Genomic DNA, 72,089 nt, shown 5'->3' on the forward strand with positions numbered 1-72,089 from the left:
CTTTTCTGGTTTATTCATTTTTCCAGACTCCTCTTCCCTCCAGGTCTGTCTCTCTTCTTCTCCCCTTCCCTTCCTACTCCTTGCTTCATTAGGCCAAAATGGAAAAAAAAAATAAATGAATAAATGAATAACTCGGCCCTGCTCCGACAGAGAGGTTCTGTTTGAGAGTCCAAAGTCCACACCCTCTCTCGCCTCCTCACGCCCAACCACTCCCTCAGACAATGCATTTCCATTCGTGTCTATGTATGGTGCCTTTGTCCATTTGGAAACAGAGAAGAGTCCTGGGTGACAGGTCTTGTTAGCCTGCTTGAACAGATAATAATAACAATAATAATAATAATAATAATAATAATAATAATAGTATTTGTTTAGAGCTTACTATGTGTTAGGCACTGTCCTAAGCGCTGGGGTGATACAGGCAAATTGGATTGGACACAGTCCGTGTCTCATATGGGGCTCACAGTCTTAATCCTCATTTTACAGATGAGGCAACTGAGGCACAGAAAAGTGAAGTGAGTTGTCCAAAGGTTACACAGCAGACAAGTGGCAGAGCCGGGATTAGAACACAGATCCTTCTGACTCCCAGGTACGTGCTTTGTCCACTCACTAGGCCACGTAATGAACCTCCCAAACTTGGGTCAAAAAAAAAGACCACATACCCGTTCTCTTGTAGTTCACTAGGAAGACACCTTCGCAGCTCAAGCACTTTCAAAGTACTTCCCAGACTAAGCCTCCTTTTTTTCTTCAACTCCCCCTCTTCTCCCCATCACCCCGACTCGCTCCCTTTGCTCTACCCCCATCCCCACCCTCACAGCACTTGTTTATATATGTACGTATCTATAATTCTATTTATTTATAATTAATGCCTGTTTACTTGCTTTGATGTGCATATATCTATAATTCTATTTATCTATATTGATGCTATTGATGCCTGTTTACTTGTTTATATGTCTGTCTCCTCCCTTCTAGACTGTAAACTCGTTGTGGGCAGGGATTGTCTCTGTTGCTGAATTGTACTTTCCAAGCGCTTAGTCTAGCGCTCTGCACACAGTAAGCGCTCAATAAATACGATCGAATGAATGAATGAAAAGCAAAGCCAATGAAATGGTCATTAACAACGGATTTCACCCCCTCCCTCCTCGGAGCGTGTCTAGCCCAGAGACGCTGTGGTTGGAACTGGTTGGGGCTCGTCCTCAGCTCGCTGCGGGGTAGGGGGTCGGAGTGATGCTTGGTGCAGAACCTTTGGGGTACGATGGAGTCAACTTAATGCCTGCTGAAAATCGACCTGCCCCTGTATAACATAGTTCCATGGGGGCGTTAGTTCCTCCGTGTCTGCCCTTGGGAAAATGAAACTTGGAAATTGCCTTGCTCGAGTTATTTTAGAAAGTCCCCTAAACCCCCAGTCCGACGGGATATCTGGTAGGGGAAAAGGGGGAACACCAGGGAAAACAATCGGGCTTGGGGGAGGGAGACAGCGTTTACCTAAACACAAGCTTTTGTCATCCACGACCAGTCTGCTTATATTAAGAAATACATATCTCGTTCTCGAGTTCTTTGTGGTGGCTTGCTGGAGTTACCTATCACTGGCTTTACTATTAATACTTTATTATTATTAGGATTATTTTTAAATTAGTCCGAAAATTGTGAACCACTGTCCTAGGCTGCCTTTCAGAAGAGGGGAAAGGGTCCAAATTCGATGTAAATAAGGAGCCAGCAGCAGCATTATCTCCACTAAGCAAAAGCAGCACCCCAAAGTGTGCTATCTGGATCTGGGGGCAGCTTGGAAAGAAGCATAACCAATCGGAACGAACACTTACCCAGGAAAAAGGACGCTTTAATCCCTAAATATCTATTTCTGGGTCTCTACTAGGGTCTGGGCTCCAGCTCCAGCTTCACAATAAAATATGTGCAAAGGTTCTCCGCCGAGATGAGTCCCCACCTCAGACTGTATAGAAAAGCATGATAAAGGTTGGGAAAAACGGATAAAAATGTTGAAAGAACCTACAGTTCCTTATTAGGCGAAGATACAATATTTATTCCTTGTCTCCTGGGATGAATCTCTCCTTCCTATTGTCCTGCCAGTACTCAGTGCTGATGCTTAATTTTCAAAACTTCTATATTACCAAGGGACCTACGACATCAGCCAAAGAAATACTCAGCAAGTACAAAATCTGTTCCAGGGAGCTGCTTTTGTGCAGAGGGAAAATTCGGTTCCTACAGGTTTTTAAGTGGGTTCGAGGCGAGGAGCTATCTAATCGGGGCAAAGCCATCGCAATTTAGAGCCCTGTCGCTAGATCTTTTTTTCCCTTAAAAAATTGGAAAATACAAGAAGTTTGGATTTTTTTTCCGATTCATTTTTGGAGGGGAAAATTACATCTTAAACGTTTCGGAGAAACCCAACATGTCAACCACCTTTCCGGGACTAGTCCACGATGCCGAGGTATTATATTATTATTTTTTTTCTTCCCCTGCGTGTGTGTGTGCGCGTGTGGCGGTAGCGGCGGCGGTGGCGGCGGCTGTGGCAGCGGCGGCTGCTTCCCTGGCTCTAATCTATATAGGACCGTTACATTTAATTATAATCTGTCTTTCGGATAATTTAAAGAAGAAAAGGGGAGAAAGTTCGTTATGACATCTGTCGCCAGGAAGGGCAAATCACTGCCACGTTAAAAAAAACAACAACCAGTTGCCATAACGAAAAAAAAATAATCCTAATAATAAAGGATGGTGGGGGGGATGAAATTAGTGAGAGAGAAGGAGTGAAGTAGTTATATCCAGAGAGGCAAAGTACCTTGTCTAGCGAGGAGGAAGGTGGGCATGGGGGTGGAGAGCTGTGGTCTCTTTTTAATGGACTTTTTCAAGGAGGGAGAGGCGAAAAGAGGGGAACAGAAGACCAATCCCTTCCCTATTAAAAAAAAAACATTTAAAAGACCCAGGGAGAGTTTAGTGCTTTTCCATTTTGGAGATAAAGGGTGCTTTGAAGCGCTAGCTACCAGCCCAGTGGTCCTGGCTATTGGGGGCGGGGGTGGGGGTTGGGGGAGGTGTGTGGAGTGGAGGTTTTGGTCTGGGTGAATGGTTCGGGGTGATGGGGCGACGGTGGAGAGGAAGGAAAGGGTCCGATTTGTTCGAATGTCCATGCTGAAACCGGTTCTCTCCATCTCAGAAGCCCAGAGAGAAAGATCTGAGGGGGGGAGCGCCCGTTCCCTCTGCTCACCCAGGACCAGAGCGCGTTTGGAAGGGGGCGTGTGAGGGTGAGGGTTGCGTGTCCGGTACCTATATAGGGTGGCGGATTGTTCCCCTAGATCGTAGACCTTGTAGGGACGCCCGTTCCCCCTCTTTTAGGACTCTCATCGGAGAAGAGGGGCCCGGCCGAGCTGGAGAAGTAGGGACGTCTTGCCTTTGACTTTCTCTCCTCCAAGTGTCGGTTGTGGGTTGATTGTACAGCTATAAATACGGGTGTGAGAGCGTGTACGTGAGTGTGTGTATGTATGCGTGTGGTGCACGCACCTCCAGACACTTTCTTTCTCTCACAAACACACACACACACACATACACACACACACACACACACGCACACAGAGCCATCCCGAGGGCCGGGAAGAAGAGTCGCTCCGTGGTGGAAAAAGACGAACCTCAAGTTTTTTCGCTCTCTTTTTCCCCCCTCTTCCATCCAGATACGTCACGACGGATCAAACAGCTACCGTTTGATGCAGCTTGGCTGTTTGGAGTCGGTAGCCAATTCCACCGTCGCCTATTCCTCCTCCTCTCCTCTAACTTATTCTACCACCGGCACCGAGTTCGCCTCCCCGTACTTCTCCACCAACCACCAGTATACCCCTCTCCACCACCAATCTTTCCACTACGAGTTCCAACACAGCCACCCTGCAGTCAACCCCGACGCCTACTCCCTCAACTCGCTCCACCACTCGCAGCAGTACTACCAGCAGATCCACCACGGGGAACCCACTGATTTTATTAACCTGCACAATGCCCGGGCGCTCAAGTCCTCTTGCTTGGACGAGCAGAGGCGAGAGCTGGGCTGCCTCGATGCTTACCGCCGCCACGACCTGTCTCTTATGAGCCACGGTTCCCAGTATGGGATGCACCCAGATCAAAGACTCCTATCCGGACCCAGCCTGGGGCTGGCCGCCTCGGGAGCAGATGATTTACAGGTAAATAAGCATGCAGCGGATTTTTCTCCCCCCTCTCCACCTCCTTCTCCTCCCCCCACATACTGCTTCTCCACCCACCCGCCCTTAATGGATGCTCCTTCAATCGTTTTGGGTTTTTTTCCACTTCAGGAACTTTGAGGAACTCCCTCCCTCCTTCTCTTTCCCTTCTGTCTCCCTCTCTAACACGCGCGCACACACACACACACACACACACACACACACACAAACACATACGCACGCATTTAGGGAAATTGGTCACCATTCTGACAGGAATCATTCTCTCTCATTGGACAAAGTCACTGTCACCTGAATTAGTGTCCTTCTGCCAGGGACTCAAACCATGAATTTGCATTGGTTCACCGTGATCTAGTCCTGAAAAGCAAGAGGTCTCTCTTTGCAGTCTTTATCTAACACGATCCAGTAAGAAGAGATTAGCTGGTGGCCATCCATATCATTCGTAGACCCATTCTTCCCTCAATTCTGTTGTGTGAGAGTGTGTGTATATGCCAACCGTCCATCAAACAAACAAACAACAATAAAGGGGGGGGGGGGGGAGAAAGAAAAATCTGTCCCTCATGCCCTGCGTTCAAACCGGTCCAAACTGCCCGGAAAACTTAAATAGCAACCACAGCGATCTCCTGAAGCAAAAAATAAAGGCCAAACCAAAACGCTCCATAAGCGGGTCTGGATGCGCATCTATTCTCCAGACGCAGGCGCACGACCAGAGGTGGATCCGCCTTCGTGCCTAGACAGCGAGCGATTTCAGAGCCAATGAACCAGGTCCTCTCATTTTCTAGATTAGGAAAAATAAATTTGAAAAATCCGCTCTGAATCTCATCTATCCCTCTCTCCCATCTCCGCCCCCAACCCCTCTCCAAACACCCGCACTCTACATTGGGGAGTAGCAACTTAACGTCCCGGGTGTAATTCTCTTTACCTCCTCCCTTAAAACAAACGAACAAAATATGACCTTGAAAACAGCCTCGTCTTCCTTTACCCGGCTGCAAGGTACCGTACTCACATCCAGTCTTTTCTTCCGTCTCCACAAATCTCGCCTCGGTCTCAGTTCCCACAACGAGGGTTGGAGACTCGAAAAGCTGAAGTTTGGAGACGTAGGAGAGCCCTTGTTACGCACTGAAAATCGTTTCCCCTCATTTACCTTCGAGCAAGGGATTATTTTAAAATTAAAGAAAAGGCCCTTCTAGGTCTAACAATAGAACGTTAGCCCTTCGGTCTGCTCGAAGGGGAGCCGAGGGGGCTCCCTAAACCTTGACTTTCTACATTGAAATTCACTCAATAATTTTATACGCTCAGGGGCATTTTTACATTTTCCACAACGATCCCCTTATGTCTCGGGGAAAAAAAAAGGTGCCATTCACTGCTTAGCTCAACTAAAACCTATTTACTCCTTTTTATAACCGCGTCTGCTGCTGATTTTTTTGTATCTGTACAAATTTTTTTTCTGTGCGAGGCACAAAGCCTGCCATTTTTCAAAAGAGGGGATTAGAACATTTGCTAGGACCAGACAAAGAGCAAATCCTGTGCAAAAGAACACCGTAGTTTATCCAATTTTCGACTTAGTGCCATTCAACTGGTCATTTATGCAATGTCATCCGACCAAACAACATGTTTTACTTATGGGGAAGAAGAAAAAAGTTTGTTAAGCAGAGGGAAGCAGATTCGCTTCTTCATGGAAAATAAACATCTTAACGATGCGCAAGAGTGGGGGAAAAGCAGTTTGTCGATTTGGAGTGATTCCATATCCCATTACCTCGAACATGTCGTATAGAATTTGGGGCCCTCATCCCCCTCCCCTCTTGTTAGAACTTCAAGTCTTCCCCATGCCTGCTGGAACGGAGAAGGGTAAATCGAGGCGACCCGGGAAAGCAGCAAAACCTGGGTTTATTTCTTTCTCTCTTTACCAGCAGCAAGTTCATTTAGGGCTTCTTTCCATTTTCCTGGGTTTGGTTGGCAGAATGGAAGAGAGAGAGAGAAAATCCTCGCTACTTTTTAAAGGATTGGGGGAGAAAAGAGGGGGGACCCGGTCTCTCTCCTTTTAATTCTTCCTTTTAAAAACATTCATCAGCAGATGCCTCATTTCAAATGCAACAAATGTAAATATACTTTTCCCTGCACAGAATTTTAAGTGAACGGGCAATAGTTTGCTGGGCGGTTTAAGTCTGCCTGACAGATGCAAACAGTCTTGGGGCTTCATCTCCACCTTTGAGGGGCCTAAAAAGATTTGCCATGGCCAACAAAGGAAACTGTCACACCTTTTCCCATCACCGCTCTAATTTATGCCCAGGCTCCAAGTTTTTTCTTTTTTCATATTGATTTGATAATCACTTTAAGGCAGAACATTTAAAATGAGAAAGAGCCCGTGAGTGGGTTGAAAAGGAGAGGGGAAAGGGGGAGGGGGGTGTCCGAGAGTGGGAAGGGGGGGTAAGGTCTGCTTCAATATGGTGAAAATGGAGAGGCGAAAAGGAGCCAGGACTGTAAAGGTTGTTTTGTAAAGTAGGTTTTTATTATGCGCTGACTCTCTCTGCATTTACTAAATTCTTCACGGGCTGTTGGGTAGGTTAACACCCTTAAGTTCTCTTTCATGTCCAATACCTCGTTTGTTTGTAAAGGAAAATGAGGTTTTAACACATTTCCATTGAGCATAAGTTTTTTATTTCTTTCCCCCAACCTAAAAATAGGTGAGCTGTTCCCCGAAGTACAGCTCATAATATTTCTAAATCGGTAGTGTATCTGAAACAGAAAATGGGCAGAGGAAATATGGGGGCGAGTCGTCTGGGTGGGGTATTTTCCTTCGAGCTACAGTCATGTAGGTATTGGTTAGCACCGCGACATTGGCCGCGCGTCGCACGGCCTTCTGTCTGCTCCATCTGGGTATGGGATGTGGACCGCGATGGATAGCTCAGAGGGTAGCAGCTCGGGAGCTGGAAGCTCCCGGATAGGAATGATCGCGCTTTGAAGCGAGTTTTTGTTGTAGTAGTTGTTGTTGTTGTTTTCATTCCCCATCCTTAAATGCACACCTCAGTGGCGACCGAATCCTGGAATGACCAGATCAGTTTGGATCCCCCTTTCCTATCAACGAGGTGTGATGGCGTTCATGTTCATACTGAGAATTGCTGTTCAATCTTCATCGCCCTTGAAAAGACAAAACAAAACAAAAAAATAGACCTGGGTATTTGGTGGGGACAGGCCCAACCAGTTTTGACATCTATCTGTGTCTGTGTTTGATTTTTATTAAAGGGATCTGTGGAAGCTCAGTGTGGGCTTGTTCTCAACGGACAAGGCGGGGTGATCAGAAGAGGTAAGATTCTGCATCCTTTTTTCTCCTCTCTCCTTTGCTAAGTAAATCCTAAGATTGCCCGTCTTTCGAATCGAAAAAGAAATGCACACCAACCGTTCACCTTCCATGTTTTGTCTAAGCCAGGGCTTTCAATGTGGCGAAGGGGGTAAGAACTACACCAAACCCCAAAACAAACCCTGAAAAACTCTTGCAAATTTTCCTGAGAGCAGAAACCAGTCTGAAGTCCGAACCTGGTTCAGGCGATCTGGGGGCCGGACGAATGATTTGCCCCAAGCGCGGATCCTAGAGAGAATCGCCTCCGGCTCCCTCCCCGCACCTCTCCGGAACACTATCTTGCCAAACAGAATTTCGAGTTTTATTAAGCTCCCAAATGTGCCAGTCACCGCCTGTATATTTGCAGGCGATGGTGTTAAGTTGAGGCTGAAAGGATGGTAAGCAAGGCGTCCTGGAAAGCTGCAGGGGAGGCTCGTCCAAACGCCACTCTCCATCTCCTAAGTGTCCTGAACATTTCTTTCTTCATGGGGGAGGGGAGGGGTGGTGTTAACCGGACGGGATAAAAGCTTTCCTCCCATCTGTTAACGAAAATATCTGAATCCGGAGTTACCAAGCTCCGAAGGGAAGCTTGGGCTGGAAAGTACTTGTTCTCTCCCCACCCCCATTCCCTCCAGCTTTTCTGTTCAGCCTGAATAGCTCACTCCTTCTCTGATCCGCGCCTTGAGTTCTCCATCCTGACAAAGGGGACGGTGGGGAGCCAGTGCGACCTAGGTGTTGCATTAGCCAAAGATCACAGCTCGCTGCACGCGTGAGTCGGGCCCAGTCTGGCAGCGGGCTCAATGGTCAAACCTTAGACAAGGGAGAGGGGCCAGCTGCTACTTCATCTTCCTAACGAACACAAATCCTATCGTCCGGACTCGAAGCTGCAAGGGCAAACCTACCCCCCTCAGCCGTTTTCCAGCGTTATGCTCTTGTGCGATGGCACAGAAATGCAGGGAAGAGGAGCGAGTGCGCTTTTTGTGCTTTGAAAACGGAGGCGTTGTCCTGGGTTGGGATATAATTTTCCTTCGAGTGGCAGGCGAGGAGAGGGCCGAACCCTGCCAAACCCAGAGAGATATTTGAGCTCCTCCTAGACTCTCTCCATTTCTTTTGAAGAGCAAAGGGATATTTTAAAATATGTCCCTTCGTGCCCCTCCCCCAGATTCAAAAGAGGAATGCGGAGTCTGGAGTTACGTGGCCAACAAGCTTTACTTTCAGGAGATAAATCCTGAAACAGACCAAAGAATGAGATCTCTTAAACCACCCAAGACAGTGAAAGACAGGGAACGTGGGAGGGACGGGGAGAAGAAAGGAATGAAATGGAGGCAGGTAAGGCGTTTAGCCTGAAATAGAGAGGGTAGAGGGGTGGCATCTGCAAGGTAAGCGCTGGGTTTCCAACGAGTCAGCTTGGAAAGGGAAAATGGTGCTGAAGGACAGCGCCGCTAATTAGATTCCTTCGCCGCTACCGAGAGAAGTAGCTGTTGCAGTGTTTGGCTTTTCCTTGTCCTTCCCTTAGCCGCCTCCCTTAAAAAAAATATACATTGGCAGTAACGCCAGGGTGATATCGATCGGATCGCATAATGCAGCCATATAGGAAAATTCTCAGCCTCAGGAAAGGAAGAAGGTTGGGAGGTTGGGCCATTCTGTTATACGGATATTGTGCGCTTGAGGGCCGCCAAGTAATCTCACTTTGTCCTCTTAGACCAGAAGGGCACGAAAGGGATTTCTTTGGAGGGGGGAACTGTTTCGTATATGCCCACCTCCAGGTAAGTGTCATTCCCATAAGATGCTAAGATGGAAGTGTTATTATTTGCATCTCCGAAAACTGGGCTCGAAACCCTTTAACAAAGAAAGAGAAAGAAGATGGGACTATTTGACTGGATTCTACTCCCTCCGCCCCCCACCTCTTCTCCCTTTCGTAAGCGTTCTCCAGTTCTTGTCCAGAGGCCCGGTTATCAACGGGACCGAATGGGGCCAAGATGCGACCACCGGGTTGATTTTATTTATTTATTTATTTTACAGGGGGCGGGGGGATTAGTTTGTTGTTTGCTTTTTTTTTTGTCTTGAAGGCGACCGAGGTATTTAAGCATCGATAGATATAAAAAGCAAAGGAAAATTCCCGTGCAAATCGAGAAAGTCTTCTAATAGGATCCTGCCGGGCATGCTGAGACCGATTTCCCTGAGGAATCCGGTTCCCCTGCAGCCAACTGGCCCAGTGATTTCAAGTTCGGGGCAGTGCGTGGTGCGCAGAGTGCTTGTCTCCCCTCCCCTTCCAAACAAACCCAGGGGCGGAAGCAACTCTTTTGGCGCACCTGGAGTGAACGGTATTAGATCACTTTTTCTTCCCTGATCTTAAATCATTATGACCAGGCCCAATGAAGAGGGGTTTTTTTAGGGGATGGGGGAGAAGAATACGAGGCTTTCCCACTCTTTTGAACGGCTTAATCCTGAATTCCAGTAGCATCCACTGCTTTTACTCCCCCCACCCCAACCCGCGGTCGTAAAGCAGAATGGACATCCACAGTCTTAGAACTGTACCACCTTCCTCCCCATCCTCATTACCGACCATTTGAAATCTCTAAGATCTGTAGACTTGATCTCAAGGGGTTTCCAAAGGTTCCCCCCAAGAAGAAGAAAATCTCCAAAGGCGCGGGGAAGGTGGGAGTGACTTTTCTTTCCTGTTCGGGGGAGGCATCTTGAACATCGAAAAGTTGATCCTTCCTCTCTTAAAGAAGAGCCAAGTGACATTTCCCTGACATAGTTAGTGCGCGGTGCAGATCTGCTTTTAATGAGGGTCGGAAAGAGAACGGGTGTACACGAAGGTAGAGGCGGCGGAGAGGTAATTACTAGCTAGATAAAATATTTGCTACCGAATGGGATTCAGTGTACCCTGTGCTATCACTGTCAGTTAATGGGGTGCGAGCCGTAGCCCCGAGCTCCGCCACTCTAACCATCAGAACCAATAATCTTTACTTTACCTAGTGCTCTCGTATCGATAGCTTCTCTAGCCTCGGGCGCCCGCTTTGATATGTTAATATTTCTGAGTACCAAATTCTGCAGAGATCATATTAATGTTGTACAGACAGAGGGGAGCTTTGCCTTCGTTGAATATTCAGATGCTCTGTTTCAAAAGACATCTCCAGAAGAAATGAAGCGCCTATTTACAGTAGTCGACTGTGTTTTTAATCATTTAAAAAGAAAATCCACTCTTTCTCTCTTTTTCATGAATCTTCTCAGGATTTTTTTATTGTTACTAGAAATTCTCCTTCTCCTTTCATGCCCCAGGGTGAATAAATTAGGAATCATTGTAACCAAAGATGCGACATCAGGAATAGATAATGATGATGATGATGATGATGATGATGATGATGATGATGATGATGATGATGATGATATAACATTGGAGTACCTTACTTCCCCAGCCCCGACTGCGGGATAGATTAAGAAGCCTGTTTTGGAATGATTTTCAAGAAGGAGATTTCACCTGTAAATATTTGGAATTTTAAAAGGCAACACGGTGACACTTGACCCTTTGTCGTTTTATGAAATCGTGATGGCAAACTCCAAAAAAAGAGAGAGAGCGAGAGGAAAAGAATGAAAAAGAGGGTAAAAAGCTCTTGTTTCACTTTGTGATCATTCTGCCTTCCAGCCCCAGGCTAATTTCAGAAGTTTAAATACCGCTATAGCCCCTGGGCCACGAAAATAGAGAGAGAGGGACCCAGGCTACCGGCAACGGCTCTATCTTGATTGCCCTTGGCAACATAAAATACAAACTACTTTGAATCAAAACATTTTTGGGGAATTAATATGATCTGAACTCTGCACGTTTTAAGAGATCTTGCGTTTGTCAAATCGCTTAGAGGTGACTGACACACGAAGGCTAAGGCATTAATGCCTCGCTACAAACATTGTCAGATCTTATTTGATTAAAACAAAAATATTTCCTTAAAAGAAGCACAGCATCAGGTTGCCCCAAATCTGTCAATAGCATCCGGGCCAGGGCGCTCCCTTCCTCACTTTCCTCCAGCCGAGGGTCGGTGAAGATGTAGCAGTGACTCGATTAGATTTCTCTGGTCCCCTTTCTGCTTCAATTGCCTTCCATCGCAAGGGCAGTTAGAGATTTTCAATTCCCAAACAATGGCAAGGGTTCTTAGGCGCAACCTAGCTCTGGTTAGGATGCAAGTGCAATCGCATCCTATTAGGATCAACACCTTACTTCTCCTAGAGGCACTGTTTGTTTCAGCCGTGAACCTGCAAGAGGAGGGGACGGGATACGCCTCACCCTACTCTCCCTACCCTAGGCCACAGGCCATGGAAGCATGTATAAAATGTGCGCGCTCCCTATGGTGGGACGAAAGGAATATACTCTTGATGGGAAAATGCCACGGTGAGTCAGACCACTGTTCCATCCATCCTAGTATTCTGCACGAGATTATAAACTCCTCGTGGCAGGGAAATGTGTCTGTAAACTTGAGGGCAGGAATTGTGTCCATTTATTCTGTTGTACTCTCCCAAACGCTTAACACAGTGCCCTGAAAAGAGTAAGCAGTCAATAAATATCACTGATGGGTTGATTTGGCTTCTCCCAAACGCTTAGTACAATCAGTAGGGGTTCAATACATTCCATTCGTATGACTACTAGCCCGTTGTTGGGTAGGGACCGTCTCTATTTGTTGCCGATTTGTACTTCCCAAGCGCTTAGTACAGTGCTCTGCACATGGTAAGCGCTCAAAAAATACGATTGAATAAATGAATATTACTACAAATGCTACTAGAAGCAGCTTGCCTTAGCGGAAAGAGCACGGGCTTGGGAGTCAGAGGACGTGGGTTCTAATCCCGCCTCCACCGTTTGTCTGCTGTGTGATCTTGGGCAAATCACTTCACTTCTCTGGACCTCAGTTACCACTTCTGTCAAATGGGGATTAAATGCGTTAATCCTGATTACCCTGTATCTACCCCAGCGCTTAGAACAGTCCTTGGCACATAGTAAGCACTTAACAAATACCGTAATTATTATTACCAGTGTTGCTGGTACTCGCAGACGATCACAATGACTCCCATTTAACTTGAGGGTCGCCCCAATGATTAGGGAGAGACCGTCTTAAATCCCTATCTTTTCCTTCAAATACCTAATAATTCATCAAAGGTATCTTAGCCATGGCTGTATTTGACCTTTCTCGAGGCTTCTCACCTGTTCAATTTTTCTCCCCATTTCTAGTCTGAAACTCGTGTCAGAATATTTTGCCGGCAGGGACAGAGGGGGATTAAAAAAGGAAACAAAACAAACCATCCTCTAATAGACCCCAATATTCCAGCGCTGTTTCCTTTCTTTTGTTCTGCCTCTCGATGCTCTTCTATTGAAGACGCGTATGAGGACCCAGTAATCCTGTAATACCTAGAATCGCGTGCCGTCCTAATGGAGCGCAATTAAAACCGTTGTCGCCATATCAGGGGCCTATTTGAAGTCAATTAAATCCCCCTTGATTGCTGTTTAATTACTACAATTAATAGCCCCTGCAGTTTCCAGTGTGTGTGTGTGTATGTGTGTGTGTGTGTATGTTGGGAAGTGGGAGACAGTATAATCTCAGCTAACACAAATACCTCCCGTAAATCTAGCTGCAGAACCTGCAGAGGCAGGAAACTCCAGTAATCACTTACACATTTTTAATGTCAAAGAAAACGAGCGATCACTAGAGATGAAGAAAAAAAAAATCCCTGCCGCTTGTATTTCTTTCATTTGAATTGTAAACATCTGTTTGGCTGTAAGGCGAACAGAACAGTGCGTTTGCTCCCAAGATTATCTCTAATTATGTCAGCCCCGCCGCCAGCCCGGCAGAGAGGGCTGAGAGGGAACGAGGCGCTTGGCGAGCAGAAACCAGTGAGGAGATATTAATGATCCTGTCTAGGAAAGAACAAGGGTGGGATGGAATGACTTTGGAACTGCTGGGGGTTTGGGAGGGAGGGGGCCATCTCCGGCTGAGAGGGAACGAGACGCTTGGTGAGCAGAAACCAGTGAGGAGATATTAATGATCCTGTCTAGGAAAGAGCGAGGGTGGGATGAGATGACTTTGGAACTGGTGGTGGTTTGGGAGGGAGGGGGCCATTTCCAAGGCAAATCTGGAGAGGGTGGAGTTGAGTATATTCCTCTTCCTTCTTCTAGAAACGAACTTCAAAGTTCCGGGAGGGAATGAGGGAGAATACATTTACTAAGCTCCGACTTGGCTGTATTAAGCGCATGAAGGAAGGAGGGAAGAGAAGGCGGAATTATACTGTTCCCCTCACCTTGAAGATGCTCCTTCTGGCTTCCCCATCCTATACCCCTAACCCTCCTCTCCTCCTTCTTCGGGGTCCGCTCTCAGCTCTTGCTCTTCTTTTCGGGGGTTGGGTCTCGTCCAGACACGAACAGAAAGAAAAACAGTGTAAGAAAAGCCCGGGGAAGGAGAATAAATCTACTGCTAGTTGGCTTTCCCCCTAAAATCTGAGCCGAAAATGCCTTCGTTTAGGTACACAGAAGCCAAACATTTTGATTGTTGGCACCATTATTAATTACCTTATTCACAGTATTTCACCGGGTAAGCAAGATCCCAAGCATTCGGAACAACACAATTACTGTAGGTTGCATTATTCCCTTCATTAGAATAGAAAGCCCTAGATTATCAAGCAACGCCCTCTGGTAGCATACATACGCCATTTTAACCCTTAACCCAAAAGGCGCGTTAAATTCAGTTGTATGTTTTAATGTTTTAGTGTTCCATCACTCCTGACGTGTTTGTCTCCACTGCCTAAAGGCTGTTAAGTAAGCTTGTTGCGGGCAGGAAACAACTCTGTTATATTGTACTCTTCCAAGCGCTTAGTACAGTGCTCTGCACACTTTAAGCGCTCAATAAATGTGATTGGCTAGAGATAGGGACCATTATTATTATTCCTTTCCAGTTAGTCTTCCACCACCCCTGCGTACACACCTCCAATATTTAATAATAATAATAATAAAATGCATTTATTAAGTGCTTACTATGTGCAAAGCACTGTTCTAAGCGCTTGGGAGGTTACAAGGTGATCAGGTTGTCCCACGGGGGGGCTCACAGTCAATCCCCATTTTACAGATGAGGCAACTGAGGCACAGAGATGTTAAGTGACTCGCCCAAAGTCACACAGCTGACAATTGGCTGAGCCGGGGTTTGAACCCATGACCACTGACTCCAAAGCCCGTGCTCTTACTTCTGAGCCACGCTCAGATTCTTTACTGAGAAGTTATATGACCTAGTGGAAAGAGCACGGACCTAGGAATCAGAAGATCTGGGTTCTAACCCCGCCACCACCTGCTATGTGACCTAGGGCAAGTTACTTAACTTTTCTGTGCCTCAGTTTTCTCAACTGCGAAATGGGGATAGTTCGTTGTGGGCAGGGAATGTGTCTGCTATGTTGTTATATTGTACTCTCCCAGGCGCTTAGTACAATGTTCAGCGCACAGTAAGCGCCCAATAAATAAGATTATCTGACTGACTCCCTCCTATTTAGAATATGAGCCTCCTGTGGGCGCTCATTAGCTTATGTCTATCCCTTCGCTTAGTACAGAGCTTGGCATATAGTAAGCGCTTAACAATTGTTATTATTTTTATTGTCATTATTAATTACTTTACTACCAACTTCACCAGTTGTTAAATCTTCGGGGGAGTAGGAGAGATTCCCCAAAGCTGCGAAAGTGCTCAGAAGCAAAGTAAGAGAAATTCCCATTAAAGATTCCGTGACATAAAAAATAAAATACAAACTGCTCAAGTGGCTGCCAATCGCTAATATAAAATAAATCCTTAGGCAACGTGCAGGCATATGTGTATAAAATGTACTTTAAATGCACGATACATAGAACATAGCCACTAAGCGCTGTGCAAACACAGGCCATAGCCATGTGGGAGAGCTGATTCATAATAAGACAAGTGCTATATGTATGAATCGATGAAATGCTGAATTATTAGTCTTTCAGTTTTTAAGTTCTCGTCACTCTCTGGATCCTTTCAAACAGCGCGGCAAGGATGTTTTCCAATAGAGACACAATCTACTATAGATCCGAAGGCAATCACTCCACCTCACTTCCCTCTTTTCACCCCTATTTCCCAGAGCAAACGAGTGGACAAGAGACTGCATTGAGATGTAATCCAAATGTCCTTAGAGGTAGATATAGGAATGTGACGGTTAAATGTACCCGACCAGGAGAATTACAGATGTGTCAACGTGTGTTCATGTGAGAGTTGCTTTAATCTTCTGATTTCCAGGCATTCCTCAAAACGTTGGTGGTGTGAACCGGCCGAATTCACCCAGCTGGACATGCGGTACCGGGAGCCGAAGGTCGTTATCATAGCAGCCTAAACGCGGCGAGGGCCATTACAAGGGAGGATTGGGGAGGGGCTGGTTCTCTTCTATCTCTCTCATTTACTCCCATCCTTCTGCCAAGGACCGGATCCATGGAACCGAATTTCAAACCGACCTCAGACCCCGGGGTTCGGGATGTTTCCACTGCTGAAGGTGCTGACAGCTCTGGGGACCGACATCTGAGAGTGTTTGATGCCCGGGACACTACTGAACCTGATCTAAAAATTCTACCCTAATCCTGGCCCTCCGCCCCTTCGGGAGCGTGGAGAGGAGAGAGGGAGGGAGGGAAGGAGAGAAGGAAAGAAGGGAGGAGAAGCCAGGTAGCCCCGGCTCCAAGAAGTAGAGAGAGGAGAGCTAAAGAAGCTTTATATGCTTCTACCAGTCCGGACGCAGCCCATTGCACAAGTAGGATCAGAAAGGAGATGCGAGGTGTGCCATTATAAACCCTGAAAGACGTTGGGGAGGGAGGGAGATGGGTGAGTACCAACCAGAACATCGCAGACTTGCCCTGCTTCTCATGCCTAGCTGATAGTGGGTTATAGAGTTGGAGATCATTACCCAGCCTTTGTCCATCATCCCGAGACTACACCCGGGTGTCTTCCCCGAGTCTGGCTGGCCTACATCCAACCCAGAAAAACAACAACAAATCAGGAATTCGGAGGGAAAGTCTCCAACCCGTTCGGCCCCGCTTGTTAGCCTTGTTTGGAGGGCGCTAGGACAGTTTCCACATTCCAACCCCGTTCGGTCTCTCCCAGTGTCCCTTGCATCCCAACCTAGTGGGTATCGATGGATAGCACAGGGCCATAGCTCTTCTTTGGCGAGAAACCCGGAGGGAAGGAATTTGATCCCAAATCTGGGCTCAGGACTCCCTCGCGTATCCTAGGTCGACAAGAGATGGGCCTTCCAGAGGGAAGGAAATAGCTAAGAAACATCCTCTGCTTGACCAGGGAGAATCAGAGTCAGCCTAAACTGGCCTAGTGGACAGTCTTAGCTCTCCAGGGAAATCCTGAGGTTAGTTGAGGAGCGTTTCAGGATTCAATTTTTTTGGAATGCTTGGTCCTCCAGAGGAGTGTGTCTATTGGACAGACAAACACGAAATTGTGTTGAACTATTTCACAACTTCCAGAGGATGACTTGGGGCGGGGTGGGGGGGGGGGGTTATGTCATAGGTGTGAAACAGTGATCATTCAGTGAAAGATCTTGGTTTATTGGAAGGCTTACCCTGGGTGCACTAGTCGCCGAAGTTATGAGAAAAGTCTCCAAAAGTCAGTCATACCCTTTACTAGCTGATACTTTACTTGCCATGGTTTTGTTTTTGTTTTCAAGGTGGGACCTGTGTGGTTAACCCCACAGATTTGTTTTGCTCTGTCCCTGGCCGCTTGTCTCTACTCAGCTCCACATCTAAATATAAAGTGACCATCGCTGAAGTCAAGAGGCGCCTCTCCCCACCCGAGTGCCTCAATGCCTCTCTCCTAGGAGGCATTTTGAGAAGGTAAGACCAATTATTGTGAGGTCACTAGCCGTTCATACACACACACACACACATTATTGCTCGCCTTCCTGCACATACACTCTCTCTCTCTCTCTCTCTCTCTCTCTCTCTCTCTCTCTCTCTCTCTCTCTCTCTGTCTCTGGAACCCTAACTAGGTTAAAAACTTTTTTTAAAACAAATGTTGATTTGGTTTCTTTTCTGACAGAGCAAAATCTAAGAATGGCGGACGCTGTTTGAGAGAAAAATTGGACAGGTTGGGTTTGAATTTGCCAGCAGGTCGAAGGAAAGCAGCCAATGTCACCCTCCTGACTTCCTTAGTAGAAGGTAAGGTTTTGTGGTCCAGCCAGGTAACATCGAAGTATTTCTTGGAACTGGTGTTCTTAGAGGATTTCCTTCTTCATCATAAATCAAGTTTTATTCACTATTTCACTGCCATTTTATTCCTTTATTGTGTTCTAACCAGGGGCAGCCAGAGACCTCTTTCACCAATCAGAAATCTTGTCTCCACTCAGGAGGTTTAAAATTTTGCAGGTAATTGTATCCAAAGGTTTTTTGACAAGCGATAGAAATAAGGCTCTCCCAGTCGATCAATCAATCAATCAATCGTATTTATTGAGCACTTACTGTGTGCAGAGCACTGTACTAAACGCTTGGGAAGTACAAAGTTGGCAACATATAGAGACAGTCCCTACCCAACAGTGGGCTCACAGTCTAAAAGTCATTTTGAAGAGTCTGAACAGAACATATACAAAGCAGCTTCAAGGCTTGGTAATGCCTCTTTGACATATGAAGAAATTAGTGGCTTTGTAAGAGTGTGAGAGCAGTTAAGCAGACTCTAAGAACAGAAAGAAGAAATGTTTGTGTGCATACTTCAATTTTTGTCTCTTATTACCCTTCACAGCCCCATTTTTGAACCCATTTTTGAGCACTCCACTTTATAATTCCTTGGCATCCTTCTCTTCAGAAGACACATCAGTAGGCCCCTTTAAAAGATTTTCACATTTTTAGAAATCTTCAGGAGTGTCAAAGGATTTGACAACCAAACGTTTCCATAGTTTAAAATGCTCCCAATAATAATAATAATAATGGTATTTTTAAGCACTTAGTATGTGCCAAGCGCTGGGGTAGATATAAGGTTTTCAGGCTGTCCCACGTGGAGTTTACAGCCTTAATCCCATTTTTACAGATGAGGTAACTGGGGCACAGGGAAGTTAAGTGACTTGCCCAAGGTCACACAGCAGACAAGTGGTGGAGTCGGGATTAGAACCCACGACCTCTGACTCCCAAGCCAAGGTACCAGAAGTTATGAACTATATTGGCCTGGGCCTTAAGCCTTCATTGTCACTGCAAAAACAGTGCTTCACTGGCTGCCTTTGTATCTTGACAAGGGAAGAAGTGAAAGATGATTGATACCACCCATTTTTTTTAATATGAAATTGTCAAAAAGAAGGCTAACCCAACACGAAATGGGATGGGGGACTGTTGAGCGAAACCTCAACTCTCACTCTTTTAAGGTGAATAAAAAGTATTAAATAATCCAGAACCAATCAGGTGATTGGATTTCCCCTTTCCCGAGAGGGTGTACCTCCTCAGGACCACTGTAGCTGAGACAGCTATAAAACTGCAGCTTCTTTCTCTTTTCCTCCTTTAATCTGTTTCCCCATGTCCCTTCTCCTGTTTCCTTCCATCCCATCCTGATATCCCATCCTGATATGTAGGGAAGTCAATTTGTCTCTAGCCCAGTTCATTCCATCCCCCAAACTTGAGAAAAAGTTACAAGATGTAAAGGTCTACACTCCCTTACTGGGAAAGGTCAGGAAAGCTTCATGTGGCTCCTTATACCTGTCAAGGTGCTTAAACTCCTGTGGGCAGGGAAAGTGCCTATGAACTCTGGTGTATTGTAGTGTCCAAAGCTTTTAGTACTGCATCCTGTACAAAGTAAATAATAAATATCATTGGTTGATTGATATGTCCTTTCAGGCAGCCTTATTTGGCTCTAACTCTACAACTGTTCTTTTCAATCAGGCAAAGTTTCCTAGTTCTTTGTCTGAAGCTACCCCATGGTTGTGGGGAGGCAAAAAGAGGGAGAAGATATGAGACAGCTGCCATTCGACTGGCAGTTAAAATTTCCAATTCATTCATTCATTTATTCAATCATATTTATTGAGCACTTACTATGTATAGAGCACTGTACTTAGTGCTTGAGAGAGTACAATATAACAATAGGCGCATTCCCTGCCTAGGTGACTAGAGGAAAAGCCTTCATTGTAATGAGGAATGAAGTGAATAATTTCTAAATGAAATCTCATCATGTTTCTCTTTAATTTGGTTTTGAAATGAGTTATCACACAAGCATGATCAATAAATCTCTACCACACTTTAGAATACCTAGCCCATGTATGAATGCTACATGAATCTCATGTACTGCCCCATGTGGCCCCTGATTTTCTTCCTAGGTAGTGAGAGCAGGCAGGGCTGAGTGAGACCTTTGTAGACTGTGAGCCCACTGTTGGGTAGGGACCATCTCTATATGTTGCCAACTTGTACTTCCCAAGAGCTTAGTACAGTGCTCTGCACACAGTAAGTGCTCAATAAATATGATTGATTGATTGATTGATTTCCCAATACAAACAAATCAATTGAGAGGGAGTGACTTTGGAAATAGTCTCCATTTGATTGTGAACGATGGTGGATTGTCATTAGCTGTGCCCTCACCCCACCCAAGCTGGTTTCCTGAACAACTGTGGCAGCCAATCAATGAATTAATCAATCAGCCAAGTTGGATCCTGTATTTCTCACACTCTTAAAGGCTGCCAGCATTAGAGCTTGAGAAGAGGACACAGGAGAATTTCCTCCAACTTCCTGTCCACTGAGTAAGTCTTCCCTAAGAGTGGATATTTGGGATCATTATGTGTAATTAATTCACTAAATAATATAGAGTCATTCTTTCTCTTCTTTAAGCTGGAAGTAAGATTATTTTTCTTCAGTTATATATTTTAGGGATATTGAGGGCATCCTAGTTCGTACTTATGAGGTTGAAAGAGAGAGAATGAGGGAGTCAGAGAAAGAACAAAAGTTAGTGAGTTCTATTATCCTAGAGGATTGTACTTTAATGGGCTTGGTTTTCCCGTTGCCTCTACTACTCCCTGTTCAGCTTTGAAAAATCAAGTGGTTTTTTTTCAATCCACAAGGCTAACTATGTGGCTCTCTACCTTGCTGCATAGTACCTTAGTGATATGCAGGCAACTTCCAAAGGTGCCTGATTCTGAAACAGTTTGGGTGGACTACAGCTCAGTGGATTCATCATGATCCAGTAATGAGTTGTGTATTTTCACAGATTTGTCCTCACAACATAACTATGAAAATGGTGAATACTATGGGCCTACAGTGAAGGGTCCTACAGTGTCTCTTTTTTTATTTATCTTTGGTCTTTTTGAGCTGTTTTCTTTTTATTTAGTGAGGAGAATGTTCTATCCTCCTCTTCATGAAAATTGAGGAAATGCAGCAATAATATACCAGGAAGGGACCCTAAATTGGCAGTTATGAGTTATCCTCCTTCAAGCAGCCCTCCTGATCAGTCTCACTTCATCTGGCTTTAATTCCTCCATCTTTAAAATGGGGGCTTACATTTCTCTGTCTCTCTAGCAGTGGATTTGTTAGTATTTCCCTTTTCCAGACCTTGAAAGGCTATGGAAAGGATAAGCAATAATGTCCTCAGCAGCTGTTGATAAATTTTTAACTATGTTCAGTAAATAACTGGGCAATTGGTAGATGATTCATTCAACTTGACAAAGTGTGTGGAAAAAATATTTCGAGTTTCCTTATTTAACGTGTGTGCTCCTAGGTCAATCTTGTGTGGGGGTGTGTAAATATATATTTATACACAGTGTTTGTATACATATGTCCTTATGTTCAGAGATAACGCTGTTGAAGATGCTATTTCTATGCATGCAGTTGTTCTTGAAAAGGCAAGTGTTTGAGTATATAACACTTCTGAATGACTAGATCTTTCCAGGACTTTATTCTTTTTCTGTGATCACATCAGATAAAAACTAAAGCTTGACTGATCATAACGTTATAAATATAGTGCTACTTAAAGACATTTGCAAACTAATGAAAGGGAACCACATTTTGTAGGCATATTGAGGGCATCCTGGTATGTCCTTATGAGGTTGAAAGAGAGAATGAGGGAGTCAGAGAAAGTAAAGTGTATCCAGTGTACCGGTCGTCTAAGATTTATTTTTGGAATGAGATAGACTTAATAAATAAAGCAAGAGAAGGCTAGGAAGACTACAGAATCGGGAATTAGATTTTTACAAAGATACAATATTTGAACTAATTCCAGTTTTGTAATGATTGAAGAATTCCTTGATGGTTTATTTGACATAATGTGAAAATCCCACATCAAGTCCTCATCAGTAGTCCAAGCTCAAGTTTGTCCTCTTAAAACTGATTAATCCTCCTTGGTTTATATAAACCATCACTCTATTTGAATTTCTGGAGGTGAGCATTTTGACCCAAAGAACACATATTTGTATGTAACCATTTCTCTATCCATTTATCCATATGTATCCTTCTCATGTGAACAAAATGCCACTGATGGTGTGATTCAATTATGGGTAGGAATGTGTTCATAAAGATCATGGCCAGTTCCACAGTTCTGTTTTCTGCACCATCCACAGTACCGTGCTTGCACATGGTAAGCACTTAACAAATGCCATTATTATTATTACCACTACTAGTAATAATTATGGACCAAACATTGAGTACAGTGCTAGTAAGGAGCTGGAATAAAGATAAAATAAAAATCAGCTCAGATATAGTCCTTGTCCCTTGTGGGGCTCACAGTCTAAATAAATGTAATAATCATAGTTTAGACAAACTATTAATGTTAAAGTGCTTCCTAAACTCCCCCAGCACCTAAATCATTTTTTATTTCTAAAACTTTCTATTTTCTTCAACTTGTTCACTAACCCAGTGGTATGGTTTTAACCACAGATTTAGTGACATCCTGAATATTGAATAAGATTTCTTTATTCATTCATTTCTGACTTGCTACCTGAAGATGGGAGACAGGAGGTAGCATTTTAACTATGTATCAGTGTGCCTTCACTTGCCACTGCTTTTGATGTAGAGGGGTTGTGCATCAGATAACAATGCTATCTTGTACACAACAGAAAGCAATAAACATAATTGGAGGGAAGGATCTGGTTGTCAGTGTAAATGCAAACAGCAGCTGTTCTGTTCAAACTGTTTTTAAACTACCACTCGGTGAGATATTTTGCATAAAATAGGCCAGATCCTCAAGAAACAGGTTTTAGCCTGAATTTCAAATAGCATGCTGCTAACCTCCTGCTTGTTCTGTTTCACTTCTTCTCCTTCTGATTAAAATAGTAGAGGAAAACAAACTATTCAGGCATTTAAAAAGAAATTAAATATCTATTTTGTGTTCAATGCCTAGTGAGTGCACAATGAATAAATAAATGCAGATCAACATGTATCACTGAACTTCACATTTCAAAATCATACTGCTGGTGATGGTGTCAATCACGAGAAGATGTGGCTGAAAATAATGATGGCATTTGTTAAATGCTTGCTATGTGCCAAACACTGTACTAAGTACTGTGGTAGATATAAGACATTCAGATTGGGCACAGTCCCTGTCCCATATGGGACTCACAGTCTAAGTAGAGGGAGTAGGATTTAATTCCCATTTTACTGAGGAGGCCCAGAGAAGTTAAATGACTTGATCAAGTCACACAATAGAGAAGAGGTGGAGCTGGAATTGGAATCCAGGTCCTCTGAGCCCCAGGCCCGTGCTCTTTCCACTAGCCCATGGTGCCTCCTATAAAGCTGGTTGACTCTGAGTATATCATCATCATCAATCATATTTATTGAGTGCTTACTATGTGCAGAGCACTGTACTAAGCGCTTGGGAAGTACAAATTGGCAACAGAGACAGTCCCTACCCAACAGTGGGCTCACAGTCTAAAAGGGGGAGACAGAGAACAAAACCAAACATACTAACAAAATAAAATAAATAGAATGGATATGTACAAGTAAAATAAATAGAGTAATAAATATGTACAAACATATGTACAAACCCACAGGTGCTGTGGGGAAGGGAAGGAGGTAAAATGGGGGGGATGGAGAGGGGGACGAGGGGGAGAGGAAGGAAGAGGCTCAGTCTGGGAAGGGCTCCTGGAGGAGGTGAGCTCTCAGTAGGGCCTTGAAGGGAGGAAGAGAGCTGGCTTGGCGGATGGGCAGTAGGAGGGCATTCCAGGCCCGGGGGATGACTTGGGCTGGGAGTCGATGGCGGGACAGGCGAGAATGAGGTACGGTGAGGAGATTAGCAGCAGAGGAGCGGAGGGTGCGGGCTGGGCTGTAGAAGGAGAGAAGGGAGGTGAGGTAGGAGGGGGCAAGGTGATGGAGAGCCTTGAAGCCCAGGGTGAGGAGTTTCTGCCTGATGCGCAGATTGATTGGTAGCCACTGGAGATTTTTGAGGAGGGGAGTAATATGCCCAGAGCGTTTCTGGACAAAGATAATCCGGGCAGCAGCATGAAGTATGGATTGAAGTGGAGAGAGACACGAGGATGGGAGATCAGAGAGAAGGCTGATGCAGTAGTCCAGACGGGATAGGATGAGAGCTTGAATGAGCAGGGTAGCGGTATGGATGGAGAGGAAAGGGCGGATCTTGGCAATGTTGCGGAGCTGAGATCGGCAGGTTTTGGTGATGGTTTGGATGTGAGGGGTGAGGGGTTACAGCTTTGGATACTTTTAATAGAGTTTATCTAACTTTGTCTTTGGATCACAGGATGTCTTTGCTCAGATTAAGCTACACTCCTTCCAATTGTCCATCACAGAGAAGGCCTCTGGCTGCCCTCTTATTTGCTGCAGCCATGGCTTTCCCATATTAGAAGTTTCACAGTGCCTCTTTGACACTTACCCTGACAAATGTATTTACAGGCAGGTTTCATGTTCCAATTCAGCGCTGCTGACTTGTCTGAGTTCCTTCTTGGGTGTGGTTGCGTTGGAAACCAGAATTCACATGAAGATAGCAGGGCACCCACCATTCCTAGCTCCAATCAGGAACAGCAACATGGCCTAGTGGATACAGCACAGGCTTGGGAGTAAGAAGGAATTGTGTTCCAAACCCATCTCCACCACATGTCTAGTGTGGGACCTTGGGCAAGTCACTTAACTTCTCTGTGACTTAGCTACTTCATCTGTAAAATGAGGAAAAGACTCGTGAACCCCATGTGGTACGGAGACTGTGTCCAACCTGATTTGCTTGTATCTACCCCAGTGCTTAAAACAATGCATGGCTTAACTAATACCAAAAAAAAAAAAAGCAAGTCTACTCAAATAGGATTCAACAACATTCATTCATTCAATCGTATTTATTGAGCACTTACTGTGTACAGAGTACTGTACTAAGCGCTTGGAAAGTACAATTGGCAACAGAGACAATCGCTACCCAACAATGGGCTCACAGTCTACAAGGGGGAGACAGACGACAAAACGTAACAAGTAGACGGGCATCAATAGCATCAAAATAAATAGAATTATAGATATATACACACGGTTAATAAAATAGAGTAATAAATGTGTACAAATATACACAAGTGCTGTGTGGCAGGGAAGGCTGTAGAGCAGAGGGCGGGAGTGTTGCTGTCACTCCAGCAGTATTTCTTTCCTACTCAAAAATGCCATCGAAGGTGAAATTGACCTATGAGGGAAGATATGTGACTTAGAATAGCACCAAGACATCATGACTGAAAGATCTGATATGCTTTACTGATTATACCACAATAAATGTTTTCATTAGAGTTAGCTCAAATTCTTAGGACAGAATTTTAAGTTTTGGGAGTTGGATGGAGGAAAAAAAACTTTGCAAAAATCAAGGAAAGGAAATCTGTTTTAAAATATTTCTTCATAAAACTGAATAATTAATAATTTATGTCATGAAATTTTTCCTCAGTGCCTGCTGTGAAATATAATCATTCTCTATAGATCTATAGATTTGACAGCTTCAGAAAAAAATTTGGTTTAGTTCCCCACCCCCATTTTTATTCGAGAAATTTCCAAATTTAGGTAAAGCTATTTCTTAGGTTTAGACCCTCACTCTTCAGAAACAACATTTAGCCTAACAGATACCCACATTCTATTTCCCTTTCACTCCCTCTGCTTTTCAATGCTTATTTATTCAGTGTTTTTGTGAGTTTTTGCAACAGAAACTGACTTTATTTTGCAAGGGTAATTCTTAGTTATTTTAACTTGGCATTTCAATTCTTATGTAATTAAAAAGTCTCACTTATAATTGTGAACTTTAGGGTCAGAAATCTTATTTCGTGGGTTTTATATTCCTTTTAAAAGCACCACATACTGTGATTCTCTTCAAAGAGCTAATTTAGCATTGGCAGTGCATATGAAGATGCCAGATAACTCACTAAAACTTTCTTGAAAAAAAATAAACATTTTATACTTGAATTTCTATGCTATTTTAATTCATAATCCTAATTTGATCATTTGATTGTGTTTCTAGCATATTTGGCAAATCATTAGAGTTTCCAAAATGCACCAACTTTATGGGTTGCACTAGATGTTGAAGAAGCCACATGTTGCATATCAAGACGTTTGAGCTATGTTAGAAATAAGACGTAGAAAATAGAAATTTGTTGCCGTTTCCCAAACTCTCAGGATATCCAGGTTCAGCTGGTGAGAGGAACAAGATGAACATGTTTGTTCATGTATCCTTGCAGTTTTAGTTGTAAAAGGAACTGTTTATCAGGATAGTTTTGTGACATTTTTAGTTGTTCAGGCAATGTCACCAAAGATATATATAACTAATATATAATTAGTTATATATATAACTAATATAATTAGTTATATATATATAATATATATAACTAATATATATATTAGTTTCTATCCCAGTAACAAACTCGGGCTACTTATGCCATCAAATTCAAATTAAGCCTATTGTGATTTTTCTTTCTTCTGGGAGTATAATTTCTGTCTGCAATGAGGATGGAGTTATCCACCTGAAAACACACACAAACACAGAGACACACAAATACACACCAGTTCTTGTTTTAATAAAAGAGGACTGGGTACTAAGTTACTTGTGGGCAGGGATCATGTTTGCCAATTCTACTTTATTCTCTCAAGAGTTTAGTACAGTGCTCTGCACAGTAAGTGCTAAATTACTACCACTGATTGGTAGAGTAGATTAAATAGCAGAGAATTGGTAATGGTAGCTCCAAGGGAAAACTATCTTTGGGGAATTCTCTTTGTCTCTCTCTACTCACACTGGAGGATTATCTGATGTCAGGCCTAAGGTCAGATCCAGATAATCAAGCAAAAACTCCTCACTCTCCACTTCAAGGCTCTTCATCACCTCACCCCCTCCTACCTCACCTCCCTTATCTCCCTCTATAGCCCAACCCACACCCTCCGCTCCTCTGCCACTCACCTCCTCACTAGGCCTAGTTCTCACCTGTCCCACCATCGTCCCCCGGCTCACGTCCTTCTCCTAGCCAGGAATGCCCTCCTTCCACGCATCCACCAAGCTAGCTCTCTTCTTCCCTTCAAAGCCCTAACGAGAACTCAACTCCTCCAGGAGGCCTTCCCAGACTGAGCCCCCTTTTTCCCCTCCTCCTCCCCATTCCCCCTGCCCTACCTCCTTCCCCTCCCCACAGCACTTGTGTATATATATATATATATATATATATATATATATATATATATATGTATATATATATATATTTGTACTATTTATTGCTCTATTTATTTTATTTGTACATATTTACTATTCTATTTATTTTGTTAATGATGTGCATACAGCTTTAATTCTATTTGTTCTGACGATTTTGACACCTGTCTACATGTTTCATTTTGTTGTCTGTCTCCCCCTTCTAGACTGTGAGCCCATTATTGGGTAGGGACCATCTCTATATGTTGCCGACTTCTACTTCCCAAGTGCTTAGTACAGTGCTCTGAATACAGTAAGCGCTCAATAAATACGATTAAGTGAATGAATGAATTAGGGGGAGCAATTATTTAGAGGGTTGTATCTCCTTTGGGGATCAAGGTAGAGGACTAAACTGGATCCCCGGGGCCTAACATAGAGTAGCCCCGATTCCAGTGGTTAACGTTATGTGACTGATTGGCCACATCTTTTAGATTGGAGATGACTTGGGCTGGGCTGGGTCTCTAAAGCCTCCTCTAAACTGAATTGGAGCCCCTCCTCATCCCTCTCCACCCTCCACCCTAGCTCACATCCAAGTTCTCAAGGCTTTATGAACACTGGAGTAATCACATTGAGAAGAGGAAAGAGTGGGAAGTAACATGGCTAGTGGATTTGGATACTAATCCCAGTTCTGACACTTCTCTGCTGGATGACCTTGGGCAAGTCACTTAACTTCTCTGTGCCTCAGTTATCTCATCTGGAAAATGGGGTTTAAGACTGTGAGCCTCATGTGGGACATGTACTGTGTCCAATCTGATTAGCTGTATCTTCCCAAAATCTTAGAATAGTGCCTGGCAAATAGCAAAGTGCTTAACAAATACCATTAAAAAAAAAAAAAGAGGACAGGGCTGTGGGCTTCCAGGTGCTCACTATTGGCACCCATGGGAAATCTGTGAGAGCATTATAAAGAAAGATGGATGTTCTTAAAGCTGGGAGGTCTTGGATGGGGAGTTAAACATTGTGTATCCTACTCCTGGCTTCTCCCTTCACTGAGCATGCTGAGGGAACTTGCAGGGTAAGTAATTAATCATCTCTAGGATTCAGTTTCCATGTTTGGTCAGTAACCCGTATTCCAGGTTGCACAAAAGAAGACTGACTCAGAAAAGGTCTGCCTGACAAAGGCACTTTCATAAATGTGAGGGCCTGGTGCTAGCAATGGATTTAAGTAAAGACAATTGACTTGTTTTGTCGCCCAACAGGAGAAGCTTTGCACTTGGCCCGGGATTTTGGCTACACTTGTGAAACAGAGTTTCCAGCCAAGGCGGTAGGAGAGCACCTCGCCAGACAGCACATGGAGCAGAAAGAACAGACAGCAAGGAAAAAGATGATTCTAGCAACAAAGTAAGCCCAACGGGAAGAAAATCAAGCACCCTTTACTCGTTGGAATGTTTGTTCAAGTAGGAATGGTGGGGAGTAATTTAAGAATGTGCCAGTATGCATGGGGAACCATGGCAGCAAGCCACCTCCACTAAACGATGAAGGGAAATCTTCCCTTTAATCTCATGAAAGATTTTTAGATTTGCCCTCCTCTAGCTATAAAATGCACTGCCTCATCCTGGAAAAGTTTCAAAGAAGGTAACTTTTCTGGAAGGATGTTCTAGAACCCTCAAGGCTTTTTTTTTTTGTATTTGTTAAGCACTTAGTATGCTCTGGGCACTGTACTAAGTGTTGGGGTAGGTACAAGATAAGCAGGTTGGACACAGTCCCTGCCGCCCCCCCCCCCCCACTTTCTTAACACCCATTTTACAGATGAGGAAACTGAGCAAACAGAAGTTCAGTGTCTGTCCAATGTAACATAGTAGATAAGTGGCAGAGCCAGGATTAGAAGCCAAGAGAAGTGGCTTGGCTTAGAAGAAATAGCACAGGCTTGGGAGTCAGAGGTCATGGGTTCTAATACCAGCTCCACCACATGTTTGCTGTGTGACCTTGGGCAAGCCACATAACATTTCTGTGCCTGTTACCTCATCTGTAAACTGGGCATTAAGACTGTGAGCCCCAGTGGGATGATCTGATTACCTTGTATCTACCCCAGTGCTTAGAACAGTGCTTGGCACATAGTATGTTCTTAACAAATACTGTTATTATTAATATTATTATTTATTATTATTATATTAAGTCCCCTAGCTCCTAGGTCCTCTTTCCACTACGTCATGCTGCTTCTCCATTTTCTTATGAATTCTGAACCATGGAAGACAGAGGGACTACTTTCCTTCTCAAGCAGAGTGGGCAGTTGTGATATGGTTGTCTTGCTAATTGTAGATTGTGTAGCTGGAGTGAGTCTATCATAGTCCATTCACTGACTGCTAAGTGCCATCATTTTACAATGAGGAGAACTAGGACCACAGTTGTCCCGTTCCAAAGGACAGCAGTGACTTTTTTTCCCCCTGGCACTTTTTGAAACAACCAATCAATCAGTCATATTTACTGAGCACTTACTGTGTGCAAAGCACTGTACTAAGGACTCCAGAGTGTACAATACAACAGAGTTGACACTTTCCCTGCCCACAATGGGCCTACAGTCTAGGAGGGGAGAACTGAATTATCTTGAGTTGTGATTATTCCCCTGACTGGGCATCTGTTGGTAAGATGATGGGTCCTCAAATCAGCTGTTCCACAGAGGCCCAGGAATGGGGAAGGAGTTAGAAATTGAAACTAAATTCTGAACTACAGAAAATATAAACACAAATAAGAATTAAACGATACCATGTTCAATATGCTCACTGTTGCCACATTTGTTGGACCATCCTTTTCCATCCATTGAGATTACTTCCCTCTGACAGAAAATAGGCAACATGAGAAATAGAAGTGAGCAGAGATGTTATCACCCTAGAAGCAATCTCTGAGAGTCTCCTTTCAGAACTGGCTGAACTGGTCACAGAGAGGGAGGGGTGAGGGAAGTGGAGGGAGTGAGATGTGAGTAAAGACTGGAGATGATCTCCAGTATATATGTCCTGGAGGCTGCTAAAAATTGCTAGAGCAGGTCTACTCAACTTCTCCTCAATGCAGATCATCCATATAATTTATTCTTCTCTCTCCTAGCTTCCACTATATCTGTTACTCCACTGCTTCCCTTAGAGACAACACAAGCTGTAACTCAGTTTCCCCAGCTCAGAGAATACACTGATGATCTGAATGTTGAAAGGCAGGTATAGTGAAAAATGGGGCTCAGTGAGATGGTGATTTGCCTTAGACCCAAGTTCTGAGTCACTGAAAAAACAACTCTAAGAGAAGGCAAATGTTCTAACTCCTAGCATAGGGTGATATCTAGTTTCTGTTGCCTCCTAGCCTCCAATCAACAACAGACAGGCATATCACTTTCCTTTTTGCCCTGCAGTGACCTAAAGGAACATTTACCCAGGAAAGAGCAAACCTTCCACCATTAGAGTCTAGAATCTTCACTTCCTCATTTGTTTCAGCCTTAGTTTTCCAATCTAAACCATAAACCTTCCCATATTACCAGAGAATCAAGAATCTCTGTTAATATTTCTAAAGAGTTAAACTTCCTTAATGTTGGCCAAGGGCACTGGGAATGTTTCAAGTACTAGCCATAATATGAGAGTAAATTGAATTTTGTTGTTGTTGTTTTTCTAACAAAGCTCCTTTAAAGAGGAGCTCAGAGTGCTTCATAGTCAGTCTTTTATTGCCCTTAGGGATTTATGGACAATTCATTCATTCATCCAATTGTATTTATTGAGTGCTTACTGCGTACTAAGCCCTTGGGAGAGTACAATGTCCTCACAACATAGAAGAACAAATGGAGACCCAGAGAGAAGTATCCAGCCTAAACAGGGGAGGAATTAGGTTTCTGAGGGTACCTTATAGTACAGCTGTTTTTTTTTCTCTAAGGGACCTGTGAGAGAGATTAATTTGCATGTGCTAACCCAGTCGGGTTATCAAAGTGATTACCACCTTAACAAGAAACATACATAGGTCAGCCTTATATAAAACATATTTAGAATTTAACATTTCATTTGAAATTCAGCTAGCTGCCCAAAACCTTTTCTGAGTCCCTGCCCAGTATTCTTTCTACAGGATTACTCTTCCTAGACCTAAGAGCCTCTTTATTTTGAAAACACCATTATTATAATCATCATCATCATTACTATTATTATGAATGGTCACATTTGGACAGATTCCAAAAGTATTAATACACATAAGCTGGAAGTTTTTAAGTGCAGTTCAATCGTTCAGTTGTATTTATTGAGCGTATTTATTGAGAATTTACTGTGTGCGGAGCACTCTACTAAGCGTTTTGGGAGAGCCGGTCTTCTGTGGAGACCATCTGAATCCATCAGGGGTCTTGGATTCATTCATTCATTTATTCAATCATATTTATTGAGTGCTTACTGTGTGCAGAGTCACACAGTCCAGAGTCCAGAAATGCTGCTCTCTACAATAATATTTTTAAATTTTTCTTAAAAAAGTTCTGTTTATAAAAATAAAGCACAACCTGGTGAAAAGAGCATAGGCTTGGGTGTCAGGGGACCCGAGTTCTAATCCCACCTCTGTCATTATTTGACTGCTGTGAGGCTTTGGTCAAATCGGTTAACTTCTCTCTCTAGTTCCCTAATCTGTAAAATGGGAATTCAATACCTATTATCCCTCCTACGTAGGCTTTGAGTCCTAGGTGGGACCGATTGCCTTATATCTACCACATTGCTTGGCACATAGTGAGTACTTAACATATACCACAGTTAATTTGATTACTATTAGCCGCATCAAAATTTAAAAGTTAATCTTTTAGGCAAGTCATTTTTGATTCTCCACACTTTGATATCTTTCCCTCTAACTTAGCCAAACCACTGAGCCAGATAAGGCATTTTGAGGTTGCATTGAATTGGATGAGCTTCATGTACAAGGAGACCATTGAGGTAGTGATAATATAATAATTCACTCAATCGTACGTATTGAACATTTACTTGTGCAAAGCACTGGAATAAGCACTAATAATAGTCATAAACAATGATATTTGTTAAGCACTCACTATATGCCAAAAACTATGCTAGGCACTGGGCTAGGGTATATATAAAATAAGCAGATTGGACACAGTCCCCATCCCCTATGGAGTTCACAGTCTAAGGGGAAGGAACACAGGTATCCTACCTACATTTTCCTCATTTAAGGCACAGAGAAGTTGAGTGACTTGCCCAAATTCACATAGAAGGCAAGTAGCTGAGCCAGAATTCAAATCCAGGCCCCTAACATCCACTAGACTATGAAAAATATATCTGAATGAACTTTGTCCAGAAACCACAAGTTCTTTAGCAATCATGATTTTATTCATTCACCCAATGCCTGCACGAACTCCATAGGGAACTTCATAATTCCTATCCTTCTGCCAGGAATTACCATTTGAGATTTGTACAGTAACCATTCGCTATGTCAGGCCATAGCCTCAGACACCATATCAGATGGAAATGTGAGATAAACTGGGGAAATAGTGGAAGAAAGAAAGGGTAGTGCTGTGGGAACCACCAAGGTCATTTTGGGGGTGCTCAGATTTCTTTTTGTTTCTAGGCTAGTCCAAACGTGCACTTCACTAGTATTGGAGCCAATTCCAGGAAACAGTGGGATTCAGAGATGTGTGCTTGGGCACATTTTAAAGTATTTTAGCTAATAAGCCATTAAAATTCTATTCAAAATTGAAAATTCCATTTCTGGTAACAAAAAAACTTAATAATAATAATTGCGGTATTTGTTAAGTGATTACTACGTACCAAGCACTGGTCTAAGCACTGGGGTAGATACAAGATAATCACATTGAATACAGTCCCTTTCCCACATGGGGCTCACAGTCTTAATCCCCATTTTGCAGATGAGAGAACTGAGGCACAGAGAAGGTAAGTGAGTTGCCCAAGGTCACTCAGCAGACATGTGGCAGAACCAGGATTAGAACTCATGTTCTCTAAATCCTCTGTTCATGCTCTTTCCACTAGGTCACGCTTCTTCTCTTGCTTCCTTTCTGTTGACTTCCCTCTCTGGTCCCTCTGAATCCTGGGGATTTTTAAAAATGGTATTTGATAAGCACTTACTATATGTCAAGCACTATTAGAAACTCTGCCATAGATACAAGTTAATCAGGTTGGATGGAGTCCCTGTCCAATGTGGAGCTCACAGTCTAAGAAAGAGGAAAAAGAAGATCCTTCCAAAGACTCACTTCATAAAAAGCCTCTCCTTTCTTGGTTGCAGTGTGCTCTGCTGGTCAAAGTATGGTGTCTGAGATTTTGTTTTACTGTATCTTAAAAATGTTTCCCCTGTCTTCCTTATTTTTGGTTTCCCAATTTCATCTCACCATTCCCCTCCTGGTATAGCTGTGTTAAGGTGAGCCTGGCTTCAGTGCTAGGAAACTGACTTGATTCCTGCACTTCACTGTGATTCTGTCTTGCCGTTTGACATTGACAGTATATTCCATGAATGATGCTGATGGAACTTGCTTGATGTCCTCCTCCTTCCTGGATTCTTCCATTCTTCACACAGGTTCTTTCAAACTCAACCCTCTATATAAAAAAGGATCAGTAATCCTTCTTCATCCTGGTGCTGATAATACTAGGTCCAGAAATAGCCAAACTCTGAATGGCACAATTAATCCAAAATTTTGTGGCTGCTGAGGTACAGCAGATGAACAGAGGAAGAAACAAGAGATTGGAGTCATTTGTGCTGGACCATTTTGTTTCTGCTGGAGGATTCCTTACCCCCTTTTTGTATATGTATATGCATATATATATATATATATATATTTGTATATATATATGGTATTTCTTAAGCACTTAATAATAATAATGACATTTATTAAGTGCTTACTATGTGCAAAGAACTGTTCTAAGCGCTGGGGAGGTTACAAGGTGATCAGGTTGTCCCACAGGGGGCTCACAGTCTTCATCCCCATTTTACAGATGTGGTCACTGAAGCACAGAGAAGTTAAGTGACTTGCCCAAAGTCACACAGCTGACAATTGGCGGAGCCGGGGTTTGAACGCATGACCTCTGACTCCAAAACCCAGGCTGTTTGAGCCATGCTGTGCTTACATTCTAGAGGGGAAGACAGACATTAATATAAACCAATTACAGATATGTACATAAGTGCCATGGGGTGGGAGGGAGGATGAATGAAGGGAGCAAGTCAGAGTGACACAGAAGGGAGTGGAAGAAGCGGAAAGGAGGGCATAGTCAGGGATGGCTTCTCGGAGGAGACTCAAACATTCATTCAATCATATTTACTGAGCACTTTCTGTGTCCAAAGCATTGTACTATTCATTCAATCGTATTTATTGAGCACTTACTATATTCCAGGCATTGTACTAAGTACTGAAGTAGTTACAAGATAATTGGGTCCCACAGAGGGCTCACAGTCTAAGTAGGAGTGAAAACAGGTATTGAATCCCCAGGAAGTGAGGCACAGAGATGTTGAGTGACTGTCCAAGGTCACACAGCAGACAAGTGGCAGAGCTGGAAATAGAACCAGGCCCTTCTGACTCCCACGTCTGTGCTCTATCCACTAGACCATGCTGCTTCTATTCCTCTTCTCTTGTTACCCTTCCTCTTCTCGGTCTCTTCTCTTTTCCACCTTCCCGTAACTAACCAAACTAAGCTCAACAGTCCCTCCCTGTTTTGACGGTTTGCCCTAAATCAAACACTACCTCAGGTAAGAGTGTTTGGGAACGGATACAATTCATTGTTTCAACTTTTGAACATTTTATTCAAGAAACCCATGCAGGCCCAGGCTTGAGAGAAACAAAAAAGGCAGTTTCAGAGCGTTTGGCCAATACATCACTTAGTGGTACTTGTTGAGTGCTTAATGTGTGCAGAGCACTGAACTAAATGCCTGGGAGAGAACAGTACAATAGAGTTGGTAGACACATTCCCTACTCCCAAGAAACTTATAGTCTTGAAGGGGAGGATGAAATGACAATTAATTTCATTCAATTGTATTAATTGAGAGCTTATTGTGTGCAGAACACTGTACTTAGAAAGTACCATACAGCAATAAAGAGAGACAATTCCCTACCCACAGTGAGCTCAAAGTCTAGAGAATATTTTCTTACTATTGTTCTTAGGATCTGTGTGCCTGTGTGTGTGTGCACGCTACTTTGACTAAAGATGGCACAATGAACTCAGATTTAATCAAATATGCAAATTAATATTGCCTCACTTCCGCTCTCGCCCAGTTCCACCCACACTTGGATGTTGTTTCATCTTGTTTTCTATGTTTCTAAGTCATTTAATAAGGGAAATTGTTCTTTCGCTCATTATTTTCTATGTACACACTAAACTCCCGTCCTCTGAAAAATAGGAAGGGACAAGAGACAGGAGGATTTAACAATCTTAGCAGAAATACTGTCCTGGTTAATATATGAGATGCAGCCTGCAATCAATATCAAATAGATAAGAATTCAAGGAAGGGGAAAAGAAGCTTATGGTTTACAACATAAGAATGAAAAGCATATTCACAGAACCAGCTTATAATAATAATAATTATGGTATTTAAGTAGTACTATGTCAGGCACTATTCTAACCTCTGGAGTGGATACAAGGGAATCAGGTTGGACACAGTCTGTGTCCCACTTAGGGCTCACAGTCTTAATCCTCATTTTACAGATGAGGAAATTGAGGCACAGAGAAGTTAAGTGATTTGCCCAAGGCCACAAAACAGACTAGTGGCAGAGCTGGGGTTCTAACCCATGCGCATTTGCTCTTTGCAAATTCTGCTGGAGTAGTTTACAAATCCCCTTTAAGTTAGAGGGAAAAGGTATTCATTTAGATATTTGAGGTGGTCAGAATCAAACTCAGTTGAATGAGTGAACATTCATGGAATGTTGAGAGCAGCTTCATCTAAGCTGCAGGACTGAGCCATTTAGATCCAAAACACTGGCATATCTAGAATTTTTAAAATTTCAGATTGCATTGCTGATTTGCAGTGGCAGCAGATTGGATTGCATATTTATTCTTCACCTCGATGAAAGCATATTCGGTTTTATATGGCTATATTGCCAAGTAAGTAATTGTGTGAAGGGCCCATTGGTTTGTGCAGTTAGTCTTGTATTTCCATTTTGTTTCCAGTGTTTTGTTGATGAACTAAATATTTTGGAGTAATTAGACACTTTTTTTAACCATTTTAAAAACGTTCTTCCCAAGGGATTTGGGCGCTCATTTCACAAGAGCCAAGTTGACTGCTTCACTGATCAAAAATTTAAAGAGGCTTGAAGAAGAGCAGACATAGGGACTCCTGCCATGATCTTCATAAGAGGGAGTCATGCAATTTCTTTAGCAAATGTTAGCAAGAAATCCTGCTCTCTTTTCATACCAGTGATGGTGGTGTCAACTACTGCAGGAGAAATATAAAATCCTGAACTGGGACAACAGCAAGAAACTGAAGCAGAAGGTTATTTAAGCCATGTGTCACTCTAAAACTTCCTGGCTTTAAATGGTTTTTTTTTAATCTTCATAAACTCATTTGTCTCTAAGGATAGTGATGGAAATAACAAATTTGCATTTGAACTTCAAGACCAAGATCAGCCCCAACTCTAATACTTAAGCCCCAAAACTAGAGGTAGTTTATGATGTTAAAAAAATAGTATTTCTTATATATAACACCTATATGTACATATCCCAGTAAAATCTCATGCATTTCTCATAGGAAAATTGTTTAGGAACTCATTGCTCTGAGGAAAACATGACACCGAACAGTAAACTAAGCAATGTCTGGCCCCGAACTATGAATTCTCAGTCTTTCCTGTGTGATAGTTTGGTAGAGACCCTTAATTTAGTAAACTTGTAAACCTTTAAAACTAAATTCACTTGGTTAACACCTCTGCTAATTATACATCCAACTTTCTAAACTGTATCTGCCACAAAAATCATCTCAGTTTGAGGATTATAATAGTTTAAAAATGTTTTGCAAATGCATCCAAATTATTAATTCCACTGGATTTTTCTTTTAATTTGGCCTTAAAATTGCCAACTTTCTTTCATAGTGAAGAGATTCAAGGTAGTATCTCAAATGAGCATCCTAAAAAAGTTAAATATTAACATTAGGGTTCTTATTTTTAGTTATGTCTATACGTGCAGAGCCTCTTTTTCTGAGGTCTTGAGCCTGAGGGATTCTGTGAAAATTTGTCTAATGAAATTATGTAAAATACAAAAAGGAAAAATGCAGAGCAGACAAAAATATCTCAGTGTGTATTCCATACCATATCAACTGTGACTGAGCTAGTCAGGAAAGACAGGATATTCCAGAAACATACAGGTATTCTTCATGATACAATTAGGTTATGTTCCTTGAAAATGTGGTTGTATTGTGGGTTACATTTTCAAATAAACTGTAATGTACTAGAATATGCTCCAAACCCCCTAAAATAATGTGAAATTCTAGATTGTAACTTCCTTGGGATCATATATAATTTTTATTATGCTTTCTCAAGTACTTAATTCAGTGATCTTTACACAACTGATACTCAATAAAGGCTATTATGTTTTAAAAAAGCTTTATTAATGTAATTCAAAGCATAACAGCACAATACTAAATTAAAAATTGTAATGATTGATTATGGAGGTGGCTACAGAAGTAGAAGCCTGTTTGGCTGACTAGTGGTGCTTCTTTAATTTTAACAAATCATTTGTCCAGTGAAGATTGATAAACTTTCTTCTTTTCTTTTCAAAACATCTTGTAATGGAGATAGTTTCTAATGATCACCACAGAGCATTTGAATTCCCTTTTCCATTAGGTTATTTATAAAATCATGTTTATAAATGAATATTTCTTTGAAAGGGATGCAAGACTTTTTAATCATGAGGTTTTAGCTGATTTTGGAGGGGCTATACTTTCATCTGTTCAGCATCTTGCAATGGTATATAAATTGTCCTCACTGGATTTTGAATGAGATGCAATGAATTTATCAACATCTGCATTATCCAATTCTAAATTAAATTGCAACCCCAATTCTATATACTTCTTTTGTTGTTGTTATCTGCTCTGGGGTCTTTTCAACTCCTGGAGAATCTGACAGACAGCAGGTAGAGCTTCCTTCAAGATCTAGTAATTGTTGATTGCTTGCATACATTCCAGAGTTGGAGTGGGAGAGGGAATTCGTTCTTATAGCCTCCAGTCAGAACATCAGGCTAGTTGGGAATACTCTGGGGTAAGCCATCAAATAATACAGGTTGAATCCCCAACATAAGCAGCATGGCCTGGGAAAAACAGAACAGGCCTGGAAGTCAGAAGGACCTGGGTTCTAATCCTGGCTCTGCCACTTTGCTGTGTGACCTTGGACAAGTCTATTAACTTCTCTGTGCCTTAATTACCACATCTGTAAAATGGGGGTCAAGACTGTGGGCCCCTTTTGGGACAGGGACCATGTCTAACCTGATCAGCTTGAATCTGCCACAGTGCTTAGAACAGTGCTTGACACATAGTAAAGTGTTTAACAAATACCACTATCAATAATTGCATAGTGAGGTGGTTGCAATCCAGAATAAATCAAACAGTATAGGTTGAATCCCCAGAACAATTGTATGGTGAGGTGGTTGTAACCCAGGGTATGCCTGTAATATGTATTGTTTAATGATGCTCAACAATTCATTATTTATCTCTATTGCTTTGCAATAATGAAGGTGTGCCCATAATGGCCAAGTTTAAACAATGACATTATTATGTTTAGGCAAATTAGTCAATCAATGGTATTTACTAAGCATTTATTCATTCAATCATATTTATTGAGCGATTACTGTGTGCAGAGCACTGTACTAAGTGCTTGGAAAGTACAAGTCGGCAACATATAGAGATGGTCCCTACCCAACAACGGGCTCACAGTCTAGAAACAGATCACTGTTCTAAATGCTTGGGAGAGTACAATATAAAAGAGTTGGTAGGCACATTCTCTGCCCACAAGGAGCTTAAAGACAGGAAATTTTGTTAGAATCATTCCAGTCCCAGTGTCTATTCTCCAATTTCCATTTCTGTATAGATCTAGTCAAATATGATGGGGATAATGTGATGGTCTTTTTCTGAAATTTTGGTCAGTGATTTCTAAAATGTAGGCAATGTCACAACCTTGAGTTACTCTGTAAATCACTCTAAGATAACATGCATATAAAATCTAGGATTTGAGATGAGTAACTTTTCCATTTCTTACTCTCTTGTTTTAGACAAATTTGTAAAGAATTTCAGGACCTATTGAGTCAAGACAGATCACCCCTGGGATCTTCCAGACCCACTCCAATATTAGACCTTGACATCCAGAGACATCTAACACATTTCAGGTAAGGCTTTTCTTTTGCTTTTTCCCTTCGAGACTGTTGAAATTCCTGGGGTTTATTCTTAAAAAGTAAAACCTTTTCTCACGACTTATGTGGGGTGTTGTTGTTGTTGTTTTACCCCCAGGTGTTGAAATGAGATAATTGTATTTAATAAAGACTGGACTGAGCCAGGCTGATCTGTCCACTAGACACCCATTTTAAAATCACTTTTTAAAGTTTAAATTGGAGGGAACAGTGAGTCCAGAAGCATTTTGGGAGGGAAAATTCTGATTTTTTCCAAGCTACAGCCTTGTCTATTAGCAATGTTAGCAATTAGGCAATGTTCTCAAGCCTTTGTGAGTAAAGTGGATGTCTTTACTCCTTAATTGCCAAAGGAGGAATGAAGAAATAGAGGGCTATCCTGATTTGAACTGTCATTACAAATAACCGAGGGTGGGACATCTTAAAGGTCAAGAACTGTCACACATTAGTGGTTTACACATGAACAGCTGGAAACTTTAAGGTTAGACGTCTTATTAAAGAGCCTTCTGAAATCTTCTGAGACAAGGAGAAGCACATGACAAAAAGTGTTATTCTGGACACTCAGGGTAACATGATGTCACATATGCCATTTTGCAGAAGTATTGAGTTGGTCCAACTTAGAGTGTTTCCTCCAGAAGGGCCCCTGCCCCTCCCACTTATTCTAAAGCCTCTGTGTTCCCTTCTTGGGTCCTTCTGAACATGGACACAGCTTCCAAGCAATGGAATTTGGCAGTAGGAGCTGCAGACAAAAGTGTAGTGCCAAATCTGCTCCAGACAGGGGACTAGCCAGCTGAAAACTGAACCGTCCAGTATAAAAAAAGATGCTTGGCCACTTTATTGACCATACATCTTGGTTTAACAGGGGCGGTCCATATTTGTATAGGCTATTCCAGGCAATTTTTGAAAAGTTGAGACAAATATCCTAAAATTGGGAATGTCCTCATAAATCCTGTCCCATCATCCTTACATTGATCTGCAGCTGCTCTTGCTTACTTAAAGCCCTTGGATTTTCATATCTGATATCAAGCATGCTCAGTTTAGGTTTCAGAACATCCAGAATCCCACGGAACTCTAACCCAAAATTACTATATTTCTACCCTCTCACAGTTGTCAAAAGAGAAGGGCGAGATGCAGAAGCTAAGTGAGATGATCCTATCACCATGTTTTCCACAAAAATAGTGTGATTTATTAATTTAGTTTCAATTTAAGGAAATTTTGTCCCCTGACAATGAGGACTGGACTGGTGGAATTTCCTTCCCCAGATGTCTTTTTAAAATCTTCCTTTTTCTAAGGTTGGTTGAGGAGTGGGGTTCAGATGACCCCTTAAGGTGCCTTCTAGACCTCTGATTTTATTATACATTTGTGATTGAGACTGTTTGGTGCCCTGCTACAGTGGAACAAGAGTTGTTGTTTCTTGCTTTCCCTGTAAATAATCTCAGTGGGGAAAATATACTGCTACTCATTTTGCCAAAAGTGCATTATTGTGGGCTTGAAAAACCTGAGATCACAAGGAATTTTTTTCCCAGCTTGATGTAGAAATATCAGGAAGATGGAAATAATCATCTTTCCATCAGAAAAGGTACTGAATGGGGGACAGTCATCCAAATTGCACCCCAAATCTAATCAGGGAAAGTCACTCAGTAATGAGCTGAATGCTTTGTTTCTGAAGTTCTTTTCTGTTCTTTTGAGACAATATGAATGTGAATAAGGGCCATTTCACTAGTCATTAACTTTTAATCCCTACCAATACAGATTTAGGTTAGATAGGTAATCTAAAAGTGGAATATTTTATAAAAAAGTTATATTCATAGTATCCCAGGAGGAGACCCTTCAGAAAACATTTTTTCCCTTTTTCCAACGTAGAAATGCACATTTTTGAAACACAAGAGCACTTTTCCCCAAATGACAGCTTGCTTGAGTATTAGATGTATGCCCAGTGTATACAAGACCCTCCAGAGTCGGAATGTATGGTTTTGTGCCACAGTACAGTTTTCATTCCTATGATCCTTAGATGCTATCCAGTATAGTCAATGTAGCATTCTCATTCTACTAGTGCATGCCTCTCATAGGGGCCTAGAGAAGGGTGAACTAACTTCAGTCCAGGAAGTGAAGCTCATCCAACAAGATAAAGGCTTGGGAGGATTACCAAAGTGATCATTCTTTGGGCCAAGAAGTTCATGGTAGTCATCATCAGTGTTAACATCATCATCATCAACATCAAAATTATTTTCAAGTCTCTGTGATCACAAATAATGATATGGTAAGGCTTAGGAATTATCAGAGGAAAAATTTAGAGAACTCACAATCTTCAGTAGAAAGATATTTTCATTATTGTCATCAACCACATTTGTTTTTTGCTCAGGGTATTTATAGATGGTCAGCTAGTTTGGATTTACAGCTCAAATGTACCTATTTAAAGATTAGCCTAGAATCTCATTGACTCTGTCTGTCCTCTTAGGAAATTGTGAAAGATAAAGATTCTGAGGTGAGATACTACTAATCATTTTATTCACAGTTGTCTTGGTTGGGCCACAGCTTGGCTTCTTCAAAGTTGTTCCATGCCAGCAGTGAGGACATAAGCTAAAACTTGTCTTGTTGGCAAAACAAGCAAAAGAGTAAGATTTGTGGGGATGTTGAATTGAAAAGTAGCAATTTCTCTTTGGGTTTCAGTTGAAAGATACATATTTGGAATCTTCTTTTTCCCCTGTTCAGCATTTCTTGTAAAAGCTAGGTAGGAGGGAGGGTGTTGAGGATGTTCTGCTTAATTGAGTGAACTGAAAATTGTGCTATAGTCACTCAGAAGTTCCTGAATTAGGTCATATGGCTTACTCATAATCCGGTGTATGATCTTTGACTTCACATTCCTTGAGGTCTGCTTTCAGCATCCTGGGCTGGGTCATGGAGGGAAGGTGTCGGGTCTGGGAAGGAAAACTTGGAATGATTCCAAAGAAGTTAGAGTTAAAGTCAGAGCTGCTCAGTTAACTAGTACAATTTTGTGGTAGAAAATGGTCACCATTCTGTTGGAGGAACAGAAATAATGTGATCTGTAGTCTCCACGGTGTCTGGTCTCCCAAGAATCAATCAGTAATGGTGATTACTGAGCACTTACTATGTGCAGAACACTGTACTAAGTTAATAGACATTTTGTCCCCCCCTCAAAAAAAAAAAAAAACCCAAGCTTTGGGTTTTGACTTATTTCCGTCAAATTGAAGGAAATTGATTTATTTGTTATTTATTGTTTCTGGAGTACCATCAGGTAGTACCTACTGGCTAACAAAACACAGCGTCCAACACATTGGTTATCTCCAGGGATTAGTTTGAATATGATTGACATTGAGAGAAGGTACTGCAGGCCCAGATACCCAGGAATAGCCAACTATTCCTGCTACTGTGTCCATGTATTAGTCAGAATGGACTCTACTAAGGTGAATAGTTAGTACAGTGCTCTGCACACAGTAAACTCTCAATAAATATGATTGATTGATTGATTGAATACTCTAAATTCAGGAAATGTCAGGAAGCTCATTTTTTCTAAATTGCTCCTTGTGGGCAGGTTATGTGTCTTCCAACTCTGTTGTACTCTCCCAAGCACTTAATATGATGCTCTGCCCACAGTAAGCACTCAATGAAGACCACTGATGGAGCGATTGATTGCTGAAAATAAGATTTATGTTACTTTTCTCTTTTTTCCTCAGTTCACAATTTCCAATAAGGTGAGAACACTATCAGTCATCCAAGGATGAGATTTAATCTTTTGGGTTCTCATTCTCATTCTGTACTGAGTCATAGTGTCACTTGTGAAGCACCTGACTGCTTTCTACCTCAAATGTCTAATCTATGAAATGATGTATTAACTCTTGTAACTGTGGAAAATCAGAAAGAGCATTAAAAAATTACCAGAAAAAACTAGGAATTCCAAAGTTGGGACACTTTCAGCCCTAGTGGATCATACTGAGGAAAAGTAGCAACCACCATCTTGAAGATGATGAATGATCTTGATTTTCCCCAAAGCTCTAAGGAAGAGTTTGCCCTGTTCTGGGCCTAGAGGTGACAAGAATCTCTCTCCTCCTAGCTCTTGCTTCTACACTTTCATTTCCTTCTTTTCCAACTTTTTATCCACCCTAATGGAGAGTATCCCTACTGCTGCAGGTGGCTTATACGGCTGTTGGGAGAGAGAGGGTCTCCTACGCCCACTTCAGAATGGAGAGATGCTTGACCCCTGTAGGGAAGCAGGGGCTCTAATTAAACAGAACCATCATTTACACCCTGATATTGGCTCTCTCACTCAAAGTCAACTTCCTCTGACCCTCCTTCCAGACTACAGATCCATTGTTAGAGTGACATAGCCTTCAATCTGGCTCATAGGCATGGCACAATCAGACTCCAAGCTCAGCACTTTCCATAAAGGAGTTTGCGAATACCTAAGTGTTGAGCTACCACTTTGGACACTCCTTTGACCTATCTGGCAGTAGTAAGCGCATCACTTATTCCTGCCTTTGTCATTGGAGTTGAGGAGGAGGAGCTGCCAAGTTCAGCTTCCTAAGAAGACACCGCAGTGATACCCACTGTCCAAGTTTAATGTAATGAAAAATGTTCCTCAGACAGTTTAATCCAGTTTTCACTCAGGAAGAGAGTAACCTATGGTTTTAAATCTCAGGTGGTTAAAAAAAGAGAGGCTATGTAACCCCTAGATAAAAGGAAAGACTTTCTGCAAGAGGGTGTGTGGAGGTATTAATAAATCTTAGCATGTCACTAGTCAAAGCATGTGTGCTTGGATATAATTTATGCAAATAATCCATCAGTGGTGTTTGAGTGCTTACTGTGTGCAGAGCACTGTTCTAAGAATTTGGGAGAGTACAATATAGCAGAGTTGGTAGACACATTCCCTGCCTACATTCACTTATGAAAAAAGGTTTGTTTTCTTTTCCTGGAAATTTCTTCTGATATTCTAAAATAATAGTGAGTGTTTTCTGTAAAAATAATTTTCAGATCGGTACTTCAAAGTACTTGGGTGCAGTTTCATTTCATAGTAGAGTAGCGGAGACGACCCATTTTCAACATCATCTATGTAGGTCATCAGAGAAAAGTGGGAAGAAAGAATAGAGCATTGGAGGGAATTATGGGAAATAGGAACAGAGTATCCAGGGACAGAACTTTCCAGACTACTTAGATATACCTAGTTAGTTACCATCATCTGACATTATGCTCTTTAGACACTCTTTTTTGGTAGCACTATTGAATTTTAATGCCAGTGTTTCTTACAGCATGCTATTACTTCAAGGCAATGTTACAAAGTCTTCTATGGCTTCAACATCTCTCTCCCTCTCCTCCCTAACCTTTGATTCACTTGAATAAAGTGATTAAAGCCCATTATATTTTAGCACTATATGACAGAATAAAATTGAATGTTTACTAGATGCCAAGAAGTGCTGGGGTAGATACTGGATAATCACATCAAACACACTTCTTGTCTTACACAGGCTAGAGCTAGGGAAAGCAGGTTTTTACCATTTTATCAATGAGGAAACTGAGGCACAGGGAGGGCAAGTGATTTGAAGTCAGAGGCACAGCTGGGAGTAGGAAACATGTCTCCTGCCTTCTAGACCTATGCTTTTTCAGTTAGGTCATGCTTCCTTTATTTAGCAAAGATAATAACATATGTAGTATGTTAGCATATGAAAGATAAGCCTTATACAATTAAAATTATATATACATAAACTAATTAAAATATTTTATTATTGGTATATAATTTTACATGGCTATTTAATCATAACTATATTCATCATATTTTTCATCCCTGACCATTTTTTTAAATTTAGGAAATACATATCAAAATTTACACTATTTCCTCATGGAAACTACATCTTGTTCAGCTCTCTTTTGTTTGGAAATCTATTTCCATACCAATTTGAGAGAACTCAGTTACCTAGGACGTTAAGGGAAATCTTATTCTCCAGTGAGCTTTCAGACTAGGAAAAACACTGTTATGTTTGTGATGAACTTGTACTAGCATGCCTAGAAACAGGAGAACAGGAGACTCAACTGGTTGGCTTTTATTCAAGCCTTAGGAAGCTGAGGTTCTTGGACCACAACTATCACAATGTGGGGATATTTAATAACTAATATTTAAAAAAAATCTTAAGGGAAACTACAGTAATGGTAAAGCACAAAAGAAACATAGATGTAAAAACGATTTCAGTTTCTTTGGATGACAATATTGATTCCTCACACGCTTTTGCAATCACATAAAATGAGGTTAAGCAATAAGGTTAAGCTCTTCTGAATTTAAAGGGTACCTCAGGAAAGATATGCTTAGGTCACTTCTTTACATATTGCTTTGTGCAGTTCAGGTGGGGAAATGATGGAAACCTTGGGCTCCAAAAATTAGTGTTTGGACATCTAGACGAGGAGAAGACTGTGTGTGTGTGTGTGTGTGTGTGTGTGTGTGTGTGTGTGTGTGTGTGTGTAGATTGGATGTGGAGAGTGGGAAGAAAGGGAGGAGACTGCAGTTTTGATAGCTAATTGGAGAACCACTCTGAGCAAACCCAGAAATTGAGGTTCCCAGCAACTGTTCAAGCTGGTAGGGATTTTTCATAAAGTAGCATCTCTAGTTTGATTTCCAGAATCCACTATCTCTTCTCCCCCACCCCCCACCCCCCGCACTTCCAATTCCCTACACTTGAGTGGATCAATTTTTTATATGCTCCAGGACAGGTTGATCTTATAGAGCTGATCATTCATTCATTCAACTGTATTTATTGAGCACTTAACTATGTGCAGAGCACTGTACTAAGCACTTGGGAAGTACAAGTTGGCAACATATAGAGACAGTCCCTACCCAACAACAGGCTCACAGTCTAGAAAGGGGAGACAGACAACAAAACAAAACATGTGGACAGGTGTCAAGTCATCAGAACAAATAGAATTAAAGCTAAATGCACATCATTAACAAAATCAATAGAATAGTAAATATGTACAAGTAAAATAAATAGAGTAATAAATCTGTACAAACATATATACAAGTGCTGTGGGGAGGGGAAGGAGGTAGGGCGGGGGGATGGGGAGAAGGAGAGGAAAAAGGGGGCTCAGTCTGGGAAGCCCTCTTGGAGAAGGTGAGCTCTCAGTAGGGCTTTGAAGGGAGAAGAGAGCTAGCTTGGTGGATGTGTGGAGGGAGGGCATTCCAAGCCAGGGGGCCTGATCAGAGATTGTCTATCTTGAGGCATAGCTAAAGGAACGCAAGAGGGGTTCAAGATAATCTCAGTAGACAAGATCTAAGTTTGGGAAATTATCCATTCACACTGAATCATCCTATTGCTTCTTTGTAAAAACAGGGATCAAAACTGAAATGCCTGAGTTTTCACTGTCTCATTATGACCTTAAAAGTCCTCAACTTTTCTAGAAGTTATGGTTCTTTATCTGGACCATACTTTAGTAAGACAAGATTTAATACTGTTGCTTTAAGGATTTTCATCATTATTGGTACCCCTATTAGTATGGATAGATGGTATTTGAAGGTGTTTGTGAGATCATACAAATAGTAATACCACTTCACAATAGCGATGATAGGGAACATCTTTTTACATGGAAAAATTAAAGTTACTTTTCAAATTGGATTCTAGAAAGTTGCCATTTTCCAAAAACGAAGGAATTCATGCTTGTATGCAAATTTATACTTAAAGCAGTCTCCTAGTTTGTAGTGTGTCAGGATCTTTCTATTCCTGGTTTCTTTCAGCCAATTTCTTACCAAGACATAGCCCCAAGACTCTACATAGGTTTGGCAGGCACTGTAAGTGGCATACTTTTTGCTGGAAAACTCCTGAGGAACATTGTTTCCTTTTTAAATATAAAATGTGTCATTATTCCCTGGCAGTGACCTGCTGCAACTCTGTGCAATGACAGCAGGCTCTGCCAAAGCACAGAACGAGAGGTACTCTTGGCTAACATGGATTATAGAGGTGAAAAACCTCACAGGAATTAATTGTCTACTATTCTTCAGAGTTGGGTTGGCCCAGTCTAATGTTTCCATTTAAGGGACAAGTGAAGAAACGGAATGGAAAATTAAACCTGCTTCCTAAGGACAACTCTATTGTATTGTACTTTCTGAAACATTTAGTACGGTGCTCGGCCTATAGTTGGTAGTAAATAAATACTTTTGATGGATTAACTCATTCATTCAATCATATTTATTGAGTGCTTACTGTGTGCAGAGCACTGTACTAAGCATTTGGGAAGTACAAGTTGGCAACATATAGAGACTCTCCTTACCCTACAACAGGCATTGACAATGGTACTCTGCTAGAACACTGTGTCCTTATTCCTGATCAAATTTACAAAATATGAAATATTTGGGATTGGGTTGGAACAATACTTTTGATTTTCTTTGCAGGAAAAGGCCCTATCAGAAGCACCAGCCTTTATTTTGCATGATAAGCCATGTAATGGATGACAACTCTTGAAGTTGCCTTCCTGTAAAAGTCAACCCCTCATCCGTTATCAACAAATCCTAGAGTTAATCTGCAAAGTCCTCAACAACACTTAACTGTGGTCCACAGCTACTTCTAGTAAGAAGTTTGGTAACTCTGTACTCATGGGTTGCATTTAAAATGGAAGTTTTTCTGTCAAAGATATTCTGTTGAGGCTCCCAGGATTTTGGCTAGTACTGAGTCTGTTTACAGATTATTTCCATTTGTCAATTTTAATTTCCTACTGTTCCGTTTCATCATTCATAATGACTGGGAAACACTTAAAATGCTCATGTAATTATATTTTGTCTTTTATAACACCTTTCCTCTTAAAGTCAATATCAGAGTGACTGAAGGAGAGAAATCAGAAAGGATACAGTGCTCTGCACACAGTAAGCACCCAGTAAATATGATTGAATCTAAGAGCTCAATGTCTTAAGTAGTAACTGACACTGATATCCTTGTGGCAGTAGAGGAGGCATTGCTAAGGTCCTATAATTCTAGTCTTCCTCTACAGCATTTCCTTCAATCTACTGGAGGAGTCTAAGAATATGGCTTCTTCCTCTCCCCTCCTTCAAATTCTCTACCCCAGGGAGTCACATTCCTGAGGCTAGAGTGTCATCTTAATAGCCCAGACTCTTAATAGCAGGGTTGAGCTGAGTCAATGCAAGGAGATGGCTTACGAGCAGAAAGAAATGTAAGGAATCATAATTAAATGGATAAGTAAAAGAGTGGTTTTAAAGACAATGCAGAAAATCGGCGCTGTGAACATTAACTGTTAATCACATTTTCCGTAAGATGATCAGATGTCATAAAGTACAGTTCATCTGGCATGTCTCAGCAGGTGTTTCCATTGCTTGAAGTCATTTGGCTGTGCCTTTCTGCTCCTTGGTGTGAGAATAATAAAAATAAAATGAAATAAATGAGCTGGAATCCAGGGGTACAGAGAAACAGCAAGCAGAGAAAATTAGCCTGCAAATCTTCCTTTCTTTAAAAGTTATACACACACACACACACACAAAAAAAATAAATAAATAAATAAATAAATAAATAAACCAAAACCCTTGGCAATGTTCTTTTACCTTAAGCTCAATTAGCTTTGAACAAAAATATTCAGTTTGATCTGAAACCCAGAATCTGGCCTCCTCTTTGTCACTCTGGAGCCAAGAGTTTTGAACAGTCTCCCCTGACCTTTTCTTTTTGTAAACTTTTCCTCTTGTTCATCAGGACTGGCAGGAAAGTGATCCTGGTCCTGGAAAAGGGAAACCTTTCTGGGTGAAATGTCTAAGAAAACCAATCACTTTGTTAAATCTTAACAAAGTGAGAACCAAGAAACCAAGAGGGGACAATCCTGCTTGATAGTAGGGGTTCAGTTACCTCCCCACAAGGCTGTGGTCCCCAGAGTTCAGGCCCACCCATCTGGGGAATCAGAAGCTTGGTGCCATGCCCTTTATAGTGAAAACAATTATGGTATTCTTAAACACTTAATATGTGCCAAGCAGTGTGCTATGCTCTGTGATTTATTGATTCAGATCAGACATAGACTCCGTTGCAAATGGGGCTCAAGAGAAAGGGAAAAAAGGTCCCGATTTTACAGATGAATAAACTGAAGGGAAAGGGAAGTTAAGTCTGACTCTCAGTTCTATGCTCTTTCCACTAGGCCATACCGCATCTCACTCTGAGATAGAGTAACTCATCTCTGCATTAAGATACAAAAATCTAGATTTACTCACTTGATAGACTGCTCCATTTGGGTTAAGATTCCCTTTCTCCACTTTATTATGAAAGAGCAGTGAGACGCTGGTGTAATAGACCACTTTTCCTGTAATTCCTTAATAGTAGTACAGATGTTCTTCTGGTATGGATATGGTACAATCTTCTTTGTCATTTGATAATAGAAGAGGCTTGTTGGGTGGTAAGAAAAAAACAAAAACATATTCAGTAGTACAGATGTTCTTCTGATATGGATATGGTATAATCCTCTTTGTCATTTGATAATAGAAGAGACTTGTTGGGTGGTAAGAAAAAAAACAAAAACAAATCCCAGACCTACTTTTCTTATTGGCACAAATACAAGCAGTCTATTTTTCAATGATGCATAAGAAAACTCTTTTATGGTATTTGTTAAGAGCTTACTATGTGTCAAAACATTATTGTAAGTGCTGGGGTAGGTATAAGATATTTAGGTTGGACACAGTCTCTGTCTTTCATGGGGCTCACAGTCTAGGAGGGAGAACAGGCATTTAATCCCCATTTTACAGTTGAGGAAATTGAGATATAGAGAAGTTAAGTGACATGCCCAAGGTCACACAGTTAGCAATTGACAGAGGTGATATTAGAACCCAGATCTTCTGGCTCGCAGGCCCATACTTTTTCCACTAAGCCATGCTGCCTCTCACTGTACTCATTGCTTCTCCCTACCCATGAATATTAGACTCCACCAAGGCTTTCTCCACAGGAAATCAAAATAGAGTCTGTTTTGCTGGGTATCACCAAACCAGGGCTAAAATTACTGGCCACCCTAGTTTTGCTACCTAAAGCTAATATGGGATTAAAATTTCCCATTGGGATACAGTCGAGAGTTCCAGGGAGGCTCCAAAGACTGTGGTTGAACCAGTTTGAAACAAGAGCCAAGTTGGGATCTGATTAGTAACGCAAATGTGAAAAGATTGCAACAGAAAATACTAAGTCATAGTTTACAGGGAAATGTCTAGTCACTGAGGTTCACGGCTGGCAGGGTCAAGCTGAGGGTTTGATTAACAAAAGTCAGATGCCTTGGGGTAGGCCACAGGGTTTCCTGCCTGAGAGATTTGCTTAGGGAAAAGACTAAAATATGCTTTATTCAATCAATCAGTTGCATTAATTGAGCTCTTACTCTGGGCAAACCACTGTACTTTACACTTGGATGAGGACAATAGAGTTAGTAGAAACGTTTTAGTAGATGAGTAACGTAGACATGAAGAGGAACATGGTGTAGTGGAAAAAGCATGACCTGAGAGATAGAGGACCCAGGATTCCAGTTCTACCTCTGCCACTAGCCAGCTGTATGACTTTGAGCAAATCACTAATGTTTCCATGCCTAAGTTTTTTCATATATAAAATGGAAATTAAATACCGGATCTCATTCATTCATTCATTCAATCGTATTTATTGAGCACTTACTGTGTGCAGAGCACTGTACTAAGGCTTGGGAAGCACAAGTTGGCAACATATAGAGATGGTCCCTACCCAACAACGGGCTCACAGTCTAGAAGGGGGAAGACAGACAACAAAACAAAGCATGTGGACAGGTGTCAAGTCGTCAGAACGAATAGAATTAAAGCTAAATGCACATCAATTAGCAAAATAAATAGAATAGTAAATATGTACAAATAAAATAGATAGAGTAATAAATCTGTACAAACATCTATACAGGTGCTGTGGGGAGGGGAAGGAGGTAGGGTGGGGGAATGGGAAGGGGAGAAGAAAAAGGGGGCTCAGTTAGGGAAGGCCTCTTGGAGGAGGTGAGCTTTCAGTAGGGCTTTGAAGGGAGGAAGAGAGCTAGCTTGGCGGATGTGCAGAGGGAGGGCATTCCGGGCCAGGGGGAGGATGTGGGCCGGGAGGTGATGGTGGGACAGACGAAAATGAAGTACAATGAGGATGGTAGTGGCAGCAGAGCAGAGTGTGTGGGCTGGGCTGGAGAAGGAGAGAAGGGAGGTGAGGTAGGAGGGGGCGAGGGGATGGACAGCCTTGAAGCCAAGAGTGAGGAGTTTTTGCTTGATGCGAAGGTTGAGAGGCAGCCACTGGAGATTTATTAGGAGGGGAGTAACCTCCCTCCCACTTAGACTTTGAGCCACATGTTGGACAGGGGTGGTTTCCAACAAGATCGTATTGTCAGCCACTGGAGATTTTTGAGGAGAGTAATCTCCCTCCCACTTAGACTTTGAGCCACATGTGGGACAGGGGTGGTGTCCAACATGATCGTATTGTCAGCCACTGGAGATTTTTGAGGAGAGTAGTCTCCCTCCCACTTAGACTTTGAGCCACATGTGGGACAGGGGTGGTGTCCAACATGATCGTATTGTATTCATCCCAGAAGCAGCCTGATGTAGTGGACAGAGCAGAGGCCTTGGAGTCAGAAGGTCATGGGTTCTAATTCTGACTCTACCACTTCTCTGCTGTGTGACCTTGGCAAGTTATTTCACTTCTCTATGCCTCAGTTGCTTTATGTGTAAAATGGAGTTTGAGACTGTGAGTCCCACATGGGACAGGGACTGTGTCCCATCTGATTTGCTTATATCCACCCCAGTGCTTAGTACAGTGTCTAGTACATAATGCAGTAGATAGTGCGTGGGCCCGGGAGTCAGAAGGTCATGGGTTCTAACCCCAGCTCTGGCACATGTCTGCTGTGTGACCTTGGGCAAGTCACTTCACTTCTCTGTGCCTTGGTTACTTCACCTGTCAAATAAGGATTGAGACTTTGAGTCCCACGTGAGACAGTGTCTTGTCACAGTTTCATTTTTATGATTGAACAATGTAGTTGAAGGGCTTTTGATGTTCAGTCTTTCTTTGCTTCAAATTTAACAGCTTGTCTTCACAAATTTACTTAGTCTAATAATGACCATCCCTTCACCTTTGATGTACTAAAGTAGATATACATGGAGTGTGTTTTTCTTACTAAGAAAGCTTTACCCTAAGAATATTTGAAAACTTGTTTGAGGCATTTAGTCTTAAAACACATCCAAAATTGCTCCAAACCAGTACAGAACAGTCATATGTGTTATACATTTGCTACTCAAATAGCTGGACCAAGAAATGATTAGATTAGTTCCTTAAGACATAACTGTGTTAGTTACTGCCTGAGTCTGGTCTCCCTCTGAAAGCATAAAGAAGGGAGGAGACACTGTACCTAGAAAAGGACATTTTTCACAGGAGCAACATGGCCTAGTGGATAGAGCACGGGCCTGGGATTCAGAAGTACCTGGGTTCTAATCCTGGTTCTGCCACTTGTCTGCCATGTGGCCTTGGGCAAGCCACTTCACTTCTCCAAGCCTCAGTTACCTCATCTGTAAAATGGGGATTAAAACTGTGAGCCGCATGTCGGACAGGGACTGTGTCCAACCTGGTAAGCTTGTATCTAGCCCAGCACTTAGAACAGTGCTTGACATATAGTAACCTCTTAACAAATACCATCATCACCATCATCATTAGCGGACATATTTAAAAAAAAACGCATAAGCCCATTAAAATTGAGTATTTCATTGCTATGCCACTCCGGCACTTGGTAGGTAAAAAAACAAGCCATGTTGAACAATAAGCGGTCAGTGACTGTCTTACAATCACACCCCACACTCAAACGCTTTGTCTTTTTTTTCTCTCCTTATGTCTAGTTTGATCACTCACGGCTTTGGGACTCCAGCAATATGTGCGGCCCTAAGCACTTTCCAAACTGTCCTTAGTGAAATGCTGAACTACTTGGAAAAGCACACAGCACACAAAAACGGCGGAGCATCAGATTCTGGCCAAGGACACTCCAACTCGGAGAAGGCCCCCCTGCGGAAAACTTCAGAGGCTGCCGTGAAAGAGGGCAAAACAGAAAAGACAGACTAGCTACATCAAACAGAATCTATTTCCATAGAGTCTTGCTGCTGATATTTTTTTTTAACATATATATCATTGAGGGTGATTAATCTCCAGTGGACCAAGCCTCTTTCCCCTTATCCCTCCAAAAGTAAAAACAAAAAAAAAACAAAAAAAAAACTAAAAAAAAAACAAAAGAAAGAAAAAAAGAAATGAAACAAACATAAAAATGTCAAAAGCTTAAAAAAAAGGAAATGGAAAACAGCAGTGTAATTGTGTGATGAAACTGTCACTTTTTAATTTTATGTTGCGATAATCTTTTGTGCACGTATTTTATTGTTCTGAATGATACACATCACAATTTTTCAGCACTTCTGGACTTTGGAGAGGCAGCACGTGCTTTTTCACAAGCTAACTGATGCACTTTCTTATCCAAACAACCAAGTTAGGGATCAGGGAGCATGTCAGTCTGGGAAATACCACCAGCTTTCACGACTCTTGCTGTTCTCAACCTGACCCCTGTAACAGTAGAGTGACGCTTTCCCCCAAGAGAAACTGATCCTACAATCAATCCATCAGTAAATGTTTGGAAAACTGAAAAGGAAAGTCATGAATCTTTTTCTTAGGTTCTAACAGCAGTCCTCCCGACAGTTGTCCCGACAATTTAGCTCCCAATATGCCTTGGACAGTACTGCTTAATTCCACAGCCTTCCCTGGAATTCTGTTCCAAGAACTCAAGATGGATTCCCATCTTGAGCAGCAGCTTGGCCTAGTGAATAGACCACGGGCCTGGGAGTCAGAAGGTCATGGGTTCTAATGCTGACTCTGCCGCTAGTCTGCTGTGTGACCTTGGACAAGTCACTGAACTTCTCTGGGCGTCAGTTCCCTCATCTGTAAAATGGGGATTAAGACTGAGCACTACGTGGGACAGGGATTGTGGCTAACCCAACTATCTTATATGTACCCCAGGGCTTAGAACTGTGCCTGGCATATAGTAAGCGCTTTATAAATAACATAATTATCAGTATTATTGTTATCCCAGAGCTCATCTTTAGATAGGGCTCCAGTCATTGAGACTGAAATATCAGACATAGGGGAAGAACATCGCAACTCTAAGATCTGTCTCAGGCCCATTAGAAAGGGTAAGCATATACAGGTGTGGAATTTCTATTTAATAGCACTAGAGACTGTTCTGTTACTTGGATGGGCTTCATGCAGGGACTGTCTGGAGACTGGGAGGTGACCTGAATGACGTCTGAAGGCTCCTCCCAGCCCAAGGAGTTGATTGATGACTGTCTGGCCATGAGGACAGTGACCCTTGACTCTCCTAACTCCTCGCCCTCCACCTTCCATTCTCAGAGCTGAGCTTCAACACTGCAGCAGACCCTTTTCAAGAACAAAAATATTCAGATGTGTGTTCAAAAAGGGAGAAAGAGAATAATCAGAGGAGTGTTGGCCTTTTAAGATGCTTTCTTTTTTCACAGCTTGTTCCAATAGTTAGGTTGTCTTCTCGTAAAGCAGCTGAAAACAAGGGGTTCTTCACCCACTCTGAACTACATGACAGCCACAGAGACTGCTAGCTAATTGGCGAACAGTTTGACTGACATATTCAGAGTTTATAAAGATACCTGATGGCACATAAAATTCATTGTATTCATCCTTCCAGTGATGGCATATTTTGGACTTTCAGTCAAATAAACTCTAGGACATTTTGCTTGTGAAGAATTCAATCAATCTCTCTTGAATAAGTGTTTGTTGTTTCAAAGATGAAAACAAAACAGTTTTCTATCAAGAACATTTGCACTCACTTCATGACCTGTGTCCCCAAAATTCTTGTCCCAGATCAGTGAGATTCCTTGGTGATATTTTTTCATTGTTTCAATTTTAATAACAGTTTGGAGCAGGTGTACAAAAAGGGTTTACCTTTGAAAAGTGTTTTTCCCTCAGTACCTTCAAACTTTGCCCAAGAAAAGAGCACCTCAGTCAGCTAGGTTTGCAGTTCCACAGGATTGTTCCATATCTAAATAAAGGTTTTGAGTGGTAGTACACTTGGAATAGCTCACATGTGGATGGTCAAAAAGTATCAGGGAGTGCATTTTCGTGGAAGAGTTTATCCTTAACCTATTTTGCAGTCTTGATTTTGCTATTATTCTCATCTTCGAAGAAAAAAAAAGGAGAAAAACTGCAGTTGTCAAAAACAGTCATTTTACCACTCATACTTCCAGGGCAAAATTCTTATTCCCAAGCACTTAATACTATGTTCTGGACACAGTAAGTGTTCAGTAAATACTACTGATTAATGGATTAATGATAACTTCCTCAGTTAGCATAATTTACAAACATTGTCTTTCAGTTCAGTTTCTTACTAGAAAATCTAGAGCTTGGTGCAGTAAAGAGATCTTATTGCACTCTATGATTAATGTTGCCATTAGAGACTTTTCTTTTGCTTTTTCAAACTCATGTTAATGTTTTTGACAGTAACATGGCAAATACATTTTTTAACTATTATAAAAAGGCATGCCTAATATCCCTGTGTTCTAGTTTGGCAAGACATATTCCCTACACAATCCCATCTCTTTTCCATCAAAGGAATGAGACAATCATACTCATTGTTTCTTAGTTACTACATAACTAGTCCAGAACAACTAAAAGTGCTTCTGGCTTCATTCTTTAAAACTCTAGATTATATTAATCCAACCTAACTCGTGATTAAATTTAATTATCTTTACTGGATGAGGACACACATTGCTAATGTAGCACACTGCCTCAAAATAGAATGATTAAAAAATAAATTACAGTCAGAAAAAGAGTTTATAATCCAGAATAAAAAGAAAAGAAGCATGGCCTAGTGGATTGACCATGGGCCTGGGAGTCAGAAGGATCTGGGTTTTAATCCCTGCTCCACCTTGTCTGCTGAGTGATCTTGGGCAAGTCACTTCACTTCTCTATGCCTCAGTTACCTCATCTGTAAAATGGGGATTAAGACTGTGAACTCCATGTGGGATAGGGATTGTGTCCAACCTGCTTAACTTGTATCTATCCCAGCATTTAGTATAGTGCCTAGTACATAGTAACAAATACCAACAGAAAAAAAAATTAAGAAAAAATAAAAACATGAGTAAGAGAACAAGATCCAACATGGATCAACAAAGGTACCTTCAATCTTCAATGGCCAAGGAGGAACCTTTAAAATATGTAAATTAAAGTTTCAAATGGATCTGTAGTGACTACGTTTTTGCCTTTGTAATATTTTAAAAAGGTAAAATAGAGCTGAGGAGACTCTCACCTATTTAAAAAGTCTCTCAACCTAAGTAATTTACTTAAAATCAATATAGAAAATGCCAACCACTTCATATAAAAGTCCTCACATACTATGCAAAAATTTCTCTCTCTCTCTCTCCCCCTTTTCCTTATATATGTGTGTGTGTGTATACACACACACACACACACACACACACACACACATATATATATATATATATATATACACATATATGAAGATTTATAGTTTCAAGGTTCTTTTTGGAGGAGTCCAAAAACTCATTTCAAATACCTTAGTCATGGCTATTCCCATATTTAATACTATAATTTCACTTATATAACCTTTGAAAGCCTGAAATAAGAAATTGACTTGTTTGGGGATAGGTAGAAAGCTTGTTTATGTTTATTCTTCCTACAAATAACTTAAATATTCATGCCGGTCTATCATAACCCCAGTGTCTTTTCTCTTCCAGGGGTATTTTAAACCCTTCCAGGAAGGAGACTTATGTCTCTTGAAATCTACACACAGTAAGCACTCAATAATTCCACTGATTGATTACTTGACTGAACAACAGTGGGAGTTTCTAATGTTAGGATCCAGGACATGAAACTTACAATGAAACCATTAATTGGTACCAGTATAGGTGATATTTTGTTTTGAAGGAATCTAAGTAACAAAAAGTGACCAGAAACTTTTCATTTTCAAGGAGATTGCAACTTACAAGCCTCAAAGTTGTCCAGTACCCTTTGTTTAAAAAATCACCTTGACCTTAAAAGGACAAATGGTCAAGTAGATCATCAATAAATCTTCAATATGCTGATGGTGAATAGTTATGATAATAAAGTCATGTTTCTCCACACTCCCCTCTCTATTCCTCTGCCTCCCTTGGACCTTTCAATTCTAAGGAACTGAAAAACAAGCAACAATAATTTTTTTTAAAATGGGGAGAATTAGCATTTTCCTGTCTAATGAAACAAGACTTTTCTTAGCAGAAAACAGCAACAACAATAATAAGAATAAGAATTGTGGTGTTTCTTTAAGTGTTTACTATGTACCAAGAAATGTAGAAAGTGCTGGGGTAGATACTAGATAATCATGTTGGACTAAATCCCTGTCCCACATGGGATTCACAATTTAAGGGGGAAGGAGAACATATATTGAAACCTCATTTTATAGCTGAGGAAACTGAAGCACAGAGAAGTTAAGTGATGCCCAAGGTCATACAGCAAGCAAGTGGTGGAGGTAAGATTTGAACCCAGGTCCTTTGACTCCCATGTTTGTGCTTTTTCCACTTCTTGGAGCCCTTCATGGGTTAAGCTCATCCTTTCATTCACCTATCCAGTAGATGCAATTGCTAACAAACCACCCACACTGATGAATGAGGTCTCACACATGTAATCTGTCTGATACAATTGGTGTTGACGATGTAGAGTGAGAGGAAGCATACAGAACTTCAGAGGTTTGCCCGGAGCTTAAGCAAACCACTTTCATCTGAAAATCAGTCTGCTGCTCTCACAAGAATTTCTCTTAAGGTTTCCAAAATTTCTTGGTTCTAGGCTGTACAAACAGAAATTTCTGATCACAACTCAATTCATCTCTATCTTTTGCTAGATGAAAATCATCTAGTCCAATGTAGTCATGAAATGAAATGGACCAAACTGGAAAGGAGAGGAAGAGAGAGAGTGAATGTGAGACAGAGAGAAAAAAGAGTAATGAAATTTAAAAAATGCTTATGTCAAAATAGAATCATTCCAGATTGAGGTTTTCAATAATACTCAGACCTGCTCATTTATCAACCATACTACCCACAATACTCCTTTTAAATAATTCATTTAGAGAATTGTCTGACCTAAATAAGTCTTTCATATTTGAAGATGATGTCACTGAATGTGAATATTATCCATGTGATCAGATTTGTGGTATCACGTCTCCCTACTTACCATACAGGGTATGTATGCAAATTACAATTTGTAAAGTTATTGTACAGCTGCTATTTTCCCAGACTGCCATCTTTTCTATTCTTCCACTTATCACCTTTTCCCCAAAGCCTCGGTTCAAAAACAGCTGTGGCCAAATCCATGTGTAACTTTCACAAGTCAATCAGTCAATCATATTTATTGAGCATTTACTATGTGCAGAGTAGTGTACTAAGTGCCTGGGAGAGCTCAATACAACAGAATTAGCAGACACATTCCCTTTCCACAACAAGCTTACAGTCTAGAGGGGGAGTGTGTCATTGTTCCAATGAGAAACACAAACAAGGAGCAGATTAAGTCAATCAATCAGTGGAATTTATTGAGTGCTTACTATGTGCAGAGCACTTAGCAGAGTACAATAGAACAGTATTAAGTCTACGAAATGAGGATAGCATTCCACTCCTCTTGGAGGAAATGAAACAGGCAAGAAATGAGAACAAAACACAAGTGTATTACAGGTGTTTCCAGGCTTACTATGCAGAGAACTGAATGGTTACTAGAACTTCATAAACTGAAATTGGAAAGCAAATCAGTATAATACTGAAAACAGATTTCTAAACTCTTACTTTGCCTTATGTTTCAAAACACGACGAAACATTCACGGAGATTAAAACTGACGTTTCATTCTCATAAGCGAAGCATTAATCCCCTCTAAACTGTAAACTTGTTATGGGCAGGGAACATTTCTGCCAACTCTGTTTTATTGTACTCTCCTAAGTGCTTGGGTACAGTGTTCTGCACATAGTAAGCACTCAAGAAATACCATTGATGATGATTAATGTTTGAAGCTTTCTTTTAAATCCCACAGCTTCACATACAATGACCAAAACTTTGAAAAGTCTATTTTTTCCCTTTTCTTAATCTATATATTGACCCAGCCAAGCATAAGCATTTTTCTAGGAAAGTTAACATGCTAGGATTACTTCTTTTCATGTCAGGAAAACTTTTTTGTTTTTGTTCTTGTTTTGTTTTTCCTTTAATTACTGTTGAATTCTATTCTAGGGATGAGGTAACATTGCAAACTGGAAATAGAATGTATGGGCATTTACAACCTGTCATTCCTCAAAAATGAACTGGATTGTTATCTAATAATTTTATTTAAGGCACATAGGAATTTCATTTAAGCAGGCAATAAATCCTACTACCCTAATACAATCTGTGGTATGGCAAAATTTTATTGTTCTAGAACAAAGTCTTTCAATCCACTGACTAGATTTTATCAGTTAAAAATAATTTATTTATCTGAGTTAGTGTAGACAGGATAATGGTTACTTTGGAAGTTATTAATTTTATTTATCACAATAGAAAGATTAAAAAAACTCTGCAAACATGTTTCCCAACAGATTGCATTTCAAAAGACATGCCCACATTTATGAATGACAGAGCAATGATAAATCAAAAGGCACTGAGCATCAATTCTCTAAAGAAATACAGTTCCCATGCTAAAACTCTTGCTTTCAATGTGTCATCAACTATTTCCTCCATAGCCTGACATTTTCAGTCCAGCCTAATGCTAATTTCATGGCTGTATATTTTAGCTCTAGTGATCTTGTGGATTGTATTGTATTAAGCACTTGTTTACAGTGCTTAAGTGTTGATTGGTTTCTTTTTCCAACCATGAAAACTTAGCCCATACTGCATTTCCATAGCATCAATCCATTTCACTGACTGGTGGAAAGATCCACATTTTATTCAAAATAAAGCTTGTTTTGAAATAAATGCATAATGAAGGAAAAACTTTTCCATCAGTTCAAGCCTCTGAGCACCAATTAGATGAATCGACCCCAGAACGTGGGAGCTCTATGTGGGACAGGGATTGGCTCTGATCTGATTACATTGCATCTTTCCCAATGCTTAGCACAGTGCTTGGTTTATGGTGAACATTTAACAAATACCACGATGATGATGATCAGGATGGAGGCTTTCAAGTGGGAGGCACCTTTCTTCACTCTGATCCTCCCTTTCCCTGGCTCACAATCACACTGTCAGTCACCCCATGAGCTGGCTTTGGTCACCTCTCTAAAACACCTCCCAGACCCCATGATAGTCCTGAGTTCCATCTACTAACCCCCACTTCTAGTAGAATGAAAGAGAGCCACTTGAGGTAGGGAGAACACCTATAAAGATTAATGACCTCCTTAACAAGATGGAAGCATTCAATGGCAAATAACTCACCAGGAAAGAATATCTCTGATTGGGGGCAGGGCTCCAAAACCTCTCAAGCCAATCAATCAGTGTTAACCATTCATTACAGTATATTCCGCATGCAGTGCACTTTACTAAGTGCTTAGGAGAGTACAGTGGAGTTAGTAGATAATCCCTGCCCTCAAAGATTTTGCAATCTAGCAGGAAAGGCTGATACAAATTAAATTTACATACTCTACTATTTACACTTACTTAATCATTTACCCATACTTCAATTCTTTTTTTCCTCCAACCTAAAAATAATTGTATATCTGTCTCCCTATTAGGTTGCATATTCACTGAGTGAAGAAATCACTTAACTTCTCTGTGCCTCAGTGACTTCATCTGTAAAATGGGGATTAAGATTGTGAGCCCCATGTGGGACAACCTGATCACCTTGTAACTGCCCCAGAGCTTAGAACAGTGCCTTACACATAGTTAGTGCTTACTAAATGCCATTATTATTATTTTTATTTTTATTATGACTTTTGCCTCTTGTTCTCACCCCAAATCTTAGTACATGCTTGGTAAATATAACTTTGATTTATTGGATGCTGCCTTTGTTGCTGCTGCTAGGCAAGTATCAGCTAATGCTTACATCCAGCTATTGTTTTTTGTAGAGGTCTAAATCCCTCTATGGCGCTGGAGCAAGTGGAGATGCAAAGGAAACAGTGTGGCCTAGTGGAAAGACTATGGGACAGAGAGCCAAAAGGACTTGAGTTCTATTCCCGGCTCTGCCACGTGTCTACTGTGTGACCTTGGGTAAGTTACTTAACTTGTCTTTTCCTCAGTTACCTCTTCTATAAACTGGAGATTAAGACCATGAGCCCCATGTGGGACATGGACTGAATCCAACCTGACTATATTGTATCTACCCCAGCGCTTAGTACAGTTTCTGGCACATAGTAAGTGCTTAACAAATACCATTTAAAAAAAAAGATGGTAGGTTAGTTGAGAGGTAAGCACTCAAGAGGTAGATTTTGGAGTTGTCTGCCCAGAGATGGTAGCTGAAGTCAAACAAACTGATTAGTTCCCAAAGAAAGTGAGTGTAGAATGAGAAGGCTCAAAGCAGGGCCTTGTGAAAGAAAGATAAGTAGAGGCTGAGGGGAACTCTGATGAGTAAAAGCTGGAGGGAAGGGTCAAAGAAGTAGGAAGAGAACCAGATTAATACCCGTTCAGTATCAGTGAGGCTTAATTAAGTTTTGAGTAGAAGGGAGTGGTCCACAGTATCAAAAAAGCCAAGAGGTCAAGGCGGATAAGGATAGAGAATAGCCCTTTGAACCTGGCTAGGAGGAGGTCACTGGTGGCTGTAGAGAGTGCAGTCTTGGTGGTTTGAAGGGACCAGCCTCTGGCAAGAAGAGAGCTGGGGAGGCCAAGTGAAGGCATCACAGAAATTTGGATAGAAATGGGAACAAGAAGATGGGGTGATAATTGAAGGGGGCTGTGGGATCAAGTGAAGGATTTTGTAATATGGGAGAGACATGCATGTTTGGAAGTATAGGGATAGAAGTCAACATGTCAATGAATTCTTTTGTATTGTACTCTCCTAAGTGCTTAGTTCAGTGCTCTGCTCAATAAACAACATCGATTGAATGATTGAAAATAGCAGTGAGGAGGGGGAGGTTAATGGGGGCTTAGACTACATCTGCTACTCCTGTTGTATGTCCTTATCCAATAATGGACTTATACTCGCAGACATTTCTTCTGGCGTCATGTGTCTAGGCAGACATGCATTGTCACAGGGACAATCCCTATCTCTGCTGCAGCTGAAATCCAACATGCATTCATTAAGTGCTTACTATGTGCAAAACACTGTTCTAAGCGCTGGGCAGGTTACAAGGTGATCAGGTTGTCCTATGTGGGGCTCACAGTCTTAATCCCCATTTTACAGATGAGATAACTGAGGCACAGAGAAGTTAAGTGACTTGCCCAAAGTCACACAGCTGACAAGTGGCAGAGCCGGAATTTGAACCCATGACCTCTGACTCCAAAGCCCAGGCTCTTTCCACTGAGCCACGCTGCTGTGTTCTGATGAAGATGGTGATGCCAATGATACTATTTAAAGAAGTAGAGAAATAATATGGCCTAGCAGAAAGAGCACAGGTCTGAGAGTCTGAGTCAGTCAGTAAATTGTATTATTGAGTGCTTATTGCATACAGAGCGCTGTACTAAGCACTTGGGAGAGTACAATAAAACAATAAACAGACACCTTCCCTTCCAACGGCAAGCTTACAGTCTAGAGGAGTCTGAGAGTCTGAGTCAGTCAATCAGTCATATTACTGAGCGTACCTTCCCTGCCAACAGCAAGCTTACAGTCTAGAGGGAGAGATAGACATTACTAGAATAAATAAAAGTTACAGATAGGTATATGAGTGCTATGGGTTTTGGAGGAGGTTTGAATAGAGGGAGCAAGTCAAGGCAACGCAGGAGGGAGTGGGAGAAGAGGACCGAAGATTTGGGTTCTTATTCCTCCACCAGTCATCTGCTGTGTGACCTTGGGCAAGTCATTTAACTTTTCTGTGCCTCGGTTACCTCATCTGTAAAACAGGGATTAAGACGAGTGAGCCCGTGTGGGACATGGACTGTTTCACTTGATTATCTTGTATCTACCTCAATGCTTAGTACAGTGTCTGGCACAAAATAAGCACCTAAGAAATACTATTAAAAAATAAAGGAACAACTATTATCACTCCTTTTCCCAGAGCAAGAGTACAGATCTGTATCAGAATATACCGTTTCTCTTCTTCAGAAGTCTCAAATCTTTGTCTTTCATAATGCACTTATTTTATGAGTTAAGGGTAGACACTGTGTATTCTACTGCCCTCTTCTGGAATATTATGGGTATGTCAGGCCGACGCCTTCACTGAAATTTCGTCCACTTATGAATTTGCAGCTGTGAATCTCCACAGCCCTCCAGGGTTTTTTAGTGTTCTCTCTCCTAAATTCGTCTCTTGATGCTACATGAAACATCTCAGGAGGCCAAGTGAAGAAAACAGGTTTGGCTGGTAGTCAGAGACTTAGAAGCAATTTATAAACTGCATTTCTAAAATACACCCAAGCTTACAAAAGTGGGGTTGTTTCCTTGTGAAACTCTGCTTTAAGGAAACTCATGCTGCATAGTTCTCGCCTTTCCAATGCTGTGTGTATGCACCCAAGGATCTTCTTCCAAAAACATAGCATGTCAAGCTCAAACAGGCTTGTGTTGTTGAAAGAAAATTCACTAATTCCCTAACCACATTCCAACCGTAACACTGTGAAAACACAATTCATGGCAGAACTGAGTTTACTCTTCTAGGAGAGTGGGATAGAGATTGTAAGCTCCTTGAAAGGAGGAATCATGTCTACCAATTCAATTGTACTGTGCTTTTCCAAATGCTTAGTACAGTACTCTATGTGCAGTCAGTACTCAATAGACATCACTGATTGGTTAATTAATAAAATCGGTCTTACTGAAGGAGGCAGTTGTGAATAATTCACCAACTGACAGGTGCTGATGGGTGCCACTTATCACTGTGACCAGATATAAACAACCAGGTTAGCTAATCCACAGATGCAAAAGAAAATTGAAAAGGTAGAATGTCGTGGGGGAAGCCCAAGATTTTGAGATGGGACACTCAAGATTTCTTCATCCATGATAACAGCACTTAATTTAGAACAAATCCTTGAACTGTTCTGTGCTTCACTTTCCCCATCTGTAATAGGGACAGTGATATTTGGTAGGGATACTAAAAGATAAAGAGAAGCAGCATGGCTTAATGGCAAGAACACAGGCTTGGGAGCCAGAAGTTGTGAGTTCTCATCCCGGCCCCATCACTTGTCTGCTGTGTGACCTTGGGCAAGTCACTTAACTTCTCTGTGCCTCAGTTACCTCATCTGTAAAATGGGGATAGAGACTGTGAGTCCCACGTGGGGCAAACTGATTACCTTGTATCTACCACAGTGCTTGACACATAGTAAGCACTTAACAAATACCATAATTATTATTATAAATGAAGGACTTTAGGTGAGCACTTTTAGTGCCTGGAAAAAAAATGCATCATTTTTTTAGCTGAAACTTTGCCAAGAATCTTTCTGAACTATAAATTGCTTGAAAACTAAGTGGATGTAAATTTTTGTAAGTAATTATATTTTTCTTCCCCTGTTAGAGAATAAGCTACCTGTGGGCAGGGAACATGTCACCTTCTTGTTTTGTATTTCCCAAGCATTTAGTATGCTGCATTGTGTGAGATGGATACTCTAAAAAAGCTAATGTCACCACTGCTATTGTCTGAGTACTCTCATTTTCTCTGCTATCTACTTTGGGGTCACTATAATGCATTTGGAATCATAAATTAGCACAGAGATCAAAGTTCCTAGTATAGTATTCATCCCAAAAAGGTAAGCAATAATTTTGTTATAACTAATCCTTTTTTTGTTTCCATAGGCATTAATCAAAGCCCACTCTGGGTGCCTCTCCACTGAGAAAAGAATCCAAACAAACTAGATGTTTAATCAATGTTATCAGATTTTGATAAAAGAAATAGAGCTATATCTAGGTTGGGAAAGATATATGGAAACAAGAGACTTTACAGGAATGTCTCCATCCCTAAAGCACAAAATATCACCTGTCTATAAAAGTCTTCCAACTTCAATTTCTGGGAACAATAGTGAGTAATCATACACTTTTACCCCCATTCTCAGTTCATAGCTGCCATCAGTGATTCTGATCCAAGGTTTATCTTGGGCTGCACACTCTACTATGTGCTGAGGGACTTTACAGGAGAAGAACATGACAAGCCCCTGCCTTCAGGGAGTTTACAGCCTACCAGGGGAGCCAAATTGGTAAATTTAGGGCTAAATACACAAGCAGTGACAGGAGTTTGACCAGAGTAGCTCCTCAGCAGTTTTGGGGAATCAGTCAGTCAGTCAATCAGGAACAGAATGGATTCACAGTGGGATTGTAGTTGGTCTGTGGGTGCTTCTTCCTTTGACTGTAAGCTTCTTATCGACAGGATCATATCCAATCAATCAATCAATCAGTCGTATTTATTGAGCGTTTACTGTGTGCAGAGCACTGTACTAAGCGCTTGGGAAGTACAAGGTGGCAACATATAGAGACAGTCCCTACCCAACAGTGGGCTCACAGTCTAAAAGGGGGAGACAGAGAACAAAACCAAACATACTAACAAAATAAAATAGAATAGATATGTACAAGTAAAATAAATTAATAAATAGAGTAATAAATATGTACAAACATATATACATATATACAGGTGCTGTGGGGAAGGGAAGGAGGTAAGATGGGGGGGTGGGGATGGGGACTTTGTACTCTATTGTACTCTATTGTACTTCCCAAGCACTTAGTACAGTGCTGTGCACACAGTAAGTGCTCAATAAATACAATTGATTGATTATTGCACTTTCCCAAGCACTTACTACAGTGAACTGCAACCAGTAAGCACTAAATACATACCACTGATTGATTGATATTGACTCATCCCCTGGTCCTTGTCATTCAGGAAAAGCAGAAAAAGGATTATAATAATTATTATTATGGTATTTGTTAAGCACTTACTATGTGCCAGGCACTGTACTAAGTGCTGGAGCAGATACAAACAAATCAGGTTGGACACAGTCCCTGTCCCACATGGGGTTCACAATCTCAATCCCCGTTTTACAGATTAGGTAATTGAGGCACAAAGAAGTTAAGTGGCTTGCCTAAAGTCACACGGCAGACAAGTGGCAGAGCTGGGATTAGAACCCATGACCTTGTTTCACTCCTTCCCTGTACCCAACAGGTAGTTTAACAATCCCTGCTCCTTTGAAGGCTTGGAAAAAAAAAAACCCACACCATTTTCTTTGCCCAATAAATTTCCAACACCCGGGAAAGACCTTTGTTTCCTTAAATCCAGCTTTGTTTTTTAAAACACATCACTAATCGTTTGAGAAGCTGAGAGTGAATGGGATTGTTTTCTCTTAGATTGTGAGCTTCACATGTTTTTTACGTTGTAGGCACCCACTAGATTGTTGTACACTGGCGAATACTCAAGTGCTGATGATGATCACTGAAGGTCCCTGCCTGCTCTATTTCATTCAATCGTATTTACTGAGCGCTTACTGTGTGCAGAGCACTCTACTAAGTGCTTGGGAAATACAGTGCTCTATTTCCATACTTAATAACAATAATAATAATATGTGTTAAGCGCTTACTGTGTGCCAGGGACTACTTCATGATTCAGCAAGCATGCTCAAGTTTCCCGAACAATCACTTCTGAACACCTTCCACTGAACACCTGAAGAAAGTGACAGTTGGAATTTCCCATACTTCAGCCTGCACTTTAACTCAGAGTAAACAACAAAGTGTGAGGATAGACAAAGGACAACTCAAGAACAACAAAGCAAAGTCCTCACTCCCCCTCCAGGGCCAGAGCCAGGGTTGTCCAGTTTTCTGGTCCCCTTTCTCGGACGTGCCCTGGAGCACTGCTGCAGCATGGCGGGCAACTTCCCTGACAGGTGTGGTCATACCCAGCCACAGGTACATGAGGTCTAGGCCTGAATATTCCTCGGGCAGTGGGGCAGAGGGATCCGAGTCCCCATCCAAAGGAGCTGCCGGGCAACCTGGCTTCCCAAGCCTCCCTGAACTGGGTGGGAGGGAAGCAGTATGGCCTAGTGGAAAGAGCCAACCTGGGAGTCAGAAGGACCAGCGTTCTAATCTCGGCTCTTCCGGGTCTGCTGCATGACCTTAGGTGAGTCACTTCACTTCTCAGGGCCTCAGTTACCTCATCTGTAAAGTGGGGATGAAGACTGAGCCCCATGTGGGACAGGGACTGTGTCCAACCTGACAACTTTGTATCTACCCCAGTACTTAGTGTAGTGCCTGGCTTATAGTAAGCACTTTACAAATACCATGTAAAAAAAACTCTCTCCAACTTGTTCTCTCTCTCACTCTCTCTCACTTCCTCTCTCTCTCTCTCTCTCTCTCTCTCTCTCTCTCTTTCTCTCTCTCTCTCTCTTTCTCTCTCTCTCTCTCTCTCCAACTCCTCTTTGCCAAACCACATCCCTCCTGTCCTTAAAAATCCTCTTTCCTTTGTCTTTTTCCATCATTCTACATACTAATCTCCCTGTTTTAATGCTTACTTAGTGGGGTAGGCACTCAGATATGGATCTGTCTGCATGGCCATGGGAATCCCTAGAGGTAAGTTCACCCAAAAGAGTGGTTTCTTCTGTTTGCTCCATGAGGTGATGTGGGATAATAGTACATTACCAGTCAATGGAGTTGCAAAGGCTAGAGTTAGGAGAGGGATTGGAGCAGCGTGGCTCAGTGGAAAGAACACGGGCTTTGGAGTCAGAGGTCATGAGTTCAAACCCCAGCTCTGCCAATTGTCAACTGTGTGACTTTGGGCAAGTCACTTAACTTCTCTGTGCCTCAGTTACCTCATCTGTAAAATGGGGATTAAGACTGTGAACCCCCCGTGACAACCTGATCACATTGTAACCTCTCCAGCACTTAGAACAGTGCTTTGCACATAGTAAGCCCTTAATAAATGTCATCGTTATTATTATTATTGGAGAATTCGGCTCTCTAGGCCCCAAGCCACCAGAACCATTACAGCTGGGTGGCAAACTAAAAGTCAAAAAACTAGGAGTAATAAAAAACAATGGGAGAAGCTCCACTCTGCTTCTTCCTCCAAGAGAACTCCCCTGGTGCCATACTGTCAGGCTGATAGGGTCTCCCTCCCTTAGTACAAATTATATATTATAAATTACTTATTTATTCATATTAATGTCTGTCTCTCCTCTGGATTGTAAGTTCATTATACAATTGAATTAATTAATTAATTGATTGATTAATTAATTGATAGACTGATTGACTGAGACCCAAACTTAGATAAAATGATGTGCAAAATCCCAAAGGAGCAGGATGAGGGAGGTGTTGTAGACCCCTCTCAACAGTGTCCGCCAGCCAGAACAGCCCCAGCCCACATGAAAGTCTAGTGATACCTGACAACTCTGGGTCTATCAATCAATTAATAAATAAATCATATTTATTAAGCACCTACTCTTTATATAACACTGTATGAATGCTTGGGAGAGTAAAATAGTGTTTCTAGACATGATCCCTGTCCTCAAGGAGCTTATAATCTAGAGGGGGAGATGTATACTAGAATAATATAGAAGTTGGGGGTTAAAGGGGATGGAGTCCTTCCATCTTCAGGGCAGGCGCTTCCCAGCTGCCTTCAATCAATCAAACTGATCAATAGCATTTACTGAGTATAGAGCACTGGTCTAAGTGCTTGGGTGAGTACAATATAATAAAGTTGGTAGACATGTTCCCTACCCACAAGCGTATAGCTTAGAGATCTTGTCTTGTCTTATGCCATTGAGTCATTTCCGACCCATAACGACGCCATGGACACATCTTTCCCAGAATGCCCCACCTCCATCTGCAATCGTTCTGGTAGTAGATCCATATTTTTTTTGGTAAAAATACAGAAGTGGTTACCATCGCCACCTAAAGATCTAGTGCCCTCTTTTTCGTTTTTTGGGCAGGTATTTGTTAAGCATTTACTATGTGCCAGTCACTGTACTAAACACTAGGGCAGATACAAGATTACCAGGTTGGACACAGTCCCTGTCCCACAGGAGACTCCCAGTATTAATCCCCATTTACAGATGAGGCAACTGAGGCACAGAGAAGTTAAGTCACTTGCCCGAAGTCAGATAAGAAGACAGATGGTCGAGCCGGGATTAGAATCCCGGTCCTTCTGACTGCCAGCTCATGCTCTATCCACTAGGCCACACTAATTCTAACCCTCACTGTCTGCACTAGTAACCTACTTGAGCTGCTTCATTCCAGTCTGCCTCCCATCAAAACTGCTCCCTTTGTTTAAAGTGCTTACCCTTGAAATTCTAGCTACAATCCTCCACCCCTATTCACTGTACCTCAGCCAGGTGATCAAATTTGTACTTTTCAGATCTTTCCAAGTGTTTCAGCTGCTCAAGCCTATATGAACAAATAACCATCTTCGAACAGCCTGTTTATTAGCATAAGTTGTTGGGAGTCATAAAATGATTCATTTAGGGTGGGTAGAAGCTTCTGGTTAGATATTCATTTGCAACTTTCAGTTGAGAAATGGGCGGGGATTTCCATTCACCTTCAGGATATTTTCCCTGGCAAGGATTAATAGTATTTATTGTTTATAATACTCCCAGTGAATGAAGCATTTGCTAATCTGTAAGACAAAGACCAGAAGCACTTAAATTGCTAGGCAAAAATGTTTCCATCTGAATGCACAGTAGAAGAACTATTCAAATGAAGTTTCATCAGTATTTTTAGAATGCTTTGTAGTTAAGGCAGAGAAGAGAAATTCCTCAGAGTTATAGATTGTGCTCCTTTACTCAGAGAGTAGAGCATGTGGACACCCACATCACCTTGTTGAGAAAGCACGGCTCCAGGAGTCCTGGGTTGTGATCCTAACTCTTTCAGGCATTCAATGACTAAGCCTGAAAGAGGAAAAATTGGCATTTATTTGGATTTTAAAAATCAAACTTACATGTTCCTTAAATTGAAGCATCCTCATTTCAGAAGTACTTGCCACTAGAAATTTTTTTGGAAAGTTTTTGAGCTTGCCTGGAAAATCTTTGGTTTCACGCCATACAGATGGGATTTATCTGACACATGATTGCATTCTCTTACATATCTCATGATTGGCCCATAATTGAATTTGATTGGCAGCTGCTACATGGAGGTTCTTGTTCAATCTTTGATACTTAAGATTGTTCAGAAAATTTTCTAGCTAAGGGACAATGGTATCATTTATCTGACAGCATATGGAGTTTAATCTTCTTCTCAGATGGCCCTGAAAAGAGAAGCAGCATTGCCTAGAGAGGCAGGGTTGCCTAGTGCAAGTTACTTAACTTCTCTGAGCCTCAGTTCCCTCATCTGTAAAATGGGGATTAAGACTGTGAACCCCATGTGGGACAACCTGATCACCTTGTATCCCCCCAGCGCTTAGAACAGTGCTTTGCACATAGTAAGCGCTTAACAAATGCCATCATTATTATTATTATTATTAGTGGAAAGAACATGGGTCTGAGAGCCAGAGGATCTGGCTTTTCATTCTGGCTGTGCCACTTGTGTGCTGTGTAACCTGGGGAAAGGTACTTAACTTCCCTGTACCTCAGTTACTTCATCTGCAAAATGGGGATTAAGACTGTAAACCTCATGTGGGACATGGACTCTGCCCAGCGTGGTTGTCTTACATTTACCCAGAGCTTAATACTGTGCATGGCACATAATAAGCACTTAACAAATACCATTAGAAAACATCACACCCTCATGAGGTAGAGTTATTTTAGAAGACTTTGTTTACTCAGTAATAATTTTTTTTATTGAGCTCTCATTGGATTGGGTACAATCAATGTACCATAATAAGTGCCTGGGAAATAAATGACATGTTCCTTTCCCGCAAGGAATTACACTCCAGTGATGGTACTCAGCTGCACTAATTACTGCTACTGCCATTGCTGAGATTTGTGTCTGGTGTCCAATCAATCAATCAATCAACCATATTTATTGAGTGCTTATCATGTGCAGAGCACTGCTCCAAGAACTTAGGAGAGGACAATATTGTAACACCATAACAGACACATTCCTGCCCACAACGAGCTCAGGGAAATGTCCAGTCATGAGCAAATTAGGTAATTTGCCTCTAACGAGCCAGTTAATTTCGATTTTGCTTGAAAAGACCCAAAAGTTTCTCTAAAAAATCAGTCACGAAGCTGTCATATTGAGCTGGAGATCTTGGCTATTGTGTGTCACACAAAGTGGAGTGGAGACTGAAAGCCAAACGATGGCTGTAGATAAAACAGGGTGGAGATTTTAGTAGGAAAAAAAATATACCAACTCTACTTCTCTGCTCTGTTCTGCCCATGGCTCTTGCAAGGAATATTGGAGCTCTTGACTGATTGATACCTGGGTGGTGAGGTAATGTTGAGTTAAAAGTAGTTAACAATCACCACTGAAAAAACAGACTCTGGAACACACATGTTCTCACACATACTAGATTGACCTGCTGTGAGATATGAGAGTGTCATATGGCTGCCATTTTGCATGTCACCTGATTAATTCAGAATCACCCCAAAACTAATAATAGTAATAAAAATAACAATAATAATAATAATGGTATTTGTTAAGTGCTTACTCTTTACCAGACACTGTACTAAGTGCTGGGGTGGATACAAGCAAATCAGGTTGGACACAG

The 72,089-nt window shown here is 41.6% G+C and overlaps 1 protein-coding gene across 1 annotated transcript; it reads left to right on the plus strand.

Moving 5' to 3' along the window:
* Window positions 1-2,269: 2,269 nt before the first annotated feature.
* On the plus strand, window positions 2,270-53,598 carry TFAP2D (transcription factor AP-2 delta). The gene is made up of 8 exons (XM_038740120.1): window positions 2,270-2,440; window positions 3,672-4,169; window positions 7,428-7,488; window positions 17,215-17,380; window positions 17,586-17,704; window positions 28,331-28,472; window positions 39,272-39,385; window positions 53,235-53,598. Exons 1-8 carry the CDS (start codon window positions 2,402-2,404, stop codon window positions 53,452-53,454), a joined length of 1,359 nt encoding a protein of 452 aa, XP_038596048.1. The 5' UTR covers window positions 2,270-2,401; the 3' UTR covers window positions 53,455-53,598.
* The last annotated feature ends 18,491 nt before the right edge of the window (window positions 53,599-72,089 follow it).

This window comes from Tachyglossus aculeatus, chromosome X1 (genome assembly GCF_015852505.1).
Source record: "Tachyglossus aculeatus isolate mTacAcu1 chromosome X1, mTacAcu1.pri, whole genome shotgun sequence".
NCBI classification, from domain to species: Eukaryota; Metazoa; Chordata; class Mammalia; order Monotremata; family Tachyglossidae; genus Tachyglossus; species Tachyglossus aculeatus.

Excerpts from the sequence above, each read along its gene's own strand:
- TFAP2D (XM_038740120.1), top strand. The coding sequence starts at position 2,402 with ATGTCAACCACCTTTCCGGGACTAGTCCACGATGCCGAG. Across the intron at positions 2,441-3,671 it reads GACTAGTCCACGATGCCGAG|ATACGTCACGACGGATCAAA; the intron begins GTATTATATTAT and ends TCTTCCATCCAG. Across the intron at positions 17,381-17,585 it reads CTAGGAGGCATTTTGAGAAG|AGCAAAATCTAAGAATGGCG; the intron begins GTAAGACCAATT and ends CTTTTCTGACAG.